Genomic DNA, 72089 nt, shown 5'->3' with positions numbered 1-72089 from the left:
TCCAGTTTAGGAGCTTCCTATGTGGGCTGCGTGAATTGGCAGTCAAGGCTGGTTCTGTAGTGCCAGTAGCCCAAGCTCCCGCTGTAGGACTGTTGGGGTTTGGTAACTGCGGCTGCCTCGCGGCCTAGCTGTTCTCTCCTCTCCTCTGGACCTTCGGGTCCACCACCTGGTTCCAGCACCGTCAGCTGGTTCCGGGCCGAGCCTTTGGCTTAGGTGCCTCCTCCTGGGTATCCGAGTTCCGCCAACGTCAGGCGGTCCTTGGTAGTGCTTTTAAGCGCAGGCACCTACAGCTTAGTAACCGGGTTCCAGCACCGTCAGCTGGTCCTCGGTCGTGCCATTGGCTCTTGCACACTAGGGGCAACGCATCTGGGTTCCAGCACCGCCAGCTGGTTCTCGGCAGTGTTTTTGTCACGGGTACTCCCTCGTGCCCAGCCTGGTTCCAGCACCGTCAGCTGTTTCTGGGTACTGTCAAACTCACTGAGACACCTATGCGTTGCCCCGTCGTGTTGCGGTCGAGTTAGCCAACTCCAGGGTGCCTACAGTTTAGGAGCTTCCTATGTGGGCTGCGTGAATTGGTAGTCAAGGCTGGTTCTGTAGTGCCAGTAGGCCAAGCTCCCCCTGTAGGACTGTTGGGGTTCGGTAACTGCGGCTGCCTCGCGGCCTAGCTGTTCTCTCCTCTCCTGTGGACCTTCGGGTCCACCACCTGGTTCCAGCACCGTCAGCTGGTTCCGGGCCGAGCCTTTGGCTTAGGTGCCTCCTCCTGGGTATCCGAGTTCCGCCAACGTCAGGTGGTCCTTGGTAGTGCTTTTAAGCGCAGGCACCTACAGCTTAGTAACCGGGTTCCAGCACCGTCAGCTGGTCCTCGGTCGTGCCATTGGCTCTTGCACACTGGGGCAACGCATCTGGGTTCCAGCACCGCCAGCTGGTTCTCGGCAGTGTTTTTGTCACGGGTATTCCCTCGTGCCCAGCCTGGTCCCAGCACCGTCAGCTGTTTCCGGGTACTGTCAAACTCACTGAGACACCTATGCGTTGCCCCGTCGTGTTGCGGTCGAGTTAGCCAACTCCAGGGTGCCTCCAGTTTAGGAGCTTCCTATGTGGGCTGCGTGAATTGGTAGTCAAGGCTGGTTCTGTAGTGCCAGTAGGCCAAGCTCCCCCTGTAGGACTGTTGGGGTTCGGTATCTGCGGCTGCCTCGCGACCTAGCTGTTCTCTCCTCTCCTGTGGACCTTCAGGTCCACCACCTGGTTCCAGCACCGTCAGCTGGTTCCGGGCCGAGCCTCTGGCTTAGGTGCCTCCTCCTGGGTATCCGAGTTCCGCCAACGTCAGGCGGTCCTTGGTAGTGCTTTTAAGCGCAGGCACATACAGCTTAGTAACCGGGTTCCAGCACTGTCAGCAGGTCCTCGGTCGTGCCTTTGCCTCTTGCACACTGGGGCAACGCATCTGGGTTCCAGCACCGCCAGCTGGTTCTCGGCAGTGTTTTTGTCACGGGTACTCCCTCGTGCCCAGCCTGGCTTCAGCACCGTCAGCTGTTTCCGGGTAGTGTCAAGCTCACTGAGACGCCTATGCTTGCCCCGTCGTGTTGCGGTCGGGTTAGCCAACTCCAGGGTGCCTCCAGTTTAGGAGCTTCCTATGTGGGCTGCGTGAATTGGCAGTCAAGGCTGGTTCTGTAGTGCCAGTAGCCCAAGCTCCCGCTGTAGGACTGTTGGGGTTTGGTAACTGCGGCTGCCTCGCGGCCTAGCTGTTCTCTCCTCTCCTCTGGACCTTCGGGTCCACCACCTGGTTCCAGCACCGTCAGCTGGTTCCGGGCCGAGCCTTTGGCTTAGGTGCCTCCTCCTGGGTATCCGAGTTCCGCCAACGTCAGGCGGTCCTTGGTAGTGCTTTTAAGCGCAGGCACCTACAGCTTAGTAACCGGGTTCCAGCACCGTCAGCTGGTCCTCGGTCGTGCCATTGGCTCTTGCACACTGGGGCAACGCATCTGGGTTCCAGCACCGCCAGCTGGTTCTCGGCAGTGTTTTTGTCACGGGTACTCCCTCGTGCCCAGCCTGGTTCCAGCACCGTCAGCTGTTTCTGGGTACTGTCAAACTCACTGAGACACCTATGCGTTGCCCCGTCGTGTTGCGGTCGAGTTAGCCAACTCCAGGGTGCCTACAGTTTAGGAGCTTCCTATGTGGGCTGCGTGAATTGGTAGTCAAGGCTGGTTCTGTAGTGCCAGTAGGCCAAGCTCCTCCTGTAGGACTGTTGGGGTTCGGTAACTGCGGCTGCCTCGCGGCCTAGCTGTTCTCTCCTCTCCTGTGGACCTTCGGGTCCACCACCTGGTTCCAGCACCGTCAGCTGGTTCCGGGCCGAGCCTTTGGCTTAGGTGCCTCCTCCTGGGTATCCGAGTTCCGCCAACGTCAGGCGGTCCTTGGTAGTGCTTTTAAGCGCAGGCACCTACAGCTTAGTAACCGGGTTCCAGCACCGTCAGCTGATCCTCGGTCGTGCCATTGGCTCTTGCACACTGGGGCAACGCATCTGGGTTCCAGCACCGCCAGCTGGTTCTCGGCAGTGTTTTTGTCACGGGTATTCCCTCGTGCCCAGCGTGGTCCCAGCACCGTCAGCTGTTTCCGGGTACTGTCAAACTCACTGAGACACCTATGCGTTGCCCCGTCGTGTTGCGGTCGAGTTAGCCAACTCCAGGGTGCCTCCAGTTTAGGAGCTTCCTATGTGGGCTGCGTGAATTGGTAGTCAAGGCTGGTTCTGTAGTGCCAGTAGGCCAAGCTCCCCCTGTAGGACTGTTGGGGTTCGGTATCTGCGGCTGCCTCGCGACCTAGCTGTTCTCTCCTCTCCTGTGGACCTTCAGGTCCACCACCTGGTTCCAGCACCGTCAGCTGGTTCCGGGCCGAGCCTCTGGCTTAGGTGCCTCCTCCTGGGTATCCGAGTTCCGCCAACGTCAGGCGGTCCTTGGTAGTGCTTTTAAGCGCAGGCACCTACAGCTTAGTAACCGGGTTCCAGCACTGTCAGCAGGTCCTCTGTCGTGTCTTTGCCTCTTGCACACTGGGGCAACTCATCTGGGTTCCAGCACCGCCAGCTGGTTCTCGGCAGTGTTTTTGTCACGGGTACTCCCTCGTGCCCAGCCTGGCTTCAGCACCGTCAGCTGTTTCCGGGTAGTGTCAAGCTCACTGAGACGCCTATGCTTGCCCCGTCGTGTTGCGGTCGGGTTAGCCAACTCCAGGGTGCCTCCAGTTTAGGAGCTTCCTATGTGGGCTGCGTGAATTGGTAGTCAAGGCTGGTTCTGTAGTGCCAGTAGGCCAAGCTCCCCCTGTAGGACTGTTGGGGTTCGGTAACTGCGGCTGCCTCGCGGCCTAGCTGTCCTCTCCTCTCCTGTGGACCTTCGGGTCCACCACCTGGTTCCAGCACCGTCAGCTGGTTCCGGGCCGAGCCTTTGGTTTAGGTGCCTCCTCCTGGGTATCCGAGTTCCGCCAACGTCAGGCGGTCCTTGGTAGTGCTTTTAAGCGCAGGCACCTACAGCTTAGTAACCAGGTTCCAGCACCGTCAGCTGGTCCTCGGTCGTGCCATTGGCTCTTGCACACTGGGGCAACGCATCTGGGTTCCAGCACCGCCAGCTGGTTCTCGGCAGTGTTTTTGTCACGGGTACTCCCTCGTGCCCAGCCTGGTTCCAGCACCGTCAGCTGTTTCCGGATACTGTCAAATTCACTGAGACACCTATGCATTGCCCCGTCGTGTTGCGGTCGAGTTAGCCAACTCCAGGGTGCCTCCAGTTTAGGAGCTTCCTATGTGGGCTGCGTGAATTGGTAGTCAAGGCTGGTTCTGTAGTGCCAGTAGGCCAAGCTCCCCCTGTAGGACTGTTGGGGTTCGGTAACTGCGGCTGCCTCGCGACCTAGCTGTTCTCTCCTCTCCTGTGGACCTTCGGGTCCACCACCTGGTTCCAGCACCGTCAGCTGGTTCCGGGCCGAGCCTTTGGCTTAGGTGCCTCCTCCTGGGTATCCGAGTTCCGCCAACGTCAGGCGGTCCTTGGTAGTGCTTTTAAGCGCAGGCACCTACAGCTTAGTAACCGGGTTCCAGCACCGTCAGCTGGTCCTCGGTCGTGCCATTGGCTCTTGCACACTGGGGCAACGCATCTGGGTTCCAGCACCGCCAGCTGGTTCTCGGCAGTGTTTTTGTCACGGGTACTCCCTCGTGCCCAGCCTGGTTCCAGCACCGTCAGCTGTTTCCGGGTACTGTCAAACTCACTGAGACACCTATGCGTTGCCCCGTCGTGTTGCGGTCGAGTTAGCCAACTCCAGGGTGCCTACAGTTTAGGAGCTTCCTATGTGGGCTGCGTGAATTGGTAGTCAAGGCTGGTTCTGTAGTGCCAGTAGGCCAAGCTCCCCCTGTAGGACTGTTGGGGTTCGGTATCTGCGGCTGCCTCGCGGCCTAGCTGTTCTCTCCTCTCATGTCGACCATCGGGTCCACCACCTGGTTCCAGCACCGTCAGCTGGTTCCGGGCCGAGCCTTTGGCTTAGGTACCTCCTCCTGGGTATCCGAGTTCCGCCAACGTCAGGCGGTCCTTGGTAGTGCTTTTAAGCGCAGGCACCTACAGCTTAGTAACCGGGTTCCAGCACCGTCAGCTGGTCCTCGGTCGTGCCATTGGCTCTTGCACACTGGGGCAACGCATCTGGGTTCCAGCACCGCCAGCTGGTTCTCGGCAGTGTTTTTGTCACGGGTACTCCCTCGTGCCCAGCCTGGCTTCAGCACCGTCAGCTGTTTCCGGGTAGTGTCAAGCTCACTGAGACGCCTATGCTTGCCCCGTTGTGTTGCGGTCGGGTTAGCCAACTCCAGGGTGCCTCCAGTTTAGGAGCTTCCTATGTGGGCTGCGTGAATTGGTAGTCAAGGCTGGTTCTGTAGTGCCAGTAGGCCAAGCTCCCCCTGTAGGACTGTTGGGGTTCGGTAACTGCGGCTGCTTCGCGGCCTAGCTGTTCTCTCCTCTCCTCTGGACCTTCGGGTCCACCACCTGGTTCCAGCACCGTCAGCTGGTTCCGGGCCGAGCCTTTGGTTTAGGTGCCTCCTCCTGGGTATCCGAGTTCCGCCAACGTCAGGCGGTCCTTGGTAGTGCTTTTAAGCACAGGCACCTACAGCTTAGTAACCGGGTTCCAGCACCGTCAGCTGGTCCTCAGTAGGGTTGAGCGAAACGGGTCGTTCATTTTCAAAAGTCGCCGACTTTTGGCAAAGTCGGGTTTCATGAAACCCGATCCGACCCCTGTGCGGGGTCGGCCATGCGGTACGCGACTTTCGCGCCAAAGTCGCGTTTCAATGACGCGAAAAGCGCCATTTCTCAGCCAATGAAGGTAAATGCAGAGTGTGGGTAGCGTGATGACATAGGTCCTGGTCCCCACCATCTTAGAGAAGGGCATTGCAGTGATTGGCTTGCTGTCCGCAGCGTCACAGGGGCTATAAAGGGGCGTTCCCGCCGACCGCCATGTTACTGCTGCTGATCTGAGCTTAGGGAGAGGTTGCTGCCGCTTCGTCAGAAGCAGGGATAGCGTTAGGCAGGGTCCATTAACCACCATACCGCTTGTGCTGTAGCAATTTCCACAGCCCAACACCACCTTCGGTGTGCAGGGACAGTGGAAGCTACATTTTTTTTTTTCCTCAGCGCTGTAGCTCATTGGGCTGCCCTAGAAGGCTCCCTGATAGCTGCATTGCTGTGTGTACGCCGCTGTGCAAACCAACTGCTTTTTTCAAAGCACAAATCCTCTTGTTCCTTCCTTTCTGCACAGCTATCTTGTTTGTTTGTCCACACTTTTTATTTAATTTGTGCATCAGTCCACTGCTTATTGCTGCCTGCCATACCTGGCTGAGATTACTGCAGGGAGATAGTAATTGAAGGACAGTTCCTTTTTTTTTTTTTTTTTTTTGTGGGAGATTAAGATTGGCATTTCTGCTAGAGTGCCATCCCTGTCTGTGTCATCTCTCACTCAGTGGGCCATAGAAAGCCTATTTATTTTTTTGCTTGATTTGAGTTCTAAAATCTACCTGAAAAAATCACTACATCAATAAGTGGGAGAAAAATATTGGCCTCAGGGCTTGTGTGCCACTCCTTACTCCTGTGTGTGCCATCTCTCACTCAGTGGGCCATAGAAAGCCTATTTATTTTTTTGCTTGATTTGGGTTCCAAAATCTACCTGAAAAAATCACAACATCAATCAGTGGGAGAAAAATATTGGCCTCAGGTCTTGTGTGCCACTCCTGAGTCCTGTGTGTGCCATCTCTCACTCAGTGGGCCATAGAAAGCCTATTAATTTTTTTGCTTGATTTGGGTTCTAAATTCTACCTGAAAAAATCAATAAATCAATCAGTGGGAGATTAATATTGGCCTTTGGGCTTGTGTGCCAGTCCTAAGCGTGCCATCTCTCTCTCTCAGATAGTGGGCCATAGAAAGCCTATTTATTATTTTTTTTATTGGGTTTATAAATTTTCCCTGGAAAAAAAAAAAAAAAGTGGGAGATTAATATTGGCCTCTGGGCTTGTGTGCCAGTCCTGAGCGTGCCATCTCTCTCACAAATAGTGGGCCATAGAAAGCCTATTTATTTTTTTGGTTGATTTGGGTTCTAAATTCTACCTGAAAAAATCAATAAATCAATCAGTGGGAGATAAATATTGGCCTCTGGGCTTGTGTGCCACTCCTGACTCCTGTGTGCGTCCTCTCTCACTCAGTGGGCCCTACAAAGCCTATTTTTTTTTTATTCGTTTTCTAAATTCTCCCTGAAACAATCATTTTATTTTATTTTGTTTCTAAATTCTTCCTGAAAAATTCATTTTTTTGTATTTTTTTTTTCTAAAGTCTCCCTGAAAAAAAAAAAAAATCAAATCAGTGGGAGATTAATATTGCCCTTTCTGCTTGTGTGCCAGTCTTGACTCCTGGGTGTGCCATCTCTCTCTCTCTCTCCAATTGTGGGCCATAGAAAGCCTATTTTTTTTTTTTGCTTGATTTGGGTTCCAAAATCTACCTGAAAAAATCACTAAATCAATCAGTGGGAGATAAATATTGGCCTCTGGGCTTGTGTGCCACTCCTGACTCCTGTGTGCGTCCTCTCTCACTCAGTGGGCCCTAGAAAGCCTATTTTTTGTTTTATTTGTTTTCTAAATTCTCCCTGAAAAACTCATTTTATTTTATTTGGTTTCTAAATTATTCCTGAAAAAATCATTTTTTTTGTATTTTTTTTTTCTAAAGTCTCCCTGAAAAAAAAGAAAAAAAATCAAATCAGTGGGAGATTAATATTGCCCTTTCTGCTTGTGTGCCAGTCTTGACTCCTGGGTGTGCCATCTCTCTCTCTCCAATTGTGGGCCATAGAAAGCCTATTAATTTTTTTGCTTGATTTGGGTTCCAAAATCTACCTGAAAAAATCACTAAATCAATCAGTGGGAGATAAATATTGGCCTCTGGGCTTGTGTGCCACTCCTGACTCCTGTGTGCGTCCTCTCTCACTCAGTGGGCCATAGAAAGCCTATTTTTTTTTATTTGTTTTCTAAATTCTCCCTGAAACAATCATTTCATTTTATTTGGTTTCTAAATTCTTCCTGAAAAATTCATTTTTTTTGTATTTTTTTTTTCTAAAGTCTCCCTGAAAAAAATAAATAAAATCAAATCAGTGGGAGATTAATATTGCCCTTTCTGCTTGTGTGCCAGTCTTGACTCCTGGGTGTGCCATCTCTCTCTATCTCTCCAATTGTGGGCCATAGAAAGCCTATTTATTTTTTTGCTTGATTTGGGTTCCAAAATCTACCTGAAAAAATCACTAAATCAATCAGTGGGAGATAAATATTGGCCTCTGGGCTTGTGTGCCACTCCTGACTCCTGTGTGCGTCCTCTCTCACTCAGTGGGCCATAGAAAGCCTATTTTTTTTTATTTGTTTTCTAAATTCTCCCTGAAACAATCATTTCATTTTATTTGGTTTCTAAATTCTTCCTGAAAAATTCATTTTTTTTGTATTTTTTTTTTCTAAAGTCTCCCTGAAAAAAATAAATAAAATCAAATCAGTGGGAGATTAATATTGCCCTTTCTGCTTGTGTGCCAGTCTTGACTCCTGGGTGTGCCATCTCTCTCTATCTCTCCAATTGTGGGCCATAGAAAGCCTATTTATTTTTTTGCTTGATTTGGGTTCCAAAATCTACCTGAAAAAATCACTAAATCAATCAGTGGGAGATAAATATTGGCCTCTGGGCTTGTGTGCCACTCCTGACTCCTGTGTGCGTCCTCTCTCACTCAGTGGGCCATAGAAAGCCTATTTTTTTTTTATTTGTTTTCTAAATTCTCCCTGAAACAATCATTTCATTTTATTTGGTTTATAAATTCTTCCTTAAAAAATCATTTTTTTTTATTATTTTTTTTTTCTAAAGTCTCCCTTTTAAAAAAAAAAAAAAAAAAATCAGTGGGAGATTAATATTTACATTTGCGCTTCAGTGACAGTCCTGCGTGTGTGGCATCTCTCTCATTTGTTGCCACCAACAACAGAGTGTGTAACATTGTGCCTGATTTTCGTTGTGGTCTCACCCACCTGTAAAGGGGTAGCTAAATCATACTGAAGTTATAGCTCACCGTGTAAGTTGTGTGACAGCAACAAATACCGTTAGTTTGGTAACGTTTTTAAAACAATGAGGAAGTCTGGTGGAAGAGGTCGTGGCCGGGGGCGTTCATTGTCAGCTGGTAATGAGGGTAGTGGTAGTGGTGGAGCATCAGGTGGTCGTGGGAAAAAAAATATTGCACCTAAGTCTGGAGCTGTGGAGCCAGGTTCGTCGTCTGGCTACACAAGGCCTCGAACGCTCCCTTTTCTGGGAGTAGGAAAACCGCTTTTAAAGCCGGAGCAGCAAGAGCAAGTTTTGGCTTATCTTGCTGACTCAGCCTCTAGCTCTTTTGCCTCCTCTCGTGAAACTGGTAAAAGTAAAAGCAGAGCGTCGTTAGTGGATGTTCACGGTCAGGGACAAGTCGCTTCCTTGTCCTCTTCAGCAAAAACAACAACAGAGAAGAATGCAGCACGCGACACAACGGGTTACTCCATGGAGCTCTTTACACATACCGTCCCTGGCTTAGAAAGTGAAGCAGTTAACAGTCCATGCCCATTACAAGTTGAATCTGACATGGAGTGCACTGATGCACAGCCACAGCCAGACTACTATGCTGGTCCTTTGACTCAGACCACAACATTGCCCTCGCAGGGTGCTGATCAAGAATCAGACCCTAATGAGACTATGTTGCCCCATCACGAACGCTATACCACCGACCGACACGGTGACACAGACGAAGTTGCACACGAGCTACAAGAAGAGGTAATAGATGACCCAGTTCTTGACCCCGATTGGCAGCCATTGGGGGAACAGGGTGCAGGCGGCAGCAGTTCTGAAGCGGAGGAGGAGGGGCCGCAGCAGGCATCAACATCGCAACAGGTTCCATCTGCCGGGCCCCTATCTTGCCCAAAACGCGTGGCAAAGTCAAAACCTGTTGGAGGACAGCGTGGCCATCCGGTTAAAGGTCAGTCTGCAATGCCTGAAAAGGTATCCGATGCTAGAAAGAGTGCAGTCTGGCATTTTTTTAAACAACATCCAATTGATCAGCGCAAAGTCATCTGTCAAAAATGTTCAACTACCTTAAGCAGAGGGCAGAATCTGAAAAGTCTCAATACAAGTTGCATGCATAGACATTTAACCACCATGCATTTGCAAGCTTGGACTAACTACCAAACGTCCCTTAAGGTTGTAGCACCCTCGGCCAATGAAGCTAGTCATCAACGCAACATCCCTTCCGGCAGTGTAGGGCCACCATTTTCTGCACCACCTGCAGTATCTGTGCAGGTTTCTTTGCCAGGCCAAAGCAGTCAGGGTCAGGGAATCACCAGTTTCGTAGTAGGAAACACTGCATCTAGGGCACCGGCGGCAACAATACCATCTCCCACCGTCTCTCAGTCTGCCATGTCCACCGGCACCCCCGCTTGTTCCACGATCTCCAGCTCTCCAGTCCAGCTCACCCTACATGAGACTATGGTTAGAAAAAGGAAGTACTTAGCCTCGCATCCGCGTACACAGGGTTTGAACGCCCACATAGCTAGACTAATCTCGTTAGAGATGATGCCCTACCGGTTAGTTGAAAGCGAAGCTTTCAAAGCCCTGATGGACTACGCTGTACCACGCTACGAGCTACCCAGTCGACACTTTTTTTCCAGAAAAGCCATCCCAGCCCTCCACCAGCATGTTAAAGAGCGCATCGTCCATGCACTCAAGCAATCTGTGAGCACAAAGGTGCACCTGACAACAGATGCATGGACCAGTAGGCATGGCCAGGGACGTTACGTGTCCATCACGGCACACTGGGTAAATGTGGTGGATGCAGGGTCCACAGGGGACAGCAAGTTTGGGACAGTTCTGCCTAGCCCACGGTCTAGGAAACAGTTGGCTGTAGCCGTTCGCACCCCCTCCTCCTCCTCCTCATCCTCCTGCAGAAGCGAGACCTCGTCCACAGACCGCAGTCGCACAACCACTCCATCCGCAGCTGCCACTGTTGCACACCAGGTCTCCCATTATGGGGCAGCTACTGGCAAACGTCAGCAGGCTGCATTGGCTATGAAGTGTTTGGGCGACAACAGACACACCGCTGAAGTTCTGTCCGAGTTCTTGCAGAAAGAAACGCAGTCGTGGCTGGGCACTGTAGATCTTGAGGCAGGCAAGGTAGTGAGTGATAACGGAAGGAATTTCATGGCTGCCATCTCCCTTTCCCAACTGAAACACATTCCTTGCCTGGCTCACACCTTAAACCTGGTGGTGCAGTGCTTCCTGAAAACTCAACACTGCACATGCTTCAGAGACTGTGTGAACAGAGGCGGGCTGTTATGTTTTTGTGGGAGGATACACATACACGGGCAGGCAGTAGGATGGCAGACATGGAGTTGTCAGGTGTGCAGTGGTCGAAGATTCAAGACATGTGTCAAGTCCTTCAGTGTTTTGAGGAATGCACATGGCTGGTTAGTGCAGACAACGCCATAATAAGCATGAGCATCCCCCTAATGCGTCTGCTGATGCAAAGTTTGACGCACATAAAGGATCAGGCGTCTGGAGCTGAGGAAGAGGAAAGCCTTGATGACAGTCAGCCATTGTCTGGCCAGGGCAGTGTACAGGACGAGATAGCGGGCAAACAGGAGGAGGAGGACGAGGAGGATGATGGGGATGATTATATTTTTAATGAGGAAGCTTTTCCGGGGCCAGTGGAAATTGTTGGCGCGGCAAGGCCGGGTTCTGGTTTTTGGAGGGACACAAGTGACGTGGATTTGCCTGAAACTGCCCCTCAACCAAGCACAACCACAGATTTGAGAACTGGAACTTTGGGCCACATGGCGGATTATGCCTTACGTATCCTCAAAAGGGACACACGCATTACTAAAATGATGAACGATGACGATTACTGGTTGGCCTGCCTCCTTGATCCTCGCTATAAAGGCAAATTGCAAAATATAATGCCACATGAGAACTTGGAACTAATATTAGCAACCAAACAATCAACTCTTGTTGACCGTTTGCTTCTGGCATTCCCTGCACACAGCGCCCGTGATCGTTCTAACATGAGCTGCAGGGGCCAGCAGACCAGAGGTGTTAGAGGGGCAGAAATCAGAAGTGGAGTTGGCCAGAGGGGTTTTCTGACCAGGTTGTGGAGTGATTTTGCTATGACCGCAGACAGGACAGGTACTGCAGCATCAATTCAAAGTGACAGGAGACAACATTTGTCCAGTATGGTTACTAACTATTTTTCATCCCTTATCAACGTTCTCCCTCAACCGTCATTCCCATTTGATTACTGGGCATCAAAATTAGACACCTGGCCAGAATTGGCAGAATATGCATTGCAGGAGCTTGCTTGCCCGGCAGCTAGTGTCCTATCAGAAAGAGTATTCAGTGCTGCAGGTTCAATACTAACAGAAAAAAGGACTCGTCTGGCTACCCAAAATGTAGATGATCTAACCTTCATTAAAATGAACCACAACTGGATTTCGAAATCTTTTGCCCCTCCTTGCCCGGCTGACACCTAGCTTTCCTATTTAAAGGTCTTGCCTGTGGACTATTCTGAACGACTTTTCCAATCTCGTAATTTGCAGCACCTGATTGTCCAGCATCCGACATGTTAACACCTCCCTAAATGGCCAAAGTCCCCACACGGGGCCGTGGTATCGCCACTTGGCGCCAGCACCCGTGAGAGTACTGTTTGTCTGAGGAGGTGGGTGTGCCCGCTTTTGGTCGACGGCACTGCCACTAGGTCCCTCATAGTACAATAAAGTGTCTGGCGGTGGTGGTGCGCACCCAACGTCAGACACACCGTTGTAATATGAGGGGCCCTGGGCCTGTACCGCCGGCCACAAGACAGTCCCCCCCCCCAGCTCAAACAGTGCTCTACCACTTGCAAAATTTTCTCTCACAGCTCCACCAATGTTTAGTCTATGCGCTGACATCCTTCAATGCCTGGCACTGTCAATACCATTGTATTGACATTTTTCTTATGTTAGGCCTTCGAAGCCTGTCTGCGGTCACTCCTTCCACTAGGCCTCCACTGACCTGTCTACTGCTGCCCGTGTTCCCCTGGAACCAATTTTAAATTGCCTACAGCCCAATTTTTGTTATGTTAGGCCTTCGAAGCCTGTCTGCGGCCCGTTCTTTCCACTACTACTACACTGACCAGGCCACTGCTGCCCGTGTTCCCCTGGAACCAATTTTAAATTGCCTACAGCCAGCCCAATTTATTATGTTAGGCCTTTGAAGCCTGTCTGCGGTCCCTCCTTCCACTAGGCCTCCACTGACCTGTCTACTGCTGCCCGTGTTCCACTGGAACCAATTTTAAATTGCCTACAGCCAGCCCAATTTATTATGTTAGGGCTTCAAAGCCTGTCTGCGGTCCCTCCTTCCACTAGGCCTCCACTGACCTGTCTACTGCTGCCTGTGTTCCCCTGGAACCAATTTTAAATTGCCTACAGCCAGCCCAATTTATTATGTTAGGCCTTCGAAGCCTGTCTGCGGTCCCTCCTTCCACTAGGCCTCCACTGACCTGTCTACTGCTGCCCGTGTACCCCTTGAACCAACATCAGAAAATATAAAAATAAGTATTTTGCTTATAAAAAAGAAAATACTGGAGAGATATCAAATGCAGACATTTTAACATTAAAAACAAACACATACAACAAAAATCTGGTACAGTACTAAAAATGGCCACCAGCTACAATAACTTTCTCCTGCAAGTAGTTAACTGAAAGTTTTTTTCAATTTAAAACACAGATATGGCATCCACCGAGTGTTGTCCTGTCGCGTCTTCTTTATATTATTGCCAAGAAGATGCAAAACAATGAAAATAATAAAATCATTATTTACCAAAAAAATAGAGTAAGTCAAAACCACATTGCAAATAAACATTCATTACAAATAAAGAAGCAGGGCGCGTTCGAGGGTGAGTATATACCTAATAAGAATATATTCACCCTCGGACGCGCCCTGCTTCTTTCCGACAGCCTTCCTTCCTAAGAATCAGCCCTTCCGTGGTGTAGAGAGAGGGTGTGTTACACTCCAAGGTGTTCCCCAGGTTGCCTTTCCTGAGCTTCGATCTTCATGCTCTCGTTTAGTAGTTGTCGGAAAGTAGGCTGCATTAGGCCTACAAATTGGGTATGGGGTGGAGAGAGATGGTGTGTTACACTCCAAGGTGTTCCCCAGGTTTCCTTGCCATTGCTTCGGTCTTCTGACTCTCGTTTAGTAGTTGTAGAAAACTACACTGCATTAGGCCTACAAAATGGGTATCGGGTGGAGAGAGATGGTGTGTTACACTCCAAGGTGTTCCCCAGGTTTCCTTGCCATTGCTTCGGTCTTCAGACTCTCGTTTAGTAGTTGTAGAAAACTACACTGCATTAGGCCTACAAAATGGGTATCGGGTGGAGAGAGATGGTGTGTTACACTCCAAGGTGTTCCCCAGGTTTCCTTGCCATTGCTTCGGTCTTCCGACTCTCGTTTAGTAGTTGTAGAAAACTACACTGCATTAGGCCTACAAAATGGGTATCGGGTGGAGAGAGATGGTGTGTTACACTCCAAGGTGTTCCCCAGGTTTCCTTGCCATTGCTTCGGTCTTCTGACTCTCGATAAGTAGTTGTAGAAAACTACACTGCATTAGGCCTACAAAATGGGTATCGGGTGGAGAGAGATGGTGTGTTACACTCCAAGGTGTTCCCCAGGTTTCCTTGCCATTGCTTCGGTCTTCCGACTCTCGTTTAGTAGTTGTAGAAAACTACACTGCATTAGGCCTACAAAATGGGTATCGGGTGGAGAGAGATGGTGTGTTACACTCCAAGGTGTTCCCCAGGTTTCCTTGCCATTGCTTCGGTCTTCAGACTCTCATTTAGTAGTTGTAGAAAACTACACTGCATTAGGCCTACAAAATGGGTATCGGGTGGAGAGAGATGGTGTGTTACACTCCAAGGTGTTCCCCAGGTTTCCTTGCCATTGCTTCGGTCTTCCGACTCTCGTTTAGTAGTTGTAGAAAACTACACTGCATTAGGCCTACAAAATGGGTATCGGGTGGAGAGAGATGGTGTGTTACACTCCAAGGTGTTCTCCAGGTTGCCTTTCCAGAGCTTCGATCTTAATGCTCTCGTTTAGTAGTTGTTGAAAACTACACTGCATTAGGCCTCCAAATTGGCTATGGGGTGGAGAGAGATGGTGTGTTACACTCCAAGGTGTTCTCCAGGTTTCCTCGCCATTGCTTCGATCTTCTGACTCTCGTTTAGTAGTTGTAGAAAACTACACTGCATTAGGCCTACAAAATGGGTATCGGGTGGAGAGAGATGGTGTGTTACACGCCAAGGTGTTCCCCAGGTTTCCTTGCCATTGCTTCGGTCTTCCGACTCTCGTTTAGTAGTTGTAGAAAACTACACTGCATTAGGCCTACAAAATGGGTATCGGGTGAAGAGAGATGGTGTGTTACACTCCAAGGTGTTCCCCAGGTTTCCTTGCCATTGCTTCGGTCTTCCGACTCTCGTTCAGTAGTTGTAGAAAACTACACTGCATTAGGCCTACAAAATGGGTATCGGGTGGAGAGAGATGGTGTGTTACACTCCAAGGTGTTCTCCAGGATGCCTTTCCAGAGCTTCGATCTTAATGCTCTCGTTTAGTAGTTGTTGGAAACTACACTGCATTAGGCCTCCAAATTGGCTATGGGGTGGAGAGAGATGGTGTGTTACACTCCAAGGTGTTCCCCAGGTTTCCTTGCCATTGCTTCGGTCTTCCGACTCTCGTTTAGTAGTTGTACAAAACTACACTGCATTAGGCCTACAAAATGGGTATCGGGTGGAGAGAGATGGTGTGTTACACTCCAAGGTGTTCCCCAGGTTTCCTTGCCATTGCTTCGGTCTTCCAACTCTCGTTTAGTAGTTGTAGAAAACTACACTGCATTAGGCCTACAAAATGGGTATCGGGTGGAGAGAGATGGTGTGTTACACTCCAAGGTGTTCCCCAGGTTTCCTTGCCATTGCTTCGGTCTTCAGACTCTCGTTTAGTAGTTGTAGAAAACTACACTGCATTAGGCCTACAAAATGGGTATCGGGTGGAGAGAGATGGTGTGTTACACTCCAAGGTGTTCCCCAGGTTTCCTTGCCATTGCTTCGGTCTTCAGACTCTCGTTTAGTAGTTGTAGAAAACTACACTGCATTAGGCCTACATAATGGGTATCGGGTGGAGAGAGATGGTGTGTTACACTCCAAGGTGTTCCCCAGGTTTCCTTGCCATTGCTTCGGTCTTCCGACTCTCGTTTAGCAGTTGTAGAAAACTACACTGCATTAGGCCTACAAAATGGGTATCGGATGGAGAGAGATGGTGTGTTACACTCCAAGGTGTTCTCCAGGTTGCCTTTCCAGAGCTTCGATCTTAATGCTCTCGTTTAGTAGTTGTTGGAAACTACACTGCATTAGGCCTCCAAATTGGCTATGGGGTGGAGAGAGATGGTGTGTTACACACCAAGGTGTTCCCCAGGTTTCCTTGCCATTGCTTCGGTCTTCCGACTCTCGTTTAGTAGTTGTACAAAACTACACTGCATTAGGCCTACAAAATGGGTATCGGGTGGAGAGAGATGGTGTGTTACACTCCAAGGTGTTCCCCAGGTTTCCTTGCCATTGCTTCGGTCTTCCGACTCTCGTTTAGTAGTTGTAGAAAACTACACTGCATTAGGCCTACAAAATGGGTATCGGGTGGAGAGAGATGGTGTGTTACACTCCAAGGTGTTCCCCAGGTTTCCTTGCCATTGCTTCGGTCTTCAGACTCTCGTTTAGTAGTTGTAGAAAACTACACTGCATTAGGCCTACAAAATGGGTATCGGGTGGAGAGAGATGGTGTGTTACACTCCAAGGTGTTCCCCAGGTTTCCTTGCCATTGCTTCGGTCTTCAGACTCTCGTTTAGTAGTTGTAGAAAACTACACTGCATTAGGCCTACATAATGGGTATCGGGTGGAGAGAGATGGTGTGTTACACTCCAAGGTGTTCCCCAGGTTTCCTTGCCATTGCTTCGGTCTTCCGACTCTCGTTTAGTAGTTGTAGAAAACTACACTGCATTAGGCCTACAAAATGGGTATCGGGTGGAGAGAGATGGTGTGTTACACTCCAAGGTGTTCTCCAGGTTTCCTTGCCATTGCTTCGGTCTTCCGACTCTCGTTCAGTAGTTGTAGAAAACTACACTGCATTAGGCCTACAAAATGGGTATCGGGTGGAGAGAGATGGTGTGTTACACTCCAAGGTGTTCTCCAGGTTGCCTTTCCAGAGCTTCGATCTTAATGCTCTCGTTTAGTAGTTGTTGGAAACTACACTGCATTAGGCCTACAAATTGGCTATGGGGTGGAGAGAGATGGTGTGTTACACTCCAAGGTGTTCTCCAGGTTTCCTCGCCATTGCTTCGATCTTCCGACTCTCGTTTAGTAGTTGTAGAAAACTACACTGCATTAGGCCTACAAAATGGGTATCGGGTGGAGAGAGATGGTGTGTTACACTCCAAGGTGTTCCCCAGGTTTCCTTGCCATTTCTTCGGTCTTCCGACTCTCGTTTAGTAGTTGTAGAAAACTACACTGCATTAGGCCTACAAAATGGGTATCGGGTGGAGAGAGATGGTGTGTTACACTCCAAGGTGTTCCCCAGGTTTCCTTGCCATTGCTTCGGTCTTCAGACTCTCGTTTAGTAGTTGTACAAAACTACACTGCATTAGGCCTACATAATGGGTATCGGGTGGAGAGAGATGGTGTGTTACACTCCAAGGTGTTCCCCAGGTTTCCTTGCCATTGCTTCGGTCTTCCGACTCTCGTTTAGTAGTTGTAGAAAACTACACTGCATTAGGCCTACAAAATGGGTATCGGGTGGAGAGAGATGGTGTGTTACACTCCAAGGTGTTCTCCAGGTTGCCTTTCCAGAGCTTCGATCTTAATGCTCTCGTTTAGTAGTTGTTGGAAACTACACTGCATTAGGCCTCCAAATTGGCTATGGGGTGGAGAGAGATGGTGTGTTACACACCAAGGTGTTCCCCAGGTTTCCTTGCCATTGCTTCGGTCTTCCGACTCTCGTTTAGTAGTTGTACAAAACTACACTGCATTAGGCCTACAAAATGGGTATCGGGTGGAGAGAGATGGTGTGTTACACTCCAAGGTGTTCCCCAGGTTTCCTTGCCATTGCTTCGGTCTTCCGACTCTCGTTTAGTAGTTGTAGAAAACTACACTGCATTAGGCCTACAAAATGGGTATCGGGTGGAGAGAGATGGTGTGTTACACTCCAAGGTGTTCCCCAGGTTTCCTTGCCATTGCTTCGGTCTTCAGACTCTCGTTTAGTAGTTGTAGAAAACTACACTGCATTAGGCCTACAAAATGGGTATCGGGTGGAGAGAGATGGTGTGTTACACTCCAAGGTGTTCCCCAGGTTTCCTTGCCATTGCTTCGGTCTTCAGACTCTCGTTTAGTAGTTGTAGAAAACTACACTGCATTAGGCCTACATAATGGGTATCGGGTGGAGAGAGATGGTGTGTTACACTCCAAGGTGTTCCCCAGGTTTCCTTGCCATTGCTTCGGTCTTCAGACTCTCATTTAGTAGTTGTAGAAAACTACACTGCATTAGGCCTACAAAATGGGTATCGGGTGGAGAGAGATGGTGTGTTACACTCCAAGGTGTTCTCCAGGTTTCCTTGCCATTGCTTCGGTCTTCCGACTCTCGTTCAGTAGTTGTAGAAAACTACACTGCATTAGGCCTACAAAATGGGTATCGGGTGGAGAGAGATGGTGTGTTACACTCCAAGGTGTTCTCCAGGTTGCCTTTCCAGAGCTTCGATCTTAATGCTCTCGTTTAGTAGTTGTTGGAAACTACACTGCATTAGGCCTACAAATTGGCTATGGGGTGGAGAGAGATGGTGTGTTACACTCCAAGGTGTTCTCCAGGTTTCCTCGCCATTGCTTCGATCTTCCGACTCTCGTTTAGTAGTTGTAGAAAACTACACTGCATTAGGCCTACAAAATGGGTATCGGGTGGAGAAAGATGGTGTGTTACACTCCAAGGTGTTCCCCAGGTTTCCTTGCCATTGCTTCGGTCTTCCGACTCTCGTTTAGTAGTTGTAGAAAACTACACTGCATTAGGCCTACAAAATGGGTATGGGGTGGAGAGAGATGGTGTGTTCCACTCCAAGGTGTTCTCCAGGTTGCCTTTCCTGAGCTTCTATCTTCAGGCTCTCGTTAAATTGTGGTTAAATGGAACAACTGCATTTGGCGTACTAGTTGGTTTGGGGCCTACTAACAGTGTCTGCCGCTCCTTGCTGTTCTCCTGGTTTCCTGTCCTGAAATTCCGTTTTCAGGCGCTCCTTAAGTAGTTGTTAATGTTAGACTGCATTTGGCCTACTAGTTGGGTTGGGGCCTACTATCGGTGTCTGCCACTCCTTGCTGTTCTCCTCCACTGAACAAAGCTGTGCCGCCTGTTTACTACGATTGCCAATTTTGAACTGCATTTCGACTACTTACTGATTTGGGCCTACTCTCTGTGTCAGCCTCTCATTCCAGTTGTCCTCCACTGCAATGCCCCCTGGTTATTCCTGTGTTACCAATTTTGAACTGCATTTAGCCAACTTTATTCTTTGGGCCTATATCTGTGTTTCCTCCTCATCCTGCCCATTGCCCAGCCAGTGATAGATGAGTCTGCTGGTACATTGACCCATAACGCAACATTCCCCGTGCACGCTACACAACAACATTGTGACCCTGCTGAAAGTCAGGTTGCTCTTCCCGCATACCATACCACCTTACACGGGGACAAAGAGGAAGGTGCAGATGAAAGTGCAGGTTCCTTCATCAGGTGGGGGGAGGAATACTAGTTGGCGACATCACTGGCACAGGGCCTCTCATAGTACGCAAAAGTGTTGCTGCCGGTGGGAGGCGCCCCCGCCGTGCAAACACACCGCTGTACTTTGAGGGGCCCTGTGCCAGTGCCAATGCCAACGAGTGGGCCCCCCCTGCTTGCTCAGGTTCACAGCACTTGCAAAGTTGAAATACTTACCTCTCCCTGCTCCACTGCCGTGACGTGGTCCAGATTTCCTGGGCCCACTAATTACTTGAACCAGCCCTACCCACCACAACTTTAGCCAAATGACCCCCAATTTCAAATGCCTTCCAATTATTATAAGGTAAATTACGCTTGACAAGCTTCATTAAGAAGAATGGATGGTTTTGACATTAAAATGGGCACTCTAGGTGTTTTCCTGGCCCCCACTCACTGCCGACTATGCTGCCCCATTGACTTGCATTGGGTTTCATGTTTCGGTCGATCCCGACTTTACGTCAAAATCGGCCGATTTCACTCGACCCGACTTTTGAGATAGTCGGGTTTCGCGAAACCCGGCTCGACTCTAAAAAGGTCAAGGTCGCTCAACTCTAGTCCTCAGTCGTGCCATTGGCTCTTGCACACTGGGGCAACGCATCTGGGTTCCAGCACCGCCAGCTGGTTCTCGGCAGTGTTTTTGTCACGGGTACTCCCTCGTGCCCAGCCTGGTTCCAGCACCGTCAGCTGTTTCCGGGTAGTGTCAAGCTCACTGAGACGCCTATGCTTGCCCCGTCGTGTTGCGGTCGGGTTAGCCAACTCCAGGGTGCCTCCAGTTTAGGAGCTTCCTATGTGGGCTGCATGAATTGGTAGTCAAGGCTGGTTCTGTAGTGCCAGTAGGCCAAGATCCCCCTGTAGGACTGTTGGGGTTCGGTAACTGCGGCTGCCTCGCGGCCTAGCTGTTCTCTCCTCTCCTGTGGACCTTCGGGTCCACCACCTGGTTCCAGCACCGTCAGCTGGTTCCGGGCCGAGCCTTTGGCTTAGGTGCCTCCTCCTGGGTATCCGAGTTCCGCCAACGTCAGGCGGACCTTGGTAGTGCTTTTAAGCGCAGGCACCTACAGCTTAGTAACCGGGTTCCAGCACCGTCAGCTGGTCCTCGGTCGTGCCATTGGCTCTTGCACACTGGGGCAACGCATCTGGGTTCCAGCACCGCCAGCTGGTCCTCGGCAGTGTTTTTGTCACGGGTACTCCCTCATGCCCAGCCTGGTTCCAGCACCGTCAGCTGTTTCCGGGTAGTGTCAAGCTCACTGAGACGCCTATGCTTGCCCCGTCGTGTTGCGGTCGGGTTAGCCAACTCCAGGGTGCCTCCAGTTTAGGAGCTTCCTATGTGGGCTGCATGAATTGGTAGTCAAGGCTGGTTCTGTAGTGCCAGTAGGCCAAGCTCCCCCTGTAGGACTGTTGGGGTTCGGTAACTGCGGCTGCCTCGCGGCCTAGCTGTTCTCTCCTCTCCTGTGGACCTTCGGGTCCACCACCTGGTTCCAGCACCGTCAGCTGGTTCCGGGCTGAGCCTTTGGCTTAGGTGCCTCCTCCTGGGTATCCGAGTTCCGCCAACGTCAGGCGGTCCTTGGTAGTGCTTTTAAGTGCAGGCACCTACAGCTTAGTAACCGGGTTCCAGCACCGTCAGCTGGTCCTCGGTCGTGCCATTGGCTCTTGCACACTGGGGCAACGCATCTGGGTTCCAGCACCGTCAGCTGGTTCTCGGCAGTGTTTTTGTCACGGGTACTCCCTCGTGCCCAGCCTGGTTCCAGCACCGTCAGCTGTTTCCGGGTACTGTCAAACTCACTGAGACACCTATGCGTTGCCCCGTCGTGTTGCGGTTGAGTTAGCCAACTCCAGGGTGCCTCCAGTTTAGGAGCTTCCTATGTGGGCTGCATGAATTGGTAGTCAAGGCTGGTTCTGTAGTGCCAGTAGGCCAAGCTCCCCCTGTAGGACTGTTGGGGTTCGGTAACTGCGGCGGCCTCGCGGCCTAGCTGTTCTCTCCTCTCCTGTGGACCTTCGGGTCCACCACCTGGTTCCAGCACCGTCAGCTGGTTCTCGGCAGTGTCTTTTGCTCTTGTACCTTCTGCTCCCCATCCTGGTTCCAGTACCGTCAGCTGGTTCCGGGCAGAGCCTTTGGCTTAGGTGCCTCCTTCTGGGTATCCAAGTTCCACCAACGTCAGTTGGTCCTTGGTAGTGCTTTCAGGCTCGGGTACCTCCTGCTTAGTAACCGGGTTCCAGTAACGTCAGCTGGTCCTCGGTAGTTCCATTGGCTCTTGGACCTTCGGCTACCCATCCGGGTTCCAGTACCGTCAGCTGGTTCTCGGCAGTGTCTTTTGCTCTTGTACCTTCTGCTCCCCATCCTGGTTCCAGTAACGTCAGCTGGTTCCGGGCAGAGCCTTTGGCTTAGGTGCCTCCTTCTGGGTATCCAAGTTCCGCCAACGTCAGGCGGTCCTTGGTAGTGCTTTTTAGCACGGGTACCTCCTGCTTAGTAACCGGGTTCCAGTAACGTCAGCTGGTCCTCGGTAGTTCCATAGGCTCTTGAACCTTCGGGTAGCCATCCGAGTTCCAGTTCCATCAGCTGGTTCTTGGCATTTTCTCAGCCTTCTTGTACCTTCTGCTACATTTCCAAGTTGAAGACCCTAAAGTCGACGACCCGGAAGACCACCCCGATGACGACGACGACGGCGGAGACGACGACGGCGTAGACGACGACCCTGGAGACGACGACATGGAAAACCGAGAAGCAGAAGAACAAGAGGCTGCAGAACAAAGAGCAGAAGAACATTAAGCATAACACTTAATATCAGAGCAAAAGATATTATCTAAATTATATGCAGAAGAAGACTAAGCAGTGTATGGGGGTGAGTCCGTTCCTCCTCGTGGTGCCCCTGGATAAAGCCTGATGCTGCAGGCCAAACTGAACGCGGATAAATGTAACTTTTGTGACTGGCAGAACGGAAGGTGTAATCTTCAAACTTTTATAGATAACAACTACGGGAATGCCTGTCACAAATGAGAATATGCTGAAGAAGTAGAATAGGAAGAATAATAACAGTTGAATAAAATGAATATGTAGAATAGGAAGAATAATAATAGTTGAATAAAATGAATATGAAGAATGTAATAAAAAAAAAATAGGTAGAAGATGAAGAAGAAGATGAATAAGGTGAAGAAGTTGATGTCAAAGATGCTGCTGATGATGATGAAGATAAAAGTGTGGGAAAAGTAAAAAAAAAAAAGGGGAAGGGCGTGGAATAGTGAAACATCAATATCTGACAAAATAAAAAAAAAGTTACATAGTCAATATCTTAATCACTACGAACGTCTTTAAAAAAAAAAAGGCTATTCTATTTGATTGCGCTAAACCTCTATGACTTTAATGTCTTCGCCACCTCCCCAAATACATCCTGCATTATTCTTTGTTGTTTTCCTTCATGTAGAATGAACCTACAAGGAAAGAAAGGGTTTATTTTAATTCCGATATTTTGGTCCCATTGACTTGCATTGGGATCGGGTATCGGTATCGGCGATATCCGATATTTTTTGAATATCGGCCGATCCTATCCGATACCGATACTTTCCGATATCGGAAGGTATCACTCAACACTAGCTCTAACTCTCTTTATATGTATATATAAAGCTGAATGTGTGTGTGTATGTGTGTATGTATGTGTGTATGTCCGGGATTGGCATCTGCACCGTCGCAGCTACAGCCACAAAATTTTTCACAGTCACACGTCTGGACCCCGAGAGCATCATAGGCTATGTTGTGAGGCGAAATTTTAACCCCGCGCGTTCCAATTCACCAAACAATTTTGCCCCTATCTACATAATGAGGAAAACGTGAGAGGAAAAGTGTTGGAGGCGTCGCAGCTACAGCCACAAAATTTTAACCCCGCGCATTCCAATTCACCAAACAATTTTGCCCCTATCTACATAATGGGGAAAAAGTGAAAGGAAAAGTGTTGGAGGCAAATTGACAGCTGCCAGATGTGAACAAGGGGGACTTAAAGAGTGAGAGCGATGGCGCCAAAGAGTATATACCGTACAGTTGCTAAGGTGGGGCCCCGACATGGGATACTCACCCCACACGGGGATATGAACACACACACAAAAGGCGCCACAAACTACCACGTGCTTGAACACATATACCACCCTCAGCACACATTTCCCAACACATACACCAACCTCGCCACATAAAAGTCAAAACACAAAAGTCGCTGCTCAAAACTCGCCACGCGCAAAACTCGCCACGTGCAAAACTCACCTCATGGAAAACTCACCACACGTGGAAAAATTGCCACATGCACAAAAGTTGCAACACATGCAAAAGTTGCCTCACACAAAACTTGCACATACTCAAATCGCACCACACATAAATCTTGCCACACGCAAAACTCGCCATGCGCAAAACTTGCTGCACAAAACTTGCTACACTAACCTGTCACATGCAACTCGACCTAAAAAAAAAAGTTGCTACACGCATGTCGCCACACAAAACTCATCTCACAAAAGTCGCTACATGCATGTCGCCACATGCAACTCAACACACACAACTTGACACATGAAACTCGCCCTAAAACACACACAAGTCTGGTATTATCCTTCAAAATACTAATATATACTGCCAGGGGGGAGGGCTTCCTGTTGGCTGGGGATTTATCAGGCTGCCAATTTAGCTTACAAATACTGAGGTAAAAATACTGACCAAATAACGTGTGAACACGGTCTAATACAGGAGGAGATGACACACAGATATACTATATATAGGAGGAGATGACACACAGGTTTATACTATATAAAGGAGGAGATGACATACAGGTATATACTATATACTGGAGATGACATACAGGTATATACTATATACAGGAGGAGATGACACAGGTATATGCTGTACTATATACAGGAGGAGATGACACACAGGTATATACTATATACAGGAGGAGATGACACACGCATATATACTATATACAGGGGAGATGACACACAGGTATATACTATATACAGGAGGAGATGACATACAGGTATATACTATATACAGCAGGACATGACATACAGGTATATACTATATACAGGAGATGACATACAGGTATATACTATATATAGGAGGAGATGACATACAGGTATATAGTATATACAGGAGGAGATGACACATGGGTATATACAATATACAGGAGGAGATGACATACAGCAGGTATATACTATTTACAGGGGAGATGACATACAGGTATATACTATATACAATAGAAGACATAGAGCTGTATGCTATATACAAGGGAGATGGCAAACATGTATATACTGAGGTGAAAATGAGGGGTGTGAGGTGAAAATGAAAAGGTGTGAGTGCAAAATGAGAGGAGTGAGGGAAAATAGTGGAGTGATCGGAACATGACAGATGTGAGGTCGAAATGACAAGTGTTAGGGGGGAATGAGAGGAGTGAGGGGGAAAATGAGAGGCATGATGGGAAAATAAGAGATGTGAGGTGCTATAACCAACCACAGATATTTACTATGCCCAGGCAACGCCGGGCTCTTCAGCTAGTCTAATATATAAAGCTGAATGTGTGTGTGTATGTATGTATGTATGTATGTATGTGTGTATGTCTGGGATTGGCATCTGCACCGTCGCAGCAACAGCCACAAAATTTTGCACAGTCACACGTCTGGACCCCGAGAGCGTCATAGGCTATGTTGTGAAGCAAAATTTTAACCCCGCGTGTTCCAATACACCAAACAATTTTGCCCCTATCTACATAATGGGGAAAAAATGAAAGGAAAAGTGTTGGAGGCAAATTGACAGCTGCCAGATGTGAACAAGGGGGACTTAAAGAGTGAGAGCGATGGCGCCAAAGAGTATATACCGTACAGTTGCTAAGATGGGGCCCAGACATGGGATACTCACCACACACGAGGATATGAACACACACACAAAATGCGCCACACACTACCAGGTGCTTGAACACATATACCACCCTCAGGACACATTTCACCACACATACACCAACCTCGCCACATAAAAGTCGAAACACAAAAGTCGCTGTTCAAAACTCACCACGCGCAAAACTTGCCACATGCAAAACTAGGCTCACGCAGAACTCGCCACACGTGCAAAACTCACCTCATGGAAAACTCGCCACACGCAAAACTTGCACACGCGGAAAAATTGCCACATGCACAAAAAGTTGCAACACATGCAAAAGTTGCCTCACACAAAACTTGCACATACACAAAACGCACCACACATAAAACTCGCCACGTGCAAAACTCGCCATGCGCAAAACTTGCTGCACACAACCTGCTACTAGTGTTGAGCAATACCGTCCGATACTTGAAAGTATCGGTATCGGATAGTATCGGCCGATACCCGAAAAGTATCGGATATCGCCGATACCGATATCCGATACCAATACAAGTCAATGGGACACCAAGTATCGGAAGGTATCATGATGGTTCCCAGGGTCTGAAGGAGAGGAAACTCTCCTTCAGGCCCTGGGATCCATATTAATGTGTAAAATAAAGAATTAAAATAAAAAATATTGATATATTCACCTCTCCGGCGGCCCCTGGACATCACCGCGGGTAGCCGGCAGGCTTCTTTGTTTAAAATGAGCGCGTTTAGGACCCGAGAATGACGTCGCGGCTTCTGATTGGTCGTGTGCCGCTCATGTGACCGCCACACGACCAATCAGAAGCCGCGACGTCATTCGCAGGTCCTAAATTCCTAGAATGAGGAGTTTAGTGCCTGAAAATGACGTCACGGCTTGTGATTGGTCGCGTGGCGGTCACATGAGCGGCACGCGACCAATCAGAAGCCGTGACGTCATTCTCAGGTCCTAAACGCGCTCATTTTAAACAAAGAAGCCTGCCGGTTACCAGCGGTGATGTCCAGGGGCGGCCGAAGAGGTGAATATATCAATATTTTTTATTTTAATTCTTTATTTTACACATCACTATGGATCCGATACCGATTCCCGATACCACAAAAGTATCGGAACTCGGTATCGGAATTCCGATACCGCAAGTATCGGCCGATACCCGATACTTGCGGTATCGGAATGCTCAACACTACTTGCTACATTAAACAGTCACATGCAACTCGACACACGAAAAGTTGCTACACGCATGTCGCCACACAACTCATCTCACAAAAGTCGTTACATGCATGTCGCCACACGCAACTCAACACACACAACTTGACACATGAAACTCGCCCTAAAACACACACAAATCTGGTATTATCCTTCAAAAATAAAAATCTGATTAATAAGCAGACAAACTACAAGAGCAACAAATGTACCATATAGGAAATACGGCAGCTGTCAGTCACATGACCTGTCTATTATGTGTATGTGTGAGCTAATATATACTGCCAGGGGGGAGGGCTTCCTGTTGGCTGGGGATTTATCAGGCTGCCAATTTAGCTTACAAGTACTGAGGTAAAAATACTGAACGGGGTCTAATACAGGAGGAGATGACACACAGATATATACCATATACAGGAGGAGATGACACACAGGTATATACTATATACAGGAGGAGATGACACACAGGTATATACTATACACAGGAGGAGATGACACACAGGTATATACTATATACAGGAGCAGATGACACTCAGGTATATACTATATACAGGAGCAGATGACTTACAGGTATAAACTATATACAGGAGGAGATGACACACGTATCTATATATATAATTGCCTAAGGGTTTTTCCGTCTGTCTGTCTTTCTGTCTGTCTGTCTGTCTTTCTGTCTGTCTGTCTGTCCTGGAAATCCAGCCTCTCTGATTGGTCGAGGCCGCCAGGCCTCGACCAATCAGCAACGGGCACAGTGACGATGATGTCATAATGGTTGCCATGGTGACGATGATGTCATAAAGGTTGCCTCGACCAATCAGCGACGGGCACAGTCTGCCGCGAATTCTGGAATCATCATTGTCCATATACTACGGGGACATGCATATTCTAGAATACCCGATGCGTTAGAATCGGGCCACAATCTGGTATACTATATAAAGGAGGAGATAACACACGTATATACTATATACAGGAGGAGATGACACAGATATATACTATATACAGGAGGAGATGACACACAGGTATATACTATATACAGGAGGAGATGACACACAGGCATATCCTATATACAGGAGGAGATGACACACACTTATATACTATATACAGGGGAGATGACACACAGGTATATACTATATACAGGAGGAGATGACATACAGGTATATACTATATACAGGAGGACATGACACACAGATATATACTATATACAGGAGGAGATGGCAACCTGGTATTTACTATATACAGAGGAGATGACATACAGGTACATACTATATACAGGAGCGATGACACACAGATATATACTATATACAGGAGGAGATGACATACAGGTATATACTATATACAGGAGGAGATGACACACAGGTATATACTATATACAGGAGCAGATGATACACAGGTATATACTATATACAGGAGGAGATGACTTACAGGTACATACTATAAACAGGAAGAGATGGCACACGTATATACTATATACAGGCGGAGATGACATACAGGTATATCTATATATATAATTGTCTAAGAGTTTTTCCGTCTGTCTGTCTGTCTGTCTGTCTGTCTTTCTGTCTGTCTGTCTGTCCTGGAAATCCAGGACCTGGCGGCCTCGAACAATCAGAGATGGGCACAGTATCGACGTAGAATCCCGCATCTCTGATTGGTCGAGTGTTGTGAATTCTGTGGTCAAGCTCACTCCTGTGGTCATGAGTGGTACTTCGGCTGGTTCTGTCCATGAGCTTCCTTTGGTGGATGTGAGTGGGGCTGCGGCTTCTGAGTTTCCTTCCTCAGGTGACGAGGTTAAGTCGTTAGGTGCTGCTCTATTTAACTCCACCTAGTTCTTTGTTCCTGGCCTCCAGTCAATGTTCCAGTATTGGTCTTGCTCTCTCCTGGATCGTTCTTGTTGCCTGTCTGCCCTGCATAAGCTAAGTTCTGCTTGTGTTACTTTTGTTTGCTATTTTTTCTGTCCAGCTTGCTATATTGGTTTGTCTTGCTTGCTGGAAGCTCTGGGACGCAGAGGAAGCACCTCCGTACCGTTAGTCGGTGCGGAGGGTCTTTTTGCGCCCTCTGCGTGGTTGTTTGTAGGTTTTTGTGCTGACCGCAAAGCTATCTTTCCTATCCTCGGTCTATTCAGTAAGTCGGGCCTCACTTTGCTAAAATCTATTTCATCTCTGTGTTTGTATTTTCATCTTTACTCACAGTCATTATATGTGGGGGGCTGCCTTTTCCTTTGGGGAATTTCTCTGAGGCAAGGTAGGCTTATTTTTCTATCTTAGGGCTAGCTAGTTTCTCAGGCTGTGCCCGAGGCGCCTAGGTCTGGTCAGGAGCGCTCCACGGCTACCTCTATTGTGGTGTGATAGGATTAGGGATTGCGGTCAGCAGAGTTCCCACGTCTCAGAGCTCGTCCTATGTGATTAGCAACTATCAGGTCATTTTCTGTGCTCGTATTCACCAGGTCCATTGTGGTTCTTAATCACCAGTTCATAACAGTACTGGAGGCCCAAAGTACTAATGTTTCTCAATAGAGGGAAAAGAGAAGTTCTGAGACCATTTTTTTTTCTTTGCACTGTGTTTTGTCTTTCTTTTCCCCTTTACATCAGGGTGGTTCAGAACACAGGTGTAGACATGGACATTCAGGGTCTGTCTTCTTTGATGGATAATCTCGCTATAAGTGTACAGAACATTCAAGATTTATTGGTTCAGAATCCTATGTTAGAACCTAATATTCCTATTCCTGAGTTATTTTTTGGAGATAGAGCTAAGTTTCTGAATTTCAAAAATAATTGTAAACTATTTCTGGCTTTGAAACCCCGCTCCTCTGGTGACCCAGTTCAACAAGTAAAGATCATTATTTCTTTATTACGTGGCGACCCTCAAGACTGGGCATTTTCCCTTGCGCCAGGAGATCCTGCATTATGTGATATTGATGCGTTTTTTCTGGCGCTCGGGTTACTTTATGATGAACCTAATTCAGTGGATCAGGCAGAGAAAATCTTGCTGGCTCTGTGTCAGGGTCAGGATGAGGTAGAAATATATTGTCAGAAGTTTAGGAAGTGGTCTGTGCTCACTCAATGGAATGTATGTGCTCTGGCAGCAATTTTCAGAAAGGGTCTCTCTGAAGCCCTTAAGGATGTCATGGTGGGATTTCCTATGCCTGCTGGTCTGAATGAGTCTATGTCTTTGGCCATTCAGATCGATCGACGCTTGCGTGAGCGTAAAACTATGCACCATTTGGCGGTATTATCTGAGCATAAACCTGAGCCTATGCAATGTAATAGGACTTTGACCAGAGCTGAACGGCAAGAACACAGACGTCGGAATGAGCTGTGTTTTTACTGTGGTGATTCCACTCATGCTATCTCCGATTGTCCTAAGCGCACTAAGCGGTTCGCTAGGTCTGCCACCATTGATACGGTACAGTCGAAATTTCTTTTGTCTGTTACTCTGATCTGCTCTTTGTCATACTATTCTCTCATGGCATTTGTGGATTCAGGCGCTGCCCTGAATTTGATGGACTTGGAGTTTGCTAGGCGCTGTGGGTTTTTCTTGTAGCCCTTGCAGCATCCTATTCCATTGAGAGGAATTGATGCTACGCCTTTGGCCAAGAATAATCCTCAGTATTGGACCCAACTGACCATGTGCATGGCTCCTGCGCATCAGGAGGATATTCGCTTTTTGGTGTTGTAGAATCTGCATGATGTGGTCGTTTTGGGGTTGCCATGGCTACAAGTCCATAACCCAGTATTGAATTGGAAATCTATGTCTGTGTCCAGCTGGGGTTGTCAGGGGGTACATGGTGATGTTCCATTTCTGTCTATTTCATCATCCACCCCTTCTGAGGTCCCAGAGTTCTTGTCAGATTACCGGGATGTATTTGATGAGCCCAAGTCCAATGCCTTACCTCCGCATAGGGATTGTGATTGTGCTATCGATTTGATTCCTGGTAGTAAGTTTCCTAAAGGTCGACTGTTGAATTTGTCTGTACCTGAGCACGCCACTATGCGGAGTTACGTAAAGGAATCCTTGGAGAAGGGTCATATTCGCCCGTCGTCGTCGCCATTGTGGGCAGGGTTCTTTTTTGTGGCCAAGAAGGATGGTTCGTTGAGACCTTGTATTGATTACCGCCTTCTAAATAAAATCACAGTCAAATTTCAGTACCCCTTGCCGCTGCTGTCTGATTTGTTTGCTCGGATTAAGGGGGCTAGTTGGTTCACCAAGATAGATCTTTGTGGTGCGTATAATCTTGTGCGTATTAAAAAGGGTGATGAATAGAAAACAGCATTTAATACGCCCGAGGGCCATTTTGAGTACCTGGTTATGCCATTCGGGCTTTCCAATGCTCCATCAGTATTTCAGTCCTTTATGCATGACATCTTCCGAGAGTACCTGGATAAATTCCTGATTGTATACTTGGATGATATTTTGGTCTTCTCGGATGATTGGGAGTCGCACGTGAAGCAGGTTAGAATGGTGTTCCAGGTCCTGCGTGCAAATTCTTTGTTTGTGAAGGGGTCAAAGTGTCTCTTTGGTGTTCAGAAGGTTTCATTTTTGGGTTTCATTTTTTCCCCTTCTACTATCGAGATGGACCCTGTTAAAGTTCAGGCCGTTTATGATTGGACTCAGCCGACATCTCTGAAGAGTCTGCAAAAGTTCCTGGGCTTTGCTAATTTTTATCGTCGCTTCATCAATAATTTTTCTAGTATTGCTAAACCGTTGACTAATTTAACCAAGAAGGGTGCTGATGTGGTCAATTGGTCTTCTGCTGCTGTGGAAGCTTTTCAGGAGTTAAAGCGTCGTTTTTCTTCTGCCCCTGTGTTGTGCCAGCCAGATGTTTCGCTCCCGTTCCAGGTCGAGGTGGATGCTTCTGAAATTGGAGCAGGGGCTGTTTTGTCACAAAGAAGTTCTGATGGCTCGGTGATGAAACCATGAGCCTTCTTTTCCAGGAAGTTTTCGCCTGCTGAGCGTAATTATGATGTTGGCAATCGAGAGTTGCTGGCCATGAAGTGGGCATTCGAGGAGTGGCGTCATTGGCTTGAAGGAGCTAAGCATCGCGTGGTGGTCTTGACTGATCACAAGAACTTGACTTATCTCGAGTCTGCCAAAAGGTTGAATCCTAGACAGGCTCATTGGTTGCTGTTTTTCTCCCGTTTTGACTTTGTGGTTTCGTACCTTCCGGGCTCTAAAAATGTGAAGGCGGATGCCCTGTCTAGGAGTTTTGTGCCCGACTCTCCGGGTTTGCCTGAGGCGGCTGGTATTCTCAAAGAGGGGGTAATTTTGTCTGCCATCTCCCCTGATTTGCGGCGGGTGCTGCAAAAATTTCAGGCTAATAGACCTGACCGTTGCCCAACGGAGAAACTGTTTGTCCCTGATAAATGGACGAGTAGAGTTATCTCTGAGGTTCATTGTTTGGTGTTGGCTGGTCATCCTGGAATCTTTGGTACCAGAGATTTGGTGGCTAGATCCTTTTGGTGGCCGTCTCTGTCGCGGGATGTGCGTTCGTTTGTGCAGTCCTGTGGGATTTGTGCTCGGGCTAAACCCTGATGTTCTCGTGCCAGTGGGTTGCTTTTGCCCTTGCCGGTCCCGAAGAGGCCCTGGACACATATCTCTATGGATTTTATTTCGGATCTCCCCATCTCTCAAAAGATGTCAGTCATTTGGGTGGTTTGTGATCGCTTCTCTAAGATGGTCCATTTGGTACCCTTGTCTAAATTGCCCTCCTCCTCTGATTTGGTGCCATTGTTTTTCCAGCATGTGGTTCGTTTACATGGCATTCCAGAGAACATCGTTTCTGACAGAGGTTCCCAGTTTGTTTTGAGGTTTTGGCGAGCCTTTTATGCTAGGATGGGCATTGATTTGTCTTTTTCCTCGGCTTTCCATCCTCAGACAAATGGCCAAACTGAACGAACCAATCAGACCTTGGAAACATATCTGAGATGTTTTGTTTCTGCTGATCAGGATGATTGGTTGTCCTTTTTGCCTTTGGCTGAGTTCGCCCTTAATAATCGGGCCAGCTCGGCTACTTTGGTTTCGCCGTTTTTCTGCAATTCTGGTTTCCATCCTCGTTTCTCTTCAGGGCAGGTTGAGTCTTCGGACTGTCCTGGTGTGGATACTGTGGTGGATAGGTTGCAGCAGATTTGGACTCATGTAGTGGACAATTTGACATTGTCCCAGGAGAAGGCTCAACGTTTCGCTAACCGCAGGTGCTGTGTGGGTCCCCGACTTTGTGTTGGGGATTTGATTTGGTTGTCGTCTCGTTATATTCCTATGAAAGTTTCCTCTCCTAAGTTTAAGCCTCGTTTCATTGGTCCATATAGGATTTCTGAGGTTCTTAATCCTGTGTCTTTTCGTTTCACCCTTCCAGCTTCTTTTTACATCCATAATGTATTCCATAGGTCATTGTTGCGGAGATACGTGGCACCTGTGGTTCCATCCGTTGATCCTCCTGCCCCGGTCTTGGTTGAGGGGGAGTTGGAGTATATTGTGGAGAAGATTTTGGATTCTCGTATTTCGAGACGGAAACTCCAGTACCTGGTTAAGTGGAAGGGTTATGGTCAGGAAGATAATTCCTGGGTCTTTGCCTCTGATGTTCATGCTGCCGATCTGGTTCGTGCCTTTCATTTGGCTCATCCTGGTTGGCCTGGAGGCTCTGGTGAGGGTTCGGTGACCCCTCCTCAAGGGGGGGGGGTACTGTTGTGAATTCTGTGGTCAAGCTCCCTCCTGTGGTCATGAGTGGTACTTCGGCTGGTTCTGTCCATGAGCTTACTTTGGTGGATGTGAGTGGGGCTGCGGCTTCTGAGTTTCCTTCCTCAGTTGACGAGGTTAAGTCGTTAGGTGCTGCTCTATTTAACTCCACCTAGTTCTTTGTTCCTGGCCTCCAGTCAATGTTCCAGTATTGGTCTTGCTCTCTCCTGGATCGTTCTTGTGGCCTGTCTGCCCTGCATAAGCTAAGTTCTGCTTGTGTTACTTTTGTTTGCTATTTTTTCTGTCCAGCTTGCTATATTGGTTTGTCTTGCTTGCTGGAAGCTCTGGGACGCAGAGGAAGCACCTCCGTACCGTTAGTCGGTGCGGAGGGTCTTTTTGCGCCCTCTGCGTGATTGTTTGTAGGTTTTTGTGCTGACCACAAAGCTATCTTTCCTATCCTCGGTCTATTCAGTAAGTCGGGCCTCACATTGCTAAAATCTATTTCATCTCTGTGCTTGTATTTTCATCTTTACTCACAGTCTGTCATGATAAGGTAATAGAGTACCACAATGGATATTGAGGTCAGAGCACATACAGTGACCTGACAATAACCCAAAAACATAGAACGAGCTCTGAGACGTGGAAAATCTGCTGACCGCAATCCCTAATCCTCTCCAACACACTAAAGGCAGCCGTGGATTGCGCCTAACGCTCCCTATGCAACTCGGCACAGCCTGAGAAACTAGCTAGCCTGAAGATAGAAAATAAGCCTACCTTGCCTCAGAGAAATACCCCAAAGGAAAAGGCAGCCCCCACATATAATGACTGTGAGTAAAGATGAAAAGACAAAAGTAGAGATGAAATAGATTTAGCAAAGTGAGGCCCGACTTACTGAACAGAGCGAGGATAGGAAAGGTAACTTTGCGGTCAACACAAAACCCTACAAAAACCACGCAAAGGGGGCAAAAAGACCCTCCGTACCGAACTAACAGCACAGAGGTACACCCTCTGCGTCCCAGAGCTCCCAGCAAGCAGGAAAAAACAAATAGACAAGCTGGACAGAAAAAAACAGCAAACAAAATAGCAAAGCAGAACTTAGCTATGCAGAGCAGCAGGCCACAGGAACGATCCAGGAGGAAACAGGTCCAATACTAGAACATTGACTGGAGGCTAGGATCAAAGCACAAGGTGGAGTTAAATAGAGCAGCACCTAACGACTTCACCACATCACCTGAGGAAGGAAACTCAGAAGCCGCAGTACCACTTTCCTCCACCAACGGAAGCTCACAGAGAGAAACAGCCGAAGTACCACTTGTGACCACAGGAGGGAGCTCTGCCACAGAATTCACAACACAGTCATTATATGTGGGGGGCTGCCTTTTCCTTTGGGGAATTTCTCTGAGGCAAGGTAGGCTTATTTTTCTATCTTAGGGCTAGCTAGTTTCTCAGGCTGTGCCCGAGGCGCCTAGGTCTGGTCAGGAGCGCTCCACGGCTACCTCTAGTGTGGTGTGATAGGATTAGGGATTGCGGTCAGCAGAGTTCCCACGTCTCAGAGCTCGTCCTATGTGATTAGCAACTATCAGGTCATTTTCTGTGCTCGTATTCACCAGGTCCATTGTGGTTCTGAATCACCAGTTCATAACAGTCGAGGCCGCCAGGCCTCAACCAATCAGCGACGGGCACAGTATCGACGTAGATGTCATAATGGTTGCCATGGCGACGATGATGTCATAAAGGTTGCCTCGATCAATCAGCGACGGGCACAGTCTGCCGCGAATTCTGGAATCATCATTGTCCATATACTACGGGGACATGCATATTCTAGAATACCCGATGCGTTAGAATCGGGCCACAATCTAGTACTATATAAAAGAGGAGATGACACATAGGTATATAGAGGAGGAGATGATATACAGCAGGTATATACTATATACAGGGGAGATGACATACAGGTATATACTATATACAGGAGATGACATACAGGTCTATACTATATATAGGAGGTGATGACATACAGGTATAGAGTATATACAGAAGAGATGACATACAGGTATATACTATATACAGGAGGACATGACACACAGGTATATGCTATATACAGGAGGAGATGGCATACAGGTACATACTTTATACAGGGGCGATGACAAACAGGTATATACTATATACAGGAGGAGATGACATGCAGGTATATACTATATACAGGAGGAGATGACATACAGGTATATACTATATACAGGAGGACATGACACACAGGTATATACTATATACAGGAGCAGATAATACACAGGTATATACTATATACAGAAGTAGATGACAACCTGGTATATACTATATACAGGGGAGATGACATACAGGTACATACTTTATACAGGGGCGATGACACACATGTATATACTATATAAAGGAGGAGATGACATACAGGTATATAGTATATACAGGAGGAGATGACATACAGGTATATACTATATACAGGAGGAGATGACACACAGGTATATACTATATACAGTAGCAGATGATACACAGGTATATACTATATACAGGAAGAGATGACTTACAGGTACATACTATAAACAGGAGGAGATGACACACGTATATACTATATACAGGTGGAGATGACATACAGGTATATACTATATAAAGAGGAGATGACACATAGGTATATAGAGGAGGAGATGACATACAGCAGGTATATATTATATACAGGGGAGATGACATACAGGTATATACTAAATACAGGAGATGACATACAGGTATATACTATATATAGGAGGAGATGACATACAGGTATATAGTATATACAAAAGAGATGACATACAGGTATATACTATATACAGGAGGAGATGACACATGGGTATATACAAGATACAGGCAGAGATGACATACAGCAGGTATATACTATTTACAGGGGAGATGACATACAGGTATATACTATATACAAGAGGAGACATACAGGTGTATACTATATATAAGGGAGATGACAAACATGTATATACTGAGGTGAAAATGAGGGGTGTGAGGTGAAAATGAAAAGGTGTGAGTGCAAAATGAGACGAGTGAGGGAAAATAGTGGAGTGATCGGAAAATGACAGATGTGAGGTTGAAATGTCAAGTGTTAGGGGGGAATGAGAGGAGTGAGGGGGAAAATGAGAGGTGTAAGGGAGAAAATGAGAGGCATGATGGGAAAATAAGAGACGTGAGCTGCTTTAACTAACCACAGATATTTACTATGCCCAGGCAATGCCGGACTCTTCAGCTAGTATAAATATAAATATATATATATATATATATATATATACTAGCTAATGGACCCGTTCTACGCCCGGGTGGCGAGCATCTATATTGGTATATGGTCTCCATCCTGGTATGTGCTGCTCCATCCTGCGTCCCCATCCTGTCATGAGCTGCTCCATCCTGCGTCCCCATTCTGACATGTGCTGCACCCATCCTGCACCCCCATTCTGACATGTGCTGCACCCATCCTGCACCCCCATTCTGACATGTGCTGCTCCATCCTGCGTCCCCATACTGTCATGTGCTGCACCCATCCTGCACCCCCATCCTGCCATGTGTTGCACCCATCTTGCGCCCCCATTCTGTCATGTGTTGCACCCATCCTGCGCCCCCTGTTGTGAATTCTGTTGTCTGGCTCCCTCCTGTGGTCATGAATGGTACTTCGGCTGGTTCTGTCCATGGACTTCCTCTGGTGGGTGTTTCTGAGTTTCACAGGTGACGAGGTTAATTCGTTAGCTGCTGCTCTATTTTACTCCACTTAGATCTTTGCTCCATGCCACCTGTCAATGTTCCAGTATTGGTCTGTTCACTCCTGGATCGTTCTTGTGACCTGTCTTCCCATCAGAAGCTAAGTTCCAGCTTGTATTTCTTTGGTTTGCTATTTTTCTGTCCAGCTTGCTTTTTAATTTGTTTTCTTGCTTGCTGGAAGCTCTGGGACGCAGAGGGAGCGCCTCCGCACCGTGAGTCGGTGCGGAGGGTCTTTTTGCGCCCACTGCGTGGTCTTTTTGTAGGTTTTTGTGCTGACCGCAAAGTAACCTTTCCTATCCTCGGTCTGTTCAGTAAGTCGGGCCTCACTGTGCTAAATCTATTTCATCTGTGTTTGTATTTTCATCCTTACTCACAGTCATTATATGTGGGGGGCTGCCTTTTCCTTTGGGGAATTTCTCTGAGGCAAGGTAGGCTTTATTTTTCTATCTTTAGGGCTAGCTAGTTTCTTAGGCTGTGCCGAGTTGCATAGGGAGCATTAGGAGCAATCCACGGCTATTTCTAGTGTGTTTGATAGGATTAGGGATTGCGGTCAGCAGAGTTCCCACGTCCCAGAGCTCGTCCTTATTATCAGTAACTATCAGGTCGTTCCGTGTGCTCTTAACCACCAGGTCCATTATTGTCCTGACCACCAGGTCATAACAGTACAGGTGGCCAAAAGTACTAATGCATCTCAATAGAGGGATAAGAGAAGTTCTGAGACCATTTTTTTTTCTTTGCAGTGTGTTTTGTCTCTCTTTTCCCCTTTACCCCTGGGTGGTTCAGGACACTGGTGTAAACATGGGCATTCAAGGTCTGTCCTCTTGGATGGATAATCTCACTACAAGGATACAAAACATTCAAGATTTTGTGGTTCAGAATCCGATGTCAGAGCCTAGGATTCCAATTCCTGATTTGTTTTTTGGTGATAGATCTAAGTTCTTGAATTTCAAAAATAATTGTAAATTGTTTCTTGCCTTGAAACCTCGCTCCTCAGGTGACCCTGTTCAACAAGTAAAGATCATTATTTCTTTGTTACGTGGTGACCCTCAAGACTGGGCATTTTCCCTTGCGCCAGGAGATCCGGCATTGCGTGATGTTGATGCGTTTTTCCTGGCGCTTGGATTGCTTTATGACGAACCTAATTCAGTGGATCAGGCAGAGAAAATCTTGCTGGCTGTGTGTCAGGGTCAGGATGAAGCGGAGATATATTGTCAGAAGTTTAGAAAGTGGTCTGTGCTCACTCAGTGGAATGAATGTGCCCTGGCAGCAATCTTCAGAAAGGGTCTCTCTGAAGCCCTTAAGGATGTCATGGTGGGGTTTCCCATGCCTGCTGGTCTGAATGAGTCTATGTCCTTGGCCATTCAGATCGATCGACGCTTGCGTGAGCGTAAAGCTGTGCACCATTTGGCGGTACTATCTGAGCATGGGCCTGAGCCTATGCAATGTGATAGGACTTTGACCAGAGCTGAACGGCAAGAACACAGACGTCGGAATGGGCTATGTTTTTACTGTGGTGATTCCACTCATGCTATCTCCGATTGTCCTAAGCGCACTAAGCGGTTCGCTAGGTCTGCCACCATTGGTACGGTACAGTCGAAATTTCTATTGTCTGTTACTCTGATTTGCTCTTTGTCATCCTATTCTGTTATGGCATTTGTGGATTCAGGCCCTGCCCTGAATTTGATGGACTTGGAGTATGCTAGGCGCTGTGGTTTTTTCTTGGAGCCCTTGCAGTATCCTATTCCATTGAGAGGAATTGATGCTACGCCTTTTGCCAAGAATAAGCCTCAGTATTGGACCCAATTGACCATGTGCATGGCTCCTGCACATCAGGAGGATATCCGCTTTCTGGTGTTGCATAATCTGCATGATGTGGTCGTTTTGGGGTTGCCATGGCTACAGGTTCATAATCCAATATTGGACTGGAAATCTATGTCTGTGTCCAGCTGGGGTTGCCAGGGGGTACATGGTGATGTTCCATTTTTGTCTATTTCGTCTTCCACTCCTTCTGAAGTTCCAGAGTTTTTGTCGGATTATCGGGATGTTTTTGATGAGCCCAAAGCCAGTGCCCTACCTCCTCATAGGGATTGCGATTGTGCAATTAATTTGATTCCTGGTAGTAAGTTTCCTAAGGGCCGATTGTTCAATTAATCTGTGCCAGAACACGCCGCTATGCGGAGTTATATAAAGGAATCCTTGGAGAAAGGCCATATTCACCCGTCGTCATCACCGTTAGGAGCAGGGTTCTTTTTTGTGGCCAAGAAGGATGGTTCTTTGAGACCTTGTATTGATTACCGCCTTCTTAATAAAATTACAGTCAAATTTCAGTATCCTTTGCCGTTGCTGTCTGATTTGTTTGCTCGTATTAAAGGGGCTAGTTGGTTCACTAAGATAGATCTTCGAGGGGCGTATAATCTTGTGCGTATTAAACAAGGCGATGAATGTAAAACAGCATTTAATACGCCCGAGGGCCATTTTGAGTACCTGGTTATGCCATTCGGGCTTTCCAATGCTCCATCAGTATTTCAGTCCTTTATGCATGACATCTTCCGAGAGTACCTGGATAAATTCCTGATTGTGTATTTGGATGATATTTTGGTCTTTTCGGATGATTGGGAGTCTCATGTGAAGCAGGTCAGAATGGTGTTCCAGGTCCTTCGTGCGAATTCCTTGTTTGTGAAGGGGTCAAAGTGTCTCTTTGGAGTTCAGAAGGTTTCATTTTTGGGGTTCATTTTTTCCCCTTCTACTATCGAGATGGACCCTGTTAAAGTTCAGGCCATTTACGATTGGACTCAGCCGACATCTGTGGAGAGCCTGCAAAAGTTCCTGGGCTTTGCTAATTTTTATCAGCGCTTCATCGCTCATTTTTCTACTGTTGCTAAACCGTTTAACTGATTTGACCAAGAAGGGTGCTGATGTGGTCAATTGGTCTTCTGCGGCTGTATAGGCTTTTCAGGAGTTGAAGCGTCGTTTTTATTCTGCCTCTGTGTTGTGCCAGCCAGATGTTTTGCTTCCGTTTCATGTTGAGGTTGATGCTTCTGAGATTGGAGCAGGGGCTGTTTTGTCGCAAAGAAGTTCTGAGGGCTCGGTGATGAAGCCATGTGCTTTCTTTTCTAGAAAGTTTTCGCCTGCTGAGCGTAACTATGATATTGGTAATCGTGAATTGTTGGCCATGAAGTGGGCATTCGAGGAGTGGCGTCATTGGCTGGAAGGAGCCAAGCATCGCATGGTGGTCTTGACAGATCACAAGAATTTGACTTATCTTGAGTCTGCCAAATGGTTGAATCCGAGACAGGCTCGATGGTCATTATTTTTCTCCCGTTTTGATTTTGTGGTTTCGTACCTTCCAGGCTCTAAGAATGTGAAGGCTGATGCCCTGTCAAGGAGTTTTGTGCCTGACTCTCCGGGTGTTCCTGAGCCGGCGGGTATTCTCAAAGAGGGGGTAATTTTGTCTGCCATCTCCCCTGATTTGCGGCGGGTGCTGCAAAAATTTCAGGCTGATAGACCTGACCGTTGCCCAGCGGAGAAACTGTTTGTCCCTGATAGATGGACTAGTAGAGTTATCTCTGAGATTCATTGTTCAGTGTTGGCTGGGCATCCTGGAATCTTTGGTACCAGAGATTTGGTGGCTAGATCCTTCTGGTGGCCGTCTTTGTCGCGGGATGTGCGTTCTTTTGTGCAGTCCTGTGGGACTTGTATGCGGGCTAAGCCCTTCTGTTCTCGTGCCAGTGGGTTGCTTTGCCCTTGCCGGTCCCGAAGGGGCCCTGGACGCATATTTCTATGGATTTTATTTCGGATCTCCCAGTCTCTCAAAAGATGTCGGTCATTTGGGTGGTTTGTGATCGCTTCTCTAAGATGGTCCATTTGGTACCTTTGTCTAAATTGCCTTCCTCCTCTGATTTGGTGCCATTATTTTTCCAGCATGTGGTTCGTTTACATGGTATCCCGGAGAACATCGTTTCTGACAGAGGTTCCCAGTTTGTTTCAAGGTTTTTGGCGATCTTTTTGTGCTAGGATGGGCATTGATTTGTCTTTTTCCTCGGCTTTCCATCCTCAGACAAATGGCCAAACCGAACGAACTAATCAGACTTTGGAAACATATCTGAGATGCTTTGTTTCTGCTGATCAGGATGATTGGGTGTCCTTTTTGCCGTTGGCTGAGTTCGCCCTTAATAATCGGGCCAGCTCGGCTACTTTGGTTTCGCCGTTTTTCTGCAATTCTGGTTTCCATCCTCGTTTCTCTTCAGGGCAGGCTGAGTCTTCAGACTGTCCTGGTGTAGATACTGTGGTGGATAGGTTGCAGCAGATTTGGACTCATGTGGTGGACAATTTGACATTGTCCCAGGAGAAGGCTTAACGTCTCGCTAACCGCCGGCGCTGTGTGGGTCCCCGACTTCGTGTTGGGGATTTGGTCTGGTTGTCGTCTCGTTATGTTCCTATGAATTTTTCCTCTCCTAAGTTTAAGCCTCGTTTCATTGGTCCATATAACATTTCTGAGGTTATCAATCCTGTGTCATTTCGTTTGGCCCTTCCTGCTTCTTTTGCCATCCATAATGTGTTCCATAGGTCGTTATTGCGGAGATACGTGGTGCCTGTGGTTCCATCCGTTGATCCTCCTGCCCCGGTGTTAGTTGAGGGGGAGTTGGAGTATGTGGTGGAAAAGATTTTGGATCCTTGTGTTTCGAGACGGAAACTCCAGTACCTGGTCAAGTGGAAGGGTTATGGTCAGGAAGATAATTCCTGGGTTTTTGCCTCTGATGTTCATGCTGCCGATCTGGTTCGTGCCTTTCATTTGGCTCATACTGGTCGGCCTGGGGGCTCTGGTGAGGGTTCGGTGACCCCTCCTCAAGGGGGGGGTACTGTTGTGAATTCTGTTGTCGGGTCTGTTCAGTAAGTCGGGCCTCACTTTGCTAAATCTATTTCATCTCTGTGTTTGTATTTTCATCCTTACTCATAGTCATTATATGTGGGGGCTGCCTTTTCCTTTGGGGAATTTCTCTGAGGCAAGGTAGGCTTTATTTTTCTATCTTTAGGGCTAGCTAGTTTCTTAGGCTGTGCCGAGTTGCATAAGGAGCGTTAAGAGCAATCCACGGCTATTTCTAGTGTGTTTGATAGGATTAGGGATTGCGGTCAGCAGAGTTCCCACGACCCAGAGCTCGTCCTTATTATCAGTAACTATCAGGTCTTTCCGTGTGCTCTTAACCACCAGGTCCATTATTGTCCTGACCACCAGGTCATAACAGCCCCCATTCTGTCATGTGCTGCTTCCATCCTGCGCCCCCATTATGTCATGTGCTGCTCCCATCCTGCGCCCCCATTCTGACATGTTCTGCACCCATCCTGCGCCTCCATTCTGACATGTTCTACACCCATCTTGCGCCCCCATTCTGTCATGTGTTGCACCCACCCTGCGCCCCCATTCTGTCATGTGCTGCTCCCATCCTGCGCCCCCATTGTGACATGTGCTGCACCCATCCTGCGCCTCCATTCTGACATGTTCTGCACCCATCCTGCGCCTCCATTCTGTCATTTGCTGCTCCCATCCTGTCATGTGCTGCTCCCATCCTGTGCCCCCGTTCTGTCATGTGTTGCTCCCATCCTGTGCCCCTGTTCTGTCGTGTGCTGCTCCCATCCTGCGCCCCCGTTCTGTCATGTGCTGCTCCCATCCTGCGTCCGTTCTGTCATGTGCTGCTGCCATCCTGCGCCTGTTTTGTCATGTGCTGCTGCCATCGTGCGCCCGTTCTGTCATGTGCTGTTCCCATCCTGCGCCCCCGTTCTGTCATGTGCTGCTCCCATCCTGCGCCCCTGTTCTGTCATGTGCTGCTCCCATCCCGCGCCCGTTCTGTCATGTGTTGCTGCCATCCTGCGCCCCTGTTCTGTCATGTGCTGCTGCCATCCTGCGCCCCCATTCTGTCATGTGCTGCTGCCATCCTGCGCCCCCATTCTGTCATGTGCTGCTCCCATCCTGCGCCCCCGTTCTGTCATGTGCTGCTCCCATCCTGCGCCTGTTCTGTCATGTGCTGCTGCCATCCTGTGCCCCCGTTCTGTCATGTGTTGCTCCCATCTTGCGCCCCCATTCTGTCATGTGCTGCTGCCATCCTGCGCCCGTTTTGTCATGTGCTGCTCCCATCCTGCGCCCATTCTGTCATGTGCTGCTGCCATCCTGCGCCCCCATTCTGTCATGTGCTGCTACCATCCTGCGCCCATTCTGTCATGTGCTGCTGCCATTCTGCGCCCGTTCTGTTATGTGCTGCTCCCATCCTGCGCCCCCATTCTGTCATGTGCTGCTACAATCCTGCGATCCCGTTCTGTCATGTGCTGCTGCCATCCTGCGTCCCCGTTCTGTCATGTGCTGCTCCCATCCTACGCCCCCGTTCTGTCATGTGCTGCTCCCATCCTGCGCCCGTTCTGTCATGTGCTGCTGCCATCCTGCGCCTGTTTTGTCATGTGCTGCTGCCATCGTGCGCCCGTTCTGTCATGTGCTGTTCCCATCCTGCACCCCCGTTCTGTCATGTGCTGCTCCCATCCTGCGCCCCTGTTCTGTCATGTGCTGCTCCCATCCCGCACCAGTTCTGTCATGTGTTGCTGCCATCCTGCGCCCCTGTTCTGTCATGTGCTGCTGCCATCCTGCGCCCCCATTCTGCCATGTGCTGCTCCCATCCTGCGCCCCCGTTCTGTCATGTGCTGCTCCCATCCTGCGCCCGTTCTGTCATGTGCTGCTGCCATCCTGTGCCCCCGTTCTGTCATGTGCTGCTCCCATCTTGCGCCCCCATTCTGTCATGTGCTGCTACCATCCTGCACCCGTTCTGTCATGTGCTGCTCCCATCCTGCGCCCCCGTTCTGTCATGTGCTGCTACCATCCTGCGCCCGTTCTGTCATGTGCTGCTCCCATCCTGCGCCCCCGTTCTGTCATGTGCTGCTACCATCCTGCGCCCATTCTGTCATGTGCTGCTGCCATTCTGCGCCCGTTCTGTCATGTGCTGCTCCCATCCTGCGCCCCCGTTCTGTCATGTGCTGCTACCATCCTGCGCCACCGTTTTGTCATGTGCTGCTGCGATCCTGCGCCCCCGTTCTGTCATGTGCTGCTCCCATCCTGCGCCCCCGTTCTGTCATGTGCTGCTCCCATCCTGCGCCCATTCTGTCATGTGCTGCTGCCATCCTGTGCTCCCGTTCTGTCATGTGCTGCTCCCATCTTGCGCCCCCATTCTGTCATGTGCTGCTCCCATCCTGCGCCCCCGTTCTGTCATGTGCTGCTCCCATCTTGCGCCCCCATTCTGTCATGTGCTGCTGCCATCCTGTGCCCGTTCTGTCATGTGCTGCTGCCATCCTGCGCCCGTTCTGTCATGTGCTGCTCCCATCCTGCGCCCCCGTTCTGTCATGTGCTGCTACCATCCTGCGCCCGTTCTGTCATGTGCTGCTGCCATCCTGCGCCCGTTCTGTCGTGTGCTGCTCCCATCCTGCGCCACCATTGTATTATATTCCCCCCATAAGATGCTCCATTATATATGCCCCGCATGCTGCCATATATATAAAAAAAAAAAATACCATACTCACCTATCGTCGCTGAGCGCCGAGTGCTGGGGGGCCTGAGCAGGCGGGGACACCGGCGTGCTGTGGGGGTCAGGTGCCAGAGTTACCGCTAGCTCAGGCCCCCAGCACTTGCTATACTCACCTGTCTTTCCCGTTCCAGCGCTGCGCGCCGCCATCTTCCGGCTCCTCTGGTTGTGACTGTTCAGTCAGAGGGCGGCGCCGACGCGCATTAAGCGCGTCATCGCGCCCTCTGAACTGGGAACGTCACAGCAGAGGACCCGGGAGACGGAGCTGCACGCAGCGCTGGAACAGGGAACAGGTGAATATACTTACCCTCCTGGCGGTCCCTGACTCTCCGGTGGAGATCGCGGTGTGCGTTCAGTGTTTACGCATACCGCGATCTCCTGGGAGCGTCACTCTGTGAGGCCCAGACTGCGCCGGCGCTTGCGCTTGCGCAGTCTATAAAGGCTTCGGACAGAGTGACGCTCCCAGCGTTATATTATAGATATATATGTATATAATGTAATGATGGGCCTGGACTCCTACCTAATCTCCAAAACCTTCAGGGAGAAGGAAAGGAGAAACCTCCCAGTATGCAGCCGAATACCTATAATGAGGTTTTGATGAGGAAAGCATCATGGTAGCTTTAAATGGCTATAAATAGCAAGGTATAGTCACCAAATCCCAGCTCAGAAATGGGGGCCATGGATAGAACAGCATAAAGAGTACGGGATAGAAAGGGGGGCAGTGAAGTAAGAACCCCACGTGTATCGCTGCTCACAAAGGCAGCTTCCTCACCTCCCCTTCCTTCTTCCCTTCATTATGATTATTTTACAGACTAGGTATAGCACTCCAATTCTATGCGTATATTTATTTGACAGTTGTGCACCTTTTTTTTCTATTTCTAAACCCCCAAACATCAGCGATCCACCTCTGTGCTTTTAAAGTAGGAATGGTGTTCCTTTCATAATAGACCTTGTTTACCTGTCTCCAAATGTAGCATTTATGGTTGTGGCCAAAAAGCTTCATTTTGGTCTCATCACTCCAAATTACCTTTTCCAGATGTTTTGAGGCTTGTCTCTGTGCTGTTTTGCTTATTGTAGGTGAGATACTTTGTTGCATTTGCGCAGTAATTGCTTTCTTCTGGTGACTTGACCATGCGGCCCATTTTTCTTCACGTGCCTCCTTATTGTGGATCTTGAAACAGCCACACCGCTAATTTTCAGAGAGTCCTGTATTTCAGTTGATGTTACTTGTGAGGATTTTTTTGCATCCCGAATAATTTTCCTAGCAGTTGTGGACAACATTTTTGTTGGTCTACCTGACCGTGGTTTTGTTTTCACCGAGCCCCTGATTTTCCGTTTGTTAATCACTAATGTTGAGCGATACCTTCCGATATTCGGAAATATCAGTATCTGATTGGATCGGCTGATATCCAAAAAATATCGGATATCGCCGATACGATACCCGATACCAATGCAAGTCAGTCGGACACAAATATCGGAATTAAAATAGGCCATTTCAGTCCTTGCACATCCTGTTCCGGAGGGGGGAAGAGTGTGGGTGGTGCGTGGGAGGAGACTGTGTGACTGTGTGGGACCGTGGGGGTCTGTGCGGGCCTAATGGGGGTCAGTATGGGCCTCTCGGGGGTCTGTGCGGGCTGCCGGGGGTCTGTGCGGGCCTGCCAGGGGTCTGTATGGGCCTCTCGGGTGTCTGTGCGGCCGGCCGGGATCTGTGTGGCCTGCCAGGGGTCTGTACGGGCCTTTCGGGGGTCTGTGCGGCCTGCCGGGGGTCTGTACGGGCCTCTCGGGGGTCTGTGTGGCCTGCCGGGGATCTGTGTGGCCTGCCGGGGGTCTGTGTGGCCTGCCGGGGGTCTGTACGGGCCTCTCGGGGGTCTGTGTGGCCTGCCGGGGGTCTGTGCAGGCTTCTCTGGAGTCTGTGCGGCCTGCCGGGGGTCTGTGTGGGTGTGCAGGCATCGTCCAATGGGACTGCACCAACTGCATCAAACTGCATCAAAACTGCACCAAAAACTGCATCAAAAACCGCACCAAAAACCGCATTAAAACCTGCATTAAAAACTGCACCAAAAACTGCTTCAAAAACAGCATCAAAACCCTCATCAAAAACCAGACCAAACCTGCATCAAAACTGCACCAGTTTTTGATGCAGTTTATGGTGCAGTTTTGATGCAGTTTTTGGTGCAGTTATGATGCAGTTTTTGCTACGGTTTTTGGTGCAGTTTTGATGCAGTTTTTGGTGCAATTTCTGATGCAGGTTTTGATGCAGTTTTTGGAGTGGTTTTTGAGGCGGTTTTTGATCCAGTTTTTGGTGCAGTTACGATGCAGTTATTGATGCAGTTTTGGTGCAGTTTTGATGCAATTTTTGGTGCGCTTTTTGCGCGGTTTTGATGCAGTTTTTGGAAATATATAAATAAACAAAAAATATGTATGATTTGAATGGACCCCGGATTCATCATTTCACATCTCAGTTTCATCTGTTTTTTGCCGGATCCGTGCCTGTGCGTTTTTTCGCTGGACAGAAAAACCGTTCCTCTGTATGTGTTTTCCTTCCGGCGGAAACAGCTTTTTTGACGGATCCGGCAAAGAACGGATGAAACGAGTGGCCATCAGGCACAATCCAGCACTAATACAACTCTATGAGAAAAAACAAATCCGGCAGAAAAAATGGATCCTGCAAATGTGCTTGCAGGATGCGTTTTTTACCCATAGACTTGTATTAGCGATGGATCACGACGGATGGCCAAACATCGCGTCTGTCGTGCAACGGATCGTGTTTTGGCAGACCGTCGGCACGAAAAAACATTCAAGTGAACGTTTTTTTTGTCCGTCGCATCTGACATTTTCTACCGCACATGCGCAGGCGAAACTTCACCCCCTTCTCCCCGGACTTGCATTGAAAAACTGTATCCGCTGCCCACGTCGTGAACAAATTTCACAACATACGTCGGTATGTCAGCCTGACGCATAGAGACGGACCCGTACCGATGCAAGTATGAAAGAGACCTTAACGAGCACTTAATTTAAAAAAACGGAAAAAAATGGCGTGGGCTCCTGCGCAATTTTCTGCGCTAGAGGGGGAAAGCCGACAGCCAGGGGCCAATATTTGTAGCCTGCTATGAATATCAGCCCGCAGCTGTCTGTGTAGCCTTTACTGGCTATTAAAATAGTGGGACCCCCCCAAAAAATGACATGGGGTTCCCCTATATTTTATATCCAGAAAGGCTGCGCAGACAGCTGCGGGCTGATATTCACAGCCTAGAGAGGTGCCATAGATATAGCCCCCCCCCCCAGCTACAAATACCAGTCCGCAGCCGCCCCAGAAATGGCGTATCTGTAAGATGCACCAATTCCGGCACTTAGCCCTTCTCTTCCCACTCCTGTGTAGCGGTGGGATATGGGGTAGTAAGGGGTTAATGTCACCTTGCTATTGTAAGGTGACATTAAGCCGGGTTAATAACGGAGAGGCATCAATAAGACACCTATTCATTATTAACCCAATACTAGTAAAGGGTTAATAAAACGCACACACATTAGGAAAACAGTATTTTAATATTCTTCATTTAACCATACTTACCATACTTCAGCGCCTGCAAAAAACATAAAATACTATATCGTATACTACCTGTCCGCTGTAGTCCAATTAATAACGAGTGTCCCACAATGATCTCACCTATAGAACAGTGACATTGGGTGATGTCACTGCTCTACCGAACCTTCAGTCACACACTGACAGGAGACAATGGCTCCTGCAGTGCATCACTGAGAGGTTACTAGAGTTCAAAATCTCACTTTATGGCAACTGCTGCATTGGAAAATTTCTCACACAGCAATGCCAAAAGTGAGACTAGGGACTATTTTTTTACAACGGCGGAGGAATACAGTGTGGAAGGATACCTTCCTCCCATCAATGTGTTCCTGGGGCCCCTAGAGAGCGGTCACATCAGCTGATGCTGCCGTTCTCCACGGGAGATCATCGTGGGACACTCGTGGATTTCTGTGGATCAGGGAGTATATTGGTTGTTTGTTATTTTAATCTTTTATACAGATGACACTGGCTTCGGGATCAAAATGACAAGTAATGGTGAGTATGTACTCTATGTTATATGTACTGTATGTCTGTATGTATGTATTGTATGTAATGTATGAATGTATTGTTTGCAGTATGTATGTAGCATGTATGTATGTAGTATGTATGTAGTATGTATGCAGTATGCATGTATGTATGTAGCATGCATGTAGTATGTATGCAGTATGTATGTATGCAGTATGTATGCAGTATGTATGTATGTATGTATGTAGTATGCATGTAGAAATGTATGTAATATGTATGTTGTATGTAAGTATGTAGTATGTATGTAGTATGTATCTATGTAGTATGTATGTATTATGTATGTATTATGTATGTATGTATAATATGTATGTATGTAGTATGTATGTAACATGTATGTATGTAGTATGTAGTATGTACTGTGGGGCAAAAAAGTATTTAGTCAGTCAGCAATAGTGCAAGTTCCACCACTTAAAAAGATGAGAGGCGTCTGTAATTTACATCATAGGTAGACCTCAACTATGGGAGACAAACTGCATATTATGGTGGAAAATAAGTATTTGGTCAGAAACAAAATTTCATCTCAATACTTTGTAATATATCCTTTGTTGGCAATGACAGAGGTCAAACGTTTTCTGTAAGTCTTCACAAGGTTGCCACACACTGTTGTTGGTATGTTGGCCCATTCCTCCATGCAGATCTCCTCTAGAGCAGTGATGTTTTTGGCTTTTGGCTTGGCAACACGGACTTTCAACTCCCTCCAAAGGTTTTCTATAGGGTTGAGATCTGGAGACTGGCTAGGCCACTCCAGGACCTTGAAATGCTTCTTACGAAGCCACTCCTTCGTTGCCCTGGCGGTGTGCTTTGGATCATTGTCATGTTGAAAGACCCAGCCACGTTTCATCTTCAATGCCCTTGCTGATGGAAGGAGGTTTGCACTCAAAATCTCACGATTAGTGTTGAGCGATACCTTCCGATATCGTAAAGTATCGGTATCGGATAGGATCGGCCGATATTCAAAAAATATCGGATATCGCCGATACCGATACCCGATCCCAATGCAAGTCAATGGGACCAAAATATCGGAATTAAAATAAACCCTTTCTTTCCTTGTAGGTTCATTCTACATGAAGGAAAACAACTAAGAATAATGCAGGATGTATTTGGGGAGGTGGCGGAGACATTAAAGTCATAGAGGTTTAGCCCAATCAAATAGAATAGCATGTTTTGTTTTTTTTTAAAGACGTTCGGAGTGACAAAGATATTGACTATGTAAATTTTTTTTTTATTTTGTCAGATATTGATGTTTCACTATTCCACGCCCTTCCCCTTCTTTTTTTTTTACTTTTCCCACACTTTCATCTTCATCATCATCAGCATCTTTGACATCAACTTCTTCTTCACCTTATTCATCTTCTTCTTCATCCTTTACCTTTTTTTTTTTTTTTAATACATTCTTCATATTCATTTTATTCAACTATTATTATTCTTCCTATTCTACATATTCATTTTATTCAACTGTTATTATTCTTCCTATTCTACTTCTTCATCATATTCTCATTTGTGACAGGCATTCCCGTAGTTGTTATCTATAAAAGTTGGAAGATTACACCTTCCGTTCTGCCAGTCACAAAAGTTACATTTGTCCGCGTTCAGTTTGGCCTGCAGCATCAGGCTTTATCCAGGGACACCACGAGGAGGAACGGACTCACCCCCATACACTGCTTAGTCTTCTTCTGCATATAATTTAGATAATATCTTTTGCTCTGATATTAAGTGTTATGCTTAATGTTCTTCTGCTCTTTGTTCTGCAGCCTCTTGTTCTTCTGCTTCTCGGTCTTCCATGTCGTCGTCTCCAGGGTCGTCGTCTCCAGTGTCGTCGTCTCCGCCGTCGTCGTCTCCGCCGTCGTCGTCATCGGGGTGGTCTTCCGGGTCGTCGACGTTAGGGTCTTCAACTTGGAAATGTAGCAGAAGGTACAAGAAGGCTGAGAAAATGCAAAGAACCAGCTGATGGAACTGGAACTCGGATGGCTACCCGAAGGTTCAAGAGCCTATGGAACTACCGAGGACCAGCTGACGTTACTGGAACCCGGTTACTAAGCAGGAGGTACCCGTGCTAAAAAGCACTACCAAGGACCGCCTGACGTTGGCAGAACTCGGATACCCAGAAGGAGGCACCTAAGCCAAAGGCTCTGCCCGGAACCAGCTGACGGTACTGGAACCAGGATGGGGAGCAGAAGGTACAAGAGCAAAAGACACTGCCGAGAACCAGCTGACGTTACTGAAACCCAGATGGGTAGCCGAAGGTCCAAGAGCCAATGGAACTACCGAGGACCAGCTGACGTTACTGGAACCCGGTTACTAAGCAGGAGGTACCCGTGCCTGAAAGCACTACCAAGGACCACCTGACGTTGGTGGAACTTGGATACCCAGAAGGAGGCACCTAAGCCAAAGGCTCTGCCCGGAACCAGCTGACGGTACTGGAACCAGGATGGGGAGCAGAAGGTACAAGAGCAAAAGACACTGCCGAGAACCAGCTGACGGTGCTGGAACCAGGTGGTGGACCCGAAGGCCCACAGGAGAGGAGAGAACAGCTAGGCCGCGAGGCAGCCGCAGTTACCGAACCCCAACAGTCCTACAGGGGGAGCTGTGCCTACTGGCACTACAGAACCAGCCTTGACTACCAATTCATGCAGCCCACATAGGAAGCTCCTAAACTGGAGGCACCCTGGAGTTGGCTAACTCGACCGCAACACGACGGGGCAACGCATAGGTGTCTCAGTGAGTTTGACAGTACCCGGAATGAGCTGACGGTGCTGGAACCAGGCTGGGCACGAGGGAGTACCCGTGACAAAAACACTGCCGGGAACCAGCTGGCGGTGCTGGAACCCAGATGCGTTGCCCCAGTGTGCAAGAGCCAATGGCACGACCGAGGACCAGCTGACGATGCTGGAACCCGGTTACTAAGCTGTAGGTGCCCGCGCTTAAAAGCACTACCAAGGACCGCCTGGCGTTGGCGGAACTCGGATACCCAGGAGGAGGCACCTAAGGAAAAGGCTCGGCCCGGAACCAGCTGACAATGCTGGAATCAGGTGGTGGACCCGAAGGCCCACAGGAGAGGAGAGAACAGCTAGGCCGCGAGGCAGCCGCAGTTACCGAACCCCAACAGTCCTACAGGGGAGCTGGGCCTACTGGCACTACAGAACCAGCATTGACTACCAATTCACGCAGCCCACATAGGAAGCTCCTAAACTGGAGGCACCCTGGAGTTGGCTAACCCGACCGCAACACGACGGGGCAAGCATAGGCGTCTCAGCGAGCTTGACACAACCCGGAAACAGCTGATGGTGCTGAAACCAGGTTTGGCACGAGGGAGTACCTGTGACAAAAACACTGCCGAGAACCAGCTGGCGGTGCTGGAACCCGGATGCGTTGCCCCAGTGTGCAAGAGCCAATGGCACGACCGAGGACCAGCTGACGGTGCTGGAACCCGGTTACTAAGCTGTAGGTGCCCGCGCTTAAAAGCACTACCAAGGACCGCCTGGCGTTGGCGGAACTCGGATACCTTGGAGGAGGCACCTAAGCCAAAGGCTCGGCCCGGAAGCAGCTGACGGTGCTGGAACCAGGTGGTGGACCCGAAGGCCCACAGGAGAGGAGAGAACAGCTAGGCCGCGAGGCAGCCGCAGTTACCGAACCCCAACAGTCCTACAGGGGGAGCTGGGCCTACTGGCACTACAGAACCAGCCTTGACTACCAATTCACGCAGCCCACATAGGAAGCTCCTAAACTGGAGGCACCCTGGAGTTGGCTAACCCGACCGCAACACGACGGGGCAAGCATAGGCGTCTCAGCGAGCTTGACACAACCCGGAAACAGCTGACGGTGCTGAAACCAGGTTTGGCACGAGGGAGTACCTGTGACAAAAACATTGCCGAGAACCAGCTAGCGGTGCTGGAACCCGGATGCGTTGCCCCAGTGTGCAAGAGCCAATGGCACGACCGAGGACCAGCTGACGGTGCTGGAACCCGGTTACTAAGCTGTAGGTGCCCGCGCTTAAAAGCACTACCAAGGACCGCCTGGCATTGGCGGAACTCGGATACCCAGGAGGAGGCACCTAAGCCAAAGGCTTGGCCCGGAACCAGCTGACGGTGCTGGAACCAGGTGGTGGACCCGAAGGCCCACAGGAGAGGAGAGAACAGCTAGGCCGCGAGGCAGCCGCAGTTACCGAACCCCAACAGTCCTACAGGGGGAGCTGGGCCTACTGGCACTACAGAACCAGCCTTGACTACCAATTCACGCAGCCCACATAGGAAGCTCCTAAACTGGAGGCACCCTGGAGTTGGCTAACCCGACCGCAACACGACGGGGCAAGCATAGGCGTCTCAGCGAGCTTGACACAACCCGGAAATAGCTGACGGTGCTGAAACCAGGTTTGGCACAAGGGAGTACCTGTGACAAAAACACTGCCGAGAACCAGCTGGCGGTGCTGGAACCCAGATGCGTTGCCCCAGTGTGCAAGAGCCAATGGCACGACCGAGGACCAGCTGACGGTGCTGGAACCCGGTTACTAAGCTGTAGGTGCCTGCGCTTAAAAGCACTACCAAGGACCGCCTGGCGTTGGCGGAACTCGGATACCCAGGAGGAGGCACCTAAGCCAAAAGCTCGGCCCGGAAGCAGCTGACGGTGCTGGAATCAGGTGGTGGACCCGAAGGCCCACAGGAGAGGAGAGAACAGCTAGGCCGCGAGGCAGCCGCAGTTTCCGAACCCCAACAGTCCTACAGGGGGAGCTGGGCCTACTGGCACTACAGAACCAGCATTGACTACCAATTCATGCAGCCCACATAGGAAGCTCCTAAACTGGAGGCACCCTGGAGTTGGCTAACTCGACCGCAACACGACGGGGCAAGCATAGGCGTCTCAGCGAGCTTGACACAACCCGGAAACAGCTGATGGTGCTGAAACCAGGTTTGGCACGAGGGAGTACCTGTGACAAAAACACTGCCGAGAACCAGCTGGCGGTGCTGGAACCCGGATACGTTGCCCCAGTGTGCAAGAGCCAATGGCACGACTGAGGACCAGCTGACGGTGCTGGAACCCGGTTACTAAGCTGTAGGTGCCCGCGCTTAAAAGCACTACCAAGGACCGCCTGGCGTTGGCGGAACTCGGATACCTTGGAGGAGGCACCTAAGCCAAAGGCTCGGCCCGGAAGCAGCTGACGGTGCTGGAACCAGGTGGTGGACCCGAAGGCCCACAGGAGAGGAGAGAACAGCTAGGCCGCGAGGCAGCCGCAGTTACCGAACCCCAACAGTCCTACAGGGGGAGCTGGGCCTACTGGCACTACAGAACCAGCCTTGACTACCAATTCATGCAGCCCACATAGGAAGCTCCTAAACTGGAGGCACCCTGGAGTTGGCTAACCCGACCGCAACACGACGGGGCAAGCATAGGCGTCTCAGCGAGCTTGACACAACCCGGAAACAGCTGACGGTGCTGAAACCAGGTTTGGCACGAGGGAGTACCTGTGACAAAAACACTGCCGAGAACCAGCTGGCGGTGCTGGAACCCAGATGCGTTGCCCCAGTGTGCAAGAGCCAATGGCACGACTGAGGACCAGCTGACGGTGCTGGAACCCGGTTACTAAGCTGTAGGTGCCCGCGCTTAAAAGCACTACCAAGGACCGCCTGGCGTTGGCGGAACTCGGATACCTTGGAGGAGGCACCTAAGCCAAAGGCTCGGCCCGGAAGCAGCTGACGGTGCTGGAACCAGGTGGTGGACCCGAAGGCCCACAGGAGAGGAGAGAACAGCTAGGCCGCGAGGCAGCCGCAGTTACCGAACCCCAACAGTCCTACAGGGGGAGCTGGGCCTACTGGCACTACAGAACCAGCCTTGACTACCAATTCATGCAGCCCACATAGGAAGCTCCTAAACTGGAGGCACCCTGGAGTTGGCTAACCCGACCGCAACACGACGGGGCAAGCATAGGCGTCTCAGCGAGCTTGACACAACCCGGAAACAGCTGACGGTGCTGAAACCAGGTTTGGCACGAGGGAGTACCTGTGACAAAAACATTGCCGAGAACCAGCTGGCGGTGCTGGAACCCGGATGCGTTGCCCCAGTGTGCAAGAGCCAATGGCACGACCGAGGACCAGCTGACGGTGCTGGAACCCGGTTACTAAGCTGTAGGTGCCCGCGCTTAAAAGCACTACCAAGGACCGCCTGGCATTGGCGGAACTCGGATACCCAGGAGGAGGCACCTAAGCCAAAGGCTTGGCCCGGAACCAGCTGACGGTGCTGGAACCAGGTGGTGGACCCGAAGGCCCACAGGAGAGGAGAGAACAGCTAGGCCGCGAGGCAGCCGCAGTTAAAGAACCCCAACAGTCCTACAGGGGGAGCTGGGCCTACTGGCACTACCGAACCAGCCTTGACTACCAATTCACGCAGCCCACATAGGAAGCTCCTAAACTGGAGGCACCCTGGAGTTGGCTAACCCGACCGCAACACGACGGGGCAAGCATAGGCGTCTCAGCGAGCTTGACACAACCCGGAAATAGCTGACGGTGCTGAAACCAGGTTTGGCACGAGGGAGTACCTGTGACAAAAACACTGCCGAGAACCAGCTGGCGGTGCTGGAACCCAGATGCGTTGCCCCAGTGTGCAAGAGCCAATGGCACGACCGAGGACCAGCTGACGGTGCTGGAACCCGGTTACTAAGCTGTAGGTGCCTGCGCTTAAAAGCATTACCAAGGACCGCCTGGCGTTGGCGGAACTCGGATACCCAGGAGGAGGCACCTAAGCCAAAAGCTCGGCCCGGAAGCAGCTGACGGTGCTGGAACCAGGTGGTGGACCCGAAGGCCCACAGGAGAGGAGAGAACAGCTAGGCCGCGAGGCAGCCGCAGTTACCGAACCCCAACAGTCCTACAGGGGGAGCTGGGCCTACTGGCACTACAGAACCAGCATTGACTACCAATTCATGCAGCCCACATAGGAAGCTCCTAAACTGGAGGCACCCTGGAGTTGGCTAACTCGACCGCAACACGACGGGGCAAGCATAGGCGTCTCAGTGAGCTTGACACAACCCGGAAACAGCTGACGGTGCTGAAACCAGGTTTGGCACGAGGGAGTACCTGTGACAAAAACACTGCCGAGAACCAGCTGGCGGTGCTGGTACCCAGATGCGTTGCCTATTAAAGATTGTCTTCCTAGAGCCCCAACTAGCGGTGCTGGAGCAAAGGGTAAGCAGGGGGAGCAGAGTGTAGGCCGAAGCCTGCACTGGAGGCAGCTTTGTGTCTGCGTTGCGTTTGCATGACACTTTGCCGGCTACACAGTGGGGGAACAGCTGGCGTTGCTGAACCCCACTAACACAATGGCGGGTGCTTTTCTCTGTGCAGCTAGCACTTGCGGGCAAAAACTAGCGATGTTAGAGCCCGTGGTGAAGCAGGAGGAGGAGGAGAGGAGCAGAGTGTAGGCCGAAGCCTAGTTGAACCAATTTCAAAGGAAACCTTTAACCCCCCCTCAGGTGTTACAAAGTACAAGAGACACACCTTGTGCAGTATTAATGCTGCACAAGTCAAAGGTTGCTCTATTAATTTGTCTACTTGCACACGCTGAATGAAAGACGTACACAATTTAGACCATTCTACAGTCAAACTGTAGTGGATGCGTGACTTGGCTTTTTAAGGAGACGCAGCACAGGTGTCCCAAATAATGCCTTGGTGCTTGGCGCAGCTTCCTGAGCGTTGTTATTTGCTGTACAGGAGTCTGCGCTCTTGTGTTATCCCTTGGCAATGCCCTGTTAGCGCTGCCCGTCTTATGACCTCATTTCATGTTGGCCGGTGCGGTTAACGATGGCCATAAATCCCAGACCCACAGTGCCTTTTCATAAAGTCACACTGCGGTGCTGGGATTCGTGGCCTTGAGCAGTAAATATTTTGGCCGCTCACACACGTCCTTACACCTGCTTCAGACTGGGCGGCCTCTGCTGATCCCTTCTCGCATGCCGCGGCCATGAGGCTGCACAGTCTGAAGAAGGCGGAAGGAGATGAGTGACGACAGGCGAACATATGCACTGCTCGTGCCCATAAACCACACCCTCGCTGACAAAATAAATAAGAAACCGAGGGGCGTTGTTTGGAGCAGGGCGGACGCACAGGCGCAGCCAGCTAACCAATGATGTCAAAAGACGGGAAGCGCTACCAAGGGTGGTGCTGCCTATCATTAGAAAGGAAAGTCACACCTCAGGGACAGTGGAATGGTCTCAATGAGACACATTTTGTACGTATTGAGTTCCACGTGGGCAAGTAGAAAAAGTCAGCCACCTTGTACAAATGCAGCAGTACTGCTGTACAAGGTGGCTGTTATACATAGAAACACTTGGGGATGGGGGGCAGGCTTCCTTCAATTTCAGTTCATGTGCCTGCGTGGCGTTTGCAGGTCACGTTGCCGGCTACACAGCAGGGGAACAGCTGGCGTTGCTGAACCCCACTAACACATTGGCTGGTGTTTTTCTCTGTGCAGCTAGCACTTCCGGGCCAAAACTAGCGGTGTTTGAGCCCAGGGGCAGCAGCAGGAGGAGAGGAGCAGAGTGTAGGCCGAAGCCTAGTTGAACCAATTTCAAAGGTAACCTTTAACCCCCCCTCAGGTGTTGCAAGGTACAAGAGCCACACCTTGAACAGCATTAATGCTGCACAAGTCAAAGGTTGCTCTCTTAATTTTGCTCCTTGCACACGTTGAATAAAACACGTACACTATTTAGCCCATTATACTGTCAAACAGTAGTGGGGGCGTGACTTTTCTTTTGAAGAAGACGCAGCACAGGTGTCAAAATTTACACCTAGGTGCTGGGCGCAGATTCCTTACCGTTGTTATTTGCAGTACAGGAGACTGCGCTCTTGTGTTATCCATTGGCAATACCCTGTTAGTGCAGGCCATCTTATGACCTCATTTCATGTTGGCCGGTGCGGTTAACGATGGCCATAAATCCCAGAACCACAGTGCCTTTTCATAAAGTCACACTGCGGTGCTGGGATTCGTGGCCTTGTGCAGTAAATGTGTTCGCTGCTCACACATGTCCTTACACATGCTTCAGACTGGGCGGCCTCAGCTGATCCCTTATCGCCTGCCACGGCCATGAGGCCGCACAGTCTGAAGAAGGCGGAAGGAGGGGAGTGAAGACAGGCGAAGATATGCACTGCTCGTGCCCATCAATCACACCCTCGCAGTCATAATATATGAGACAACGAGGGGCGTTGTGTCGGGCAGGGCGGACGCACAGGCACAGCCAGCCAACCAATGATGTCAGAAGACGGGCAGCGCTAACAATGGGGGTGCTGCGTGTCATTAAAAAGGAAAGTCACACCTCAGGGACAGTGGAATGGTCTCAATGAGACACATTTAGTACGTGTTTAATTAAACGTGGGCAAGGAGAAAAAGTCAGCCACCTTGTACAAATGCAGCAGTACTGCTGTACAAGGTGGCTATTATACATAGAAACACCTGGGGGTGGGGGGCAGGCTCCCTTCAATTTCAGTTCATGTGCCTGCGTGGCGTTTGCAGGTCACGTTGCCGGCTACACAGCAGGGGAACAGCTGGCGGTGCTGAACCCCACTAACACATTGGCTGGTGTTGTTCTCTGTGCAGCTAACACTTCCGGGCAAAAACTGACTGTGTTTGAGCCCAGGGTCAGCAGGAGGAGAAGAGGAGCAGAGTGTAGGCCGAAGCCTGCACTGGTGGCAGCTTTTGGTCAGTTGTGCCAGCGTGGCTTGTGCTGGACACGATGCCGGCTATACAGCAGGGGAACAGCTGGCGTTGCTGAACCCCACTAACACATTGGCTGGTGTTTTTCTCTTTTTGCACTTCCGGGCAAAAACTAGCGGTGTTTAAGCCCAGGGGCAGCAGGAGGAGGAGAGGAGCCGAGTGTAGGCCGAAGCCTAGTTGAACCAATTTCAAAAGTTACCTTTAACCCCCCCTCAGGTGTTGCAAGGTACAAGAGCCACACCTTGTGCAGCATTAATGCTGCACAATTCAAAGGTTGCTCTATTAATTTTGCTCCTTGCACACGCTGAATAAAACACGTACACTATTTAGCCCATTATACCGTCAAACAGTAGTGGAGGCGTGACTTGTCTTTTTAAGGAGACGGAGCACAGGTGTCAAAATTTACACCTAGGTGCTGGGCGCTGATTCATGAGCGTTGTTATTTGCTGTACAGGAAGCCGCACTATTTTGATCCCTTGGCCATGCGCTGTGAGCGCTGCCTGTCTTCTGACCTCATTTCATGTTGGCCGGTGCGGTTAGCAATGGCCATGAATCCCAGGCCCGCAGTGGGTTTTCAACAAATCACACTGCGTGGCTGGTATTCGTGGCCTCGTGCAGTAAATATGTTTGCCGCTCACACATGTCCTTACACCTGCTTCAGACTGGGCGGCCTCAGCTGATCCCTTATCGCCTACCACGGCCATGAGGCCGCCCAGTATGAAGAAGGCGGAAGGAGATGAGTTAAGACAGGTGAACATATGCACTGCACATGCCCATCAATCACACCCTCGCTGTCCAAAAAAATAAGACAACGAGGGGCGTTGTTTCGAGCAGGGCAGACGCACAGACACAGCCAGCTAACCAATGATGTCAAAAGACGGGAAGAGCTACCAAGGGTGGTGCTGCGTATCATTAGAAAGGAAAGTCACACCTCAGGGACAGTGGAATGGTCTCAATGAGACACATTTAGTACGTGTTTAATTAAACGTGGGCAAGGAGAAAAAATCAGCCACCTTGTACAAATGCAGCAGTACTGCTGTACTAGGTGGCTGTTATACATAGAAAGACCTGGGGGTGGGGCAAGGTTCCCTTTAATTTCAGTTCAGGTGCCTGCATGGCGTTTTCAGGACACGTTGCCAGCTACACAGCAGGGGAACAGCTGGCGTTGCTGAACCCCACTAACACATTGGCGGGTGGTTTTCTCTGTGCAGCTAGCACTTCCAGGCTACAACTGGCGGTGTTATAGCCCAGGGTCAGCAGGAGGAGGAGAGGAGCAAAGTGTAGGCCGAAGCCTGCACTGGTGGCAGCTTTTGGTCTGTTGTGCCAGCGTGGCTTGTGCTGGACACGATGCCGGCTACACAGCAGGGGAACAGCTGGCGTTGCTGAACCCCAGTAACACATTGGCTGGTGTTGTTCTCTGTGCAGCTAGCACTTCCGGGCAAAAACTATCGGTGTTTGAGCCCAGGGGCAGCAGGAGGAGGAGAGGAGCAGAGTGTAGGCCGATGCCTGCACTGGTGGCAGCATTTGGTCTGTAGTGCCAGCGTGGCTTGTGCTGGACACGATGCCAGCTACACAGAAGGGGAACAGCTGGCGGTGCTGAACCCCACTGACACAATGGTGGGTGTTTTTCTCTGTGCAGCCAGCACTTCCGGACCCCAACTGGCGTAGTTAGAGCCCAGGGTCTGCAGGAGGAGCAGAGTGTAGGCGGAAGCCTACTTGAACCAATTTCAAAGGTAACCTTTAACCCACCCTCAGGTGTTACAATGTTGAAGAGCCACACCTTGTGCAGCAATAAAACTCCACAAGTTAAAGGTTGCTCTTTAAGTTTTGCTCATTGCACACGCAGAATGAAAGACGTACACAATTTAGCCCATTGAACAGTAGTTCAGTTCTGTATTGGAGGCGTGACTTGTCTTTTTAAGGAGACGCAGCACAGGTGCACATAAATAACGCCTTGGTGCTGGGCGCAGCCTCCTGAGCGTTGTTATTTGCTGTACAGGAGTCTGCGCTATTGTGATCCCTTGGCCATGCGCTGTGAGCGCTGCCTGTCTTCTCACCTCATTTCATGTTGGCCGGTGCGGTTAGCAATGGCCATGAATCCCAGACCCGCAGTGTGTTTTCAACAAATCACACTGCGTGGCTGGGATTCGTGGCCTTGTGCAGTAAATATGTTTGCCGCTCACACATGTCCTTACACCTGCTTCAGACTGGGTGGCCTCAGCTGATCCCTTATTGCCTACCACGGCCATGAGGCCGCCCAGTCTGAAGAAGGCGGAAGGAGATGAGTTAAGACAGGCGAACATATGCACTGCACATGCCCATCAATCACACCCTCACAGCCAAAATATATGAGACAACGAGGGGGGTTGTGTCGGGCAGGGCGGACGCCCAGGCACAGGCAGCCAACCAATGATGTCAGAAGACGGGCAGCGCTCCCAAGGGGGGTGGTACGTGTCATTAGAAAGGAAAGTCACACTTCAGGGACAGTGGAATGGTCTCAATGAAACACATTTTGTACGTGTTGAGTTCCACGTTGGCAAGGAGAAAAAGTCAGCCACCTTGTACAAATGCAGCATTACTGCTGTACAAGGTAGCTGTTATACATAGAAACACCTTGGGGTGGGTGGCAGGGTCCGTTTAATTTCAGTTCATGTGCCTGCGTGGCGTTTGCAGGTCACGTTGCCAGCTACACAGCAGGGGAACAGCTGGCGTTGCTGAACCCCACTAACACATTGGCTGGTGTTTTTCTCTGTGCAGCTAGCACTTCCGGGCCAAAACTAGCGGTGTTTGAGCCCAGGGGCAGCAGCAGGAGGAGAGGAGCAGAGTGTAGGCTGAAGCCTGCACTGGTGGCAGCTTTTGTTCTGTTGTGCCAGCGTGGCTTGTGCTGGCACGTTGCTGACTACACAGCAGGGGAACAGCTGGCGGTGCTGAACCCCACTGACACATCAGCTAGTGTTTTTTCTGTGTAGACAAAACTTCCAGGTGGCAACTGACAGTGTTGAAACCCAGGGAATCAAAGAGGAGCAGAGTGTAGGCCGAAGCCTGCAGTGGAGCAAGTTGAAAGGGAACCTTTAACTCCCCCCCCCAGGCATTTGTTGCTGAAAGAGCCATCTTGTACAGCAGTAATACTGCACATGGAAAATGGTGGCTCCGAAAATTATGCTCCTTGCAAACGCTGAAGTACACACTCATATAATGTGTCCCCTCACACCGTCAAACCGTCCCGGAAGTTGGACTTTCCTTTGTAATGTGACACAGCACAGCCGTCATTCCAACCCCCTTGGTGCCGTGCGCCACCTCCTCAATGTTGTTTGGTTCTGTCATGGAGCCCGCGCTGTAATGTTATCCCTTGGCCATGCACAGTTAGCGGTGCCCGTCTTCTGACATCATTTAGGTGTCAGGCTGGCAGTGCCTGTGCGTCCAAGCTGCCCGAGATCCAACCTCGCAGTGTCATCTAATGTAATCCCACTGCGGGCCAGGGATCCATGGGAATGCGCAGTGCATATCCTCGACTCTCACTCCCCTCCTTCCCTCTTCTTCAGACTGTGCGGTGTCACGGCCGTGGCATGCTATTAGGGATCAGCTGACGGCGCACAGTCTAAAGAAGGCGGAGGGAGATGAGCGAGAGCCCGAGGGGAAGATATGCACTGCGCATTCCCATGGATCCCAGGCCCGCAGTGTGATTCAATCAGAAGACACTGCGAGGCGGGATCTCGGGCAGCGCGGCCGCACAGGCGCAGCCAGCCTGACACCAAATTATGTCAGAAGACAGGCAGCGCAAATAGGGCATGGCCAAGCGATAACAGAACAGCGCAGGCTCCGTGACAGCTTAAAACAATGCTGAGGAGGCAGCGCATGGCACCAAGGGGGTAGGAATGACGGCTGTGCTGCTTCACATTACGAAGGAAAGTCCCAGCTCCGGGACGGTATAACGGTATCAGTGAACACATTTTATAAGTGTTAAGTTCTGCGTGTGCAAGGAGCTAAACTAAAAGAGCTACCTTTTCCTTGTGCAGCATTACTGCTGCACAAGATGGCTCTTTCAGTAACAAACGACGGGGGGGGACTGGTTCCCTTACATTTAGGTTGTTGTGCCAGCGTGGCGGTCGCAGGACACATTGCCGGCTACACAGCTGGGGATCAGCTGACGTTACTGAAACCCATTTTCAGGAAAGTAAGCCGGTCAACGTTATCGGAGGATAGTCGCATGCGACGGTCTGTTAGTACACCACCTGCGGCACTAAAGACACGTTCCGATAAGACACTAGCCGCAGGGCAAGCCAGCACCTCCAATGCATACTGGCTTAGCTCTGGCCATGTATCCAGCTTAGAGACCCAAAACTTGAACGGGGAAGAGCCGTCTGGGAGTACAGTAAGAGGGCAAGCCATGTAGTCTGTCACCATCTGACGGAACCGTTGCCTCCTGCTGACTGGAGCCGCCGGTGATGGTGTAGACATTTGGGGCGGGCACACAAAAGTGTGCCAGAGTTGTGCCATACTGGGCTTGCCTTGGGCAGAGGCACTGCTTCTGCTCCCTCTTTGGGCAGAGCCTCCCCCACTGCCTCGACGCACTGAGCTGCTTTGTAAAGCACTAGCAGCACTCCTCTCAGTTGGACTGGAGAAGATGATGGAATTCACCAGTGTGTCGTGGTACTCCCGCAATTTACGCTCCCGGGTCAACGCTGGGATGAGGTTTTGGACGTTGTCCCGGTAGCGAAGATCGAGGAGGGTGAACACCCAATAATCAGGCATGTTGAGAATGTGGTCGATGCGGGGGTTGTTTCTGAGGCACTGCAGCATGAAATCTACCATGTTCTGCAGACTGCCAACTGGCCCCGAAACGCTGTCCCCTGCTTGAGACATGATCTCTGCCCGCTCGTCATCACCCCACCCTCGCTGTACACACTGACCACTGGACAATTGTGTCGCTCCCTCCTCTGGACGGAGCTCTTCCTCCTCCATTGACTCCTCCTCATCCTCCTCACAAAGTGGCCCCTGCGTACCCCTTTGTGAGGAACCACGTGGCGCTGACTCTCCAGAAGCTGATGGAAAAGGTGACTCCTCATCCTCCACCTCTTCCACAACATCATCCCTTAACCCTTGCAAAGTTTGCTGAAGCAGGCAGATAAGGGGGACAGTCACGCTGACTAGTGCATCATCTGCACTTGCCATCCGCGTGGAATAATCAAAAGGACGCAAAACCTGGCAGACGTCCTTCATAGTGGCCCACTCTGTGGTTGTGAAGTCTGATCGGCGTTGACTGCGACTTCTTTTCGCCTGATACAGCTGGTACTCCATAACTGCTTGCTGCTGCTCACACAACCGCTCCAACAACCGCTCCAACATATGTAACGCGGAATTCCACCGGGTAGGTAGGTCACATATGATGCGGTGTTCCGGAAGGCGGAATCGGCGCTGCAGAGCAGCAATGCGGGATCTTGCCAAGCTGGAACGCCGCAAGTGAGCACACTCTAGGCGGACCTTGTGCAGCAGGGCATCAAGATCCGGATAGTCCCTCAGAAAACTCTGCACAACCAAATTGAGCACATGTGCCAGACATGGGATGTGAGTGAGGTTGCTAAGGGCCAAAGCTGCCACCAGATTTCGGCCATTGTCACACACTACCATGCCTGGCTGGAGATTCGCTGGCAGTAACCACACATCGCTCTCCTGCTTGATGGCATTCCAGAGCTCCTGCGCTGTGTGGCTTTGATTCCCCAATGAAACTAGTTTCAAGACGGCCTGCTGACGTTTGGCCATGGCTGTGCTCATGTCGGTCATAGGTAAACGTTCATGGGTCCATGTGGAGGTGGACTGTGACGGCTCCTGCAGAGATGATTCTGAGGAACTTGTGTAAGAGGAGGAGTCAATGCGTACAGACTGGATTCCTGCAATCCTTGGAGTGGGCAGGACACGTCCTGCGCCACTCGAACGATATGTACCTGGCTCAACATTAACCCAATGGGCAGTGAGGGAAACGTATCGCCCCTGTCCATGCTGACTGGTCCACGCATCGGTGGTGAGGTGGACCTTGCTACTGACGGCGTTCAGTAGCGCATGTTTTATGTTTCCCTCAACATGCCTGTGCAGGGCAGGGACAGCTTGCCTGCTGAAGTAAAAGCGGCTGGGCACCTTGTACTGTGGGACTGCCAATGCCATCAAGTCACGGAAGCTGTCAGTCTCCACCAGCCTGAATGAGAGCATTTCCAGGGACAACAGTTTGGCAATGCCTGCATTCAGAGCCTGTGCTCGGGGGTGGTTGGCCGAGAATGCCCGCCTTTTCTCCCATGCCTGTACTACCGATGACTGTAGAGTAGACTGGGAGTGTGAATATGACTGGGAAGGTGGTGCTGTGGGTGGAATTACACAAGGTCTCTGGACAACAGTGCCAGAGGTTCTTCCATGGCGATCCTGGGAGGAAGCCAAACCAGCTGTGCGTGAGCTGGAGGAAGAGGCAACACGAGCTGAAGAGGTGGTAGCTGCCACTGTTGGTTGGCCTACATCTTCAGTGTGTTTCTGTAACTCCACCGCGTGTCTGGTCCGCACATGTTTCCACATATTTGTGGTATTGAGGTTGCTGACATTTTTCCCTCTTTTTACTTTCTGATGACACAGCTTGCATTTGACAAAACAAATGTCATCTGCAACTGTGTCAAAAAAGGACCAGGCACTGCAAGTCTTGGGAGCGCCCTTTTTGGCTTTGGAAAGAGACAGGCTCCTAACGGGTGCCAAAGTGGAGGCTACAGGCTCCGCAGTCTTCCCCCTCCCTCTCCCTCTTTGGCCCGTAAGGGGAATCTCTTCCTCAGAGCTGCTCCCACCACCTTCCTGTTCCTCACGCCACGATGGGTCAACGACCTCATCATCTCCACTACCCTCTGCCACCAACTTCTCCTCCTGGGTAGTCTCGGCAGCACAGTACGCACCAGAAAGCGGCACCTGAGTTTCATCATCAGATGCGTACTGCGCTGTGGTCACCGGAGGCACTGGCCCACCCGCCTCTTCAGAGTCAGAGAGACAAAGCTGTTGGGCATCACTGCACACTGCCTCTTCTTCCATTTCTCCAATGCTGCTTGGCTGGCCCCCTGTTTCCAAGCGAAGAGATTCCGAGAACAGAAGTAGAGACGGCTCCTGTCCTGGGCTCTCTGACTGCCTGGCCAATTTGGCAGGTGGTGAAGAGAGAGATGGCTGCTCTCCAGTGCTCTGTGCCTGAGAGGATGTGGCACTAACTGAAGTCGATGCCGAGGCATTAGCTGCCATCCACCCGACAACGGCTTCAATTTGGTCTTCACGCAGCAGCGGTGCACGGCGCTCTCCGACAAAGCTGCGCATGAAGGACTGTTCCCTGCTGAAACTGAGTGACGACGAGTCACCGGTGCCCGCAGCAGGCACAGAATCACCACGTCCTCTCCCTGCTCCTCTCCCTGCTCCGCGCCCACGCCCACGTGCCTTACTCCCTGCCCTCTTCATCTTGGTTGACAGATAAAGATAAGCAGGAAAGTACTAAGGCCTTAGTGTGCTAATTCCTGAAATGCTACTCCTAACAGGTGTAAGAAACACTAATGTTGTAAAGTGTGGACTAAACTTTATTATTTTTCAAATGTGGCCTACACAAGTGTTAAGTTGTGTTTGGTGAACTTTCCTTTTTTTTTTTTCTGCAGATCGGACTACAGAGCAAGTTTAACTCACACGGGGACCGTGCAGACAGCCGTAAACGGCGCTGCAAGGCCCAAAAACCCTCCTCTAGGTTATCCTATGTAGTGTTTTTCCACTATTTAGCTGGAGACGGGTGGAAAGACACTAATTGGAAATTTTTTTTTTTAAATTTTAAACAGGCTGCACTATTTGAAAAAAAGGAAATTTTTTTTCAAGGTATGAGGCAGTAACGCACCCTGAGCTGAATCCAACCGGCTATGGCTGCACACAGACTACAGGGCGAGCTGCGCTCACACAGAGACCGTGCAGACAGCCGTAAACGGCGCTGCAAGGCCCAAAAAACCCCCTCTAGGTTATCCTATGTAGTGTTTTTCCACAATTTAGCTGGAGACGGGTGGAAAAACACTAATAGGAATTTTTTTTTTTTAATTTTAAACAGGCTGCACTATTTGAAAAAAAAGGAAATTTTTTTCAAGGTATGAGGCAGTAACGAACCCTGAGCTGAAACCAACCGGCTATGGCTGCACACACAGACTACAGGGCGAGCTGGGCTCACACGGAGACCGTGCAGACAGCCGTAAACGGCGCTGCAAGGCCCAAAAACCCCCCTCTAGGTTATCCTATGTAGTGTTTTTCCACAATTTAGCTGGAGACGGGTGGAAAAACACTAATAGGAAATTTGAGAAAAAATGTGCAGCAGGCTGCACTATGAGCAAAAAAGGACAACTGTGTGAGGCAGTGTGAACCCCCCCTGAGCTGAATACAACCGGGTATATGGCTGCACACAGACTACAGAGTGAGCTGCACACACACACAGAGACCTTGCAGAACGCTGTTAAAACAGCGCTGCAAGGCAAGAGCAAGGTGAACAGTGAAGAACACACAGCGTTTTGCTAAATTAGCCTTGGGAAAGGAAAATAAAGCAATTAGCTATCTCAACTGGCCCTCAGTTAGAACACAGCGTCCTGTCCCTAACTGAAATCACAGCAGAGTGAGCGCAAAATGGCGGCAGCGTTTTTTATAGTGCAGAGTGACATCATTTCAGGAGCCAATCACAGCCTTGCCAGTACTTACATGCCCACCATGCTAAACAGGATGTGCCCACACTTCCAATCATTCCTCATTGGCTGCTGCGTTCAGTTTGAATTCTGGGAACTTCCGATTCCGGTATCCGATACGCGGGAAGTATCGGAATTCGGTATCGGAATTCCGATACCGCAAGTATCGGCCGATACCCGATACTTGCGGTATCGGAATGCTCAACACTAGTTATCTTTCATATTCTCTGAAAAAAGGCCAAGAAAGCAAAAATTCTGCTGGGGTTTGAAAACTTTTGAGCACAACAGTATATCTTAAATAGTTGCTTGCTGTAGATCCTCAGGATTATTCAATAAGCAATGTACCATGTAAGAATGGATGCAAGCTGCATGCACAGAGAGCATTATGGAGACATTGCACAGATAGTTAGAATGTGGACACACCTGAAACATTGCCTAGGTGGGATATAATCAGAAGAAGGTGATTAAGTCAGCATTACAAAGCAGAGCTGATGTCCATTTAAAAGATCTTCTGGCGGTAGGTTTGCTTCTTCTGCAGTAAGCTCAGGAGTAAGTGATTTTCCAACTGATGCTGGTGTAGGAGGCTCAACAGTGCTTGAAAGTTCTATTGGTGCTAGTGGTACTAACAATTCATTTGTTTAGGCATCTCAAGTGTGAGAATTCTTTTTAAAATTGATAGATGACTATTCTTTGCAGACTCTGCTATTTCAAAATAACTTGTGATTTTCCTAGCACACATAGACAAGAAATTGCATCTCTCTGTTAGCACATGAAATGACATGCTCACATGGGGAAAGCAAAATAACCAGCTCGATAATCAGGGTTCAAGTTGCCCTCCTTCTCATGATGATCTTGCTGGTAGTGCCTGGTCATTGTTATTAGCCCCATTGTCAACCTAACCCATGGTCTTAATTTGATTGCGTAACTTTTTAGTTTATTTAATTATAACTAATGGTAAAAGGTTGTGCTCATTGCCATATGTGTGGAAACTTCCACTGTTTATAAAAGTCAAATAATGTTCCCCAGGATTATTGGTGACAAGGTGGGGTATAAATGAGCTTGTTGCTGACTTATAAAATTGCCGTGTGATGGAATTCGTCACTGGATATGTTGGATCATCTGTTCAAGGACAATCATGCAGCATAGAAACTGGAGCTTGCATTGCTCGCTTTGCTCTGAAATCTGTTCTTGGTAGGTGAATAGGGCCACATGTTGCTAACTGAGGTCTTTCAAAATGGGCACAAAGTTAGTTAAAATGGATGTCTGTGCCATGCAACAAGGCATACAAAAAGTACGGTAACTTCGGAAATGTTCATGGTGCCCTTGGTCTTAGGTTCCCAATAGTGTATAATGTGTTTTGTACAATGTCTTTTGCACTTTCTTTGGGTTGTGGTGTCCTAGAAATATAATTTCTGTGCTGTCCCAAAATGTGTTTGTCACATTTTTAATAAGCCATTGCTTTCATGATTGATACTGCCATTGTCTGCAGTTTTGTTGAACATAAGGTTGTTTTCCATTATTGGTCTGAATACCCCCAGTTTGATCTGTGCGATGGCCTTCTCCTTTATTCAAAAAAAAGTTAATGTGATTCAATCGCTATTATTTTGTACCTTCAGAAAAAGGAGAGAAAAAAGGTTCCATAAGCTGGAAACAAATAAAATTTGCTTTTTATTTTATTCCAGTAAAAGGAAAAAAGTGTTGTCCAGACAGATTAAAAAGAGTCTAACATTCTAACTCGGTTCTGGCCAGAGCCCTTAGTTGTAGAATATGTACCTTCATCTGTGCATCACTATTTTATTAGCATCAACTGAAGCAAGGCATAAAAAGGCTAGGTGAAAATGCACATTTTTCCAAACCAAATTCTTTGTCATCTGTGATTAAAATTTTTGGAACATCTTATATTCTTCTGCATTTTTAGAGATATTTATTTATTTATGATCAGTATCTGGGGTTACTTCTCGTGGCCAAGTAGAAACTTTGGAAAGGACTGAGCCCCTGCCAGGTCTGGGCATAAAATGCAAATATACAGTGCTGCTCACCATTATTGGCACCTCTTAATTTTTTTCAGAAACTATACAATATCTTCAGAAATAAATGGAAATGTGCCAAAGTTATATTCTCGGGATTTTTTAATCAATGGTCCAAAGTAATACAATAATAAAACATTGTTTTTCAACTTACATGGTTCAAGTTCAAAGTAGAAACAGAATAAACAGCATGCGCAGCAATAAAGGCACGACTAATTGATACTTTGTTGCATACCCTTTGGCATTGCTGACACCCACCAAATGGTTATTGTAGCCATCTATAAGGTTCTTGCACTTCTCAGCTGGTATTTTCTCCCACTATTGCTTTGCAGTTTGTTCAAGCTCATGAATGTTTGCAGGGCTCTTTTTCCCAATGGCAGATTTTAGCTCACCCCAAAGATTTCCAATGGGATTGAGGTCAGGACTCATTGATAACGATTTGAAAACAGTCCATTTTTTCTTTTTCAACCATTCCTGTGTACTTGAGTTGAAGATTAAATTATTTCTTAAATATGATACATTTCCTTTGCATTTAAGGCAAATATATATATAGTATTTTTTTAACATTTTGAAAATTACAAAAAAGAAAGTGGGCCAAAGCAAAAGTTTTAGCACCCTTGGAGATTTGTGTGCTCAGATAGGTTTGGCTAAGGTTTCAGACCTTAATTAGCCTATTAGGGCAATGGCTTGTTTACTGTCATCATTCGGAAAGGCCAGGTGATACAAATTTATTAGCTTTATAAAAACCCAGCCTTCTCTAAACTTATGCCAAAACCAGCAATGGATTCTTATAAGCAGCCGCCTAGCACTCTGAAAATGAAAATGGTGGAGGTCCACAAGGCGGGTGAAGGCTACAAGAAGATAGCAAAGCGTTTTCAAGTTGCCCTTTCCTCAGTTCGAAATGTAATTAAAAAATGGCAGTTAACAAGTCCTCTGGACTGATGAGGTTAAAATATAACTCTGTGGCCGCAATGATTAGAGATAGGTGTGGAGAAAAAAGGTACAGAATTTCAGAAAAAGAGCATCTCCCCAACCATTAAGGATGGGAGTGGATCAATTATGCTTTGAGATTGTGTTGCAGCGAATAACATGAGGAGCATTTCACCAGTAAAGGGAATACTGGATTAAATGAAATTTCATCAAATTCTTGATGCAAAAATAACACCATCTGTACAAAAGCTTAAGTTGAAAAGAGACTTCTTAAAATGGATAATGATCCTAAACACATATCAAAATTCAGAATAGACTACATCAAAAGTTGCAAGCTGAAGGTTTTACAATGGCTCTCACAGTCCCCTGATCTGAACACCATTGAAAATCTGTGGCTAGACCTCAAGATAGCAATGCATGCAAGATGACCCAAGAATCTCACAAGAATCTCACAGAACTGGAAGAATTTTCCAAGAAAGAATGGATGTAATCCTTCAAACAAGAATTTTAAAACTTTTGGCTTGCTACAAAGAGCATTTGCAATCTGAGATACTTGCAAAAAGGGGTGCTAATAGGTAGTAACCATGTAGGGTGCCCAAACATTTACATCAGCCCATTTTCCTTTTAAAATTTTTAAAATCAAAAACATGAAAATATATATACTGTATATATATTTCTAAAATACAAAGGAAATATGCAATCTTTAACTTGAGCTCTTTTACAAATCAATTAATCTTCAACTTACTTAACTGTTCACAATAGCAGTAATTTTGACCAGGAGTGCCCAAACTTTTACCTGCCACTATAATATTAAATTGTATTGGACTGTTGCCTACTCCTCATTTGATGCTATGTGATTTCATATAAATCTCATGAACAAAAATTATCCAATCACAATATTGCATCCATAAAAATATAACTCTCAACATAAATATTGCATCTAGCAAAATTTATATTGTAACATTCTGCACCTATCTGTGTAAAATATTGTTTAGATTTGGATACATTCACATTATCAAGAGAAAAATAAAAAATAATCAATGGAAAGCTGTTTGCTGGGTATGTGACATTTGAAAGCCATCGCCATCTGCAAAGATAGCTAAACCGCACAGCTCCTGTAGGAAAACAGCATGGGAATTGTAGCACTTCCATCCTGTGCCGATGGGAGAAAAAGCTAAAAGAGAACTTTCACATTATTGATCACATGAATACATTTGATTTGTATACGTAATTTTGGTTGTATAAAATGTAATCCTATTTCAGTAAATAATTACCTATGAACCTATTGTCTAATTCATAAAAGAAGAGGAATGTACAAATGAATAGAAATGCATATACATGTATATATATTTATCTTACACATTTATATAGCACCATTAGTTCCACAGCGCTTTACAAACGTTATTGGCACTGTTCAAAATCTAGATTCTCTATCAGTATATCTTTGGAGTGTGGGAGGAAACCGGAGGACCCACGCAAACACGGGGAGAACATACAAACTCCTTGCAGATCTTGTCCTTGGTGGGATTTGAACCCAGGACCCCAGCACTGCTAGGCTGCATTGCTATATGAACACAAAAAAATATATATAAAGTCAGGGAAAATAATCAACTGTGTAACATGTAGTCCCTTAAAAAATAATTTATTTAATGTAAACATTAAAAATACCTAATCCCAGTGAAACACAATAGATCTAGTCATGCGCCTAGCAGTATCCCTATGCTTGGCTGCTGTCCCTTCCTGTCAGTGGAGGTTGACATCCTGATAGAGGCAATTTTTTTGGCACCCCCACACAACGGTGGCTATCCCCAGCTAGCCCTATTAATTTCTATCAAGTTATAGGTGGGAAAACAATAAGCATTATAAATGAAAGGAAAGTGCTAGGTAAAAAGAGAGTTATAATGCACAAAATACTTTACTTCCCCCATGCATAAATTCCTAATAACCAGAAAAAGGCTATAGCTAAGAAATTGCACTTGCATGTAGTCATGAAGAATCCTAAAATGTGTTGGCTATGATGGCCACTTAATAGATACACACAACCTATGGTATGAGGTTGATTAGCTGATTACCTAGTTCTGACATATGGACTTTGTTTATCTTATACCCGGTGGCCTCTGGGAAAAAGGGGTGGTTTTCCTTTGGCGGGCTGTGACTGACCAATGGGGTCCATCTTTTAGTATTTTAACCGTCCTCATCTAGATCTAAACA

The sequence above is a fragment of the Ranitomeya imitator genome, chromosome 4 (assembly GCF_032444005.1).
Source record: "Ranitomeya imitator isolate aRanImi1 chromosome 4, aRanImi1.pri, whole genome shotgun sequence".
NCBI classification, from domain to species: domain Eukaryota; kingdom Metazoa; phylum Chordata; class Amphibia; order Anura; family Dendrobatidae; genus Ranitomeya; species Ranitomeya imitator.
This window is presented reverse-complemented; position numbering follows the sequence as displayed.